The sequence below is a fragment of the Procambarus clarkii genome, chromosome 26 (genome assembly GCF_040958095.1).
Source record: "Procambarus clarkii isolate CNS0578487 chromosome 26, FALCON_Pclarkii_2.0, whole genome shotgun sequence".
Lineage (NCBI taxonomy): Eukaryota > Metazoa > Arthropoda > Malacostraca > Decapoda > Cambaridae > Procambarus > Procambarus clarkii.
Window position 1 is genome coordinate 15,244,894 of NC_091175.1, and position 72,089 is coordinate 15,316,982.

Consider the following 72,089-nt stretch of genomic DNA (forward strand, 5'->3'; position numbering starts at 1 on the left):
TCTAGTGTGTGGTCTGGTCAACTTACTTCAGCCACGTTATTGTGACTCATCGCCTGCATAGACCTGTTCTCTACATATAAGACGAAATTTCTTGAGGATGAAAATGAAAATTAAAATTAAATATCCCAATAAAACCCCAATGAAATATCAATTGGGGTTAGTGATGAATGTTTTAGTCTATAAATGTATATATTTTTAATTAGAACTAGAAACTATATTCGAAACAATTACAACTGTGGCTGGAGTGAACAGGTGTATAACACTATAAATCGTCTGGGATCCTCTCAGACGTAGGTTCGAACCCTCGTCACGGCCCTTGTGGATTTGTTGTAAATCACACTTACATTTGTAGACATAAATATTGGTAAAACAATGTACAAGTTTACCATCAGAGCTGCAAGGAACACATTGACAAAACATATACCATAACATTAGACTGTGGACAAGAAATATAACTAATACAAACTAGCGATAATGAAGGCTGAAGAAAGAGAAAGAGTTAGAAAGTATACCAAAAGTATATAGTATACCAAAAAGAGTATAACAAAGGAATATTATTAGGACACAAAATTCATAGAAAGAATACCTCAGGAAAAAAATAATTTACAGGACAACCGAACCAGATATGATAAACCACGTGAAACAAGATATGATAAACCACGTGAAACATGATATGATAAACCACGTGAAACAAGATATGAGAAACCACGTGAAACAAGATATGATAAACCACGTGAAACAAGATATGAGAAACCACGTGAAACAAGATATGAGAAACCACACAATGATAAACACAAAATAAAGGAGGATTCACGTTGCCCTAAGAGACAGAGAAGCCAAGACCATTAACCAATGGTTTCAATGTAGAACAAAAATAATAAATGCTGTTTCATATAGGGGTCATAACCCCCATGGAACCGCCTACCCGCAAATGCCAAGCCATGAATAAAGTTTAAACTCCGGTTGGATAATTCCTCAAGAACAATGAAGGAACATTTGACAACCCACCTGCTTCCTGTCTCCGTTGAGGCGACTAGAGAGTTAGTGGCAATCAGGTAAATTCAGAAAGTAATAAGCGAAACAGTTACTTCCACAGTTTAAACACTGATGATTAATGAAGCCACCCAAGAGGTGGCACGGGCATGAATAGCCCGTAAATGGTAAATCCTTTGGAGTGAATGTGATCTTTGGTCGTGAAATGATATACTGAGTACTGAGCTCACATTTATATCGTCAGTTCTTATACTATGTGGCTGCTATCGCGGGGGAGGATACTGCTTGACAGTATTTATAAAACACGGCTAATGTGGTGTTGCTATACAGGAGGTCGCCATAATAGAGGCGAGACGGTACAAGGACCGGACATAATTACGACACATCTTATAAGATAAACAATGAGCCATTGTTCCAAAGTATGAAGCAGCGGAACGAGAGGGTGGAAGATGGAACTAATTACAAATGTCACAGAGAAGTCAGATATAACTTATTAAATGGGATATTTTTAAAATATATTAAATATGCTTGATAAAGAAGTGGTTGAAACTGCCTTGAGGTAGTTACGAAGATGAACTACCTCAATACCTCGTTTCGTTTTTGCCCCGAAACACTGTGCTTACTAGTGGCTTTAGGAATAGTATGTACGTATTTCTAGCTCTATCTAGAACTCCAACATTTTGCCCGTAACTCATTCTGTATGTATGTACATTCCCGAAATAAAATTGTCATTGTCATGAATGTCTCCGCGACACAGTCACTGACTAGGCCTCCTGATTCATGGTCTGGTCAACCAAACTATTACACGCCGCCTTTCTCAGGCAAACTTAATATTAGATGTGATACCGAATGAAGGGGTAATAATTAAACTTACCAACTAACAACTGTTGATCTTCCCTAACTTTATTTCTACTCAGCTGAGGGCAAACTTGACTCTCTGTTGCTATCTCTGGTTGAGAAGCTGCAGTGATGAGTGTTCTGTGGTCCACACCGTTGCCTTCTGGTCTTTGACTTTACCTATAAACGCTAAAAAAGTTCTGGTTGTATTAAATACACTGCCTTTATACAGTGTCTCAAGACGGTTTTAACCCTGAGACGACAATGAATTGTGTTTGCTTTTCATTTAACACGAAAAGAGGTAAATGGAACATAAATTAGGACTGTGACAAGCATTTTCTCACATCCTGCAGAGAGTGTGGCTGGTCCCGGGCGCTGGAGAGCGTGTCACACCCTGTTGGAGAAGGTCTGGCTCTCAACCACACCCGCGCTGCGTACATTGTCTCTGTCATATCTAGTTCCAGCTGGTAGAATGGTTTTAAATCATGAGAGTTTCCTGTTTTCCATCAGGACTTGACAATGTTCCAAGACGCACCGAAACGTCGATAAATGTTTCAGTTTCAGGTTTCTGGGTTGATTGTCTAGAAGTGTTTCGTGTTTCAAACATAAATACTTCATAACAGGTCAAAGAATTGTCTATATATAACCAGTCCATGAAATGTCTCTAAGGTCCTCCTTGAAGAGACGAAAAAAAATAATAGGAGAATATGGAAAACTGCAGAACGAATATTGGCCTCTACTAAATAGCTTTTTTAATATCTAGATAAGGAAGGTTTCTAATTTCTGGGAATAACTTTGTCATTCTTCTGTGTACGCGTTCAATTGAGATTATGTCCCTTCTATGGTATTGAGCCCAAAGCTGAACTGCATAATCTGCCTAATCTAAATGAGCAAGATAATCTAACTGAACTGCATAATCTAAGTGGGGGCAACCTAAGAAGGGTAAGACCACACTGAAGAATGACATTAGTTTTCTAGTCCTTCTAGAAATGAATCTCAGTATCCTATTTGCTGTATTCCAAACATTTATTCGTTGATTTTTTGGTTAACAATCCCTATTAATCTTGACTCCATGTCTTTCATTTGTCAAATTTCACTATTTTCCAGATAATATTTGTTCCGTCTATTATTACCTTAGCTCATAACCCTACAATTGTCAACATTCAACCCCGTCAACAAATTTTTCGTCCATTTTGTAAGTCCATCTACTTCATCTTGCATCAACGTTGTCTTCGTCAAAAAAATTTCCCCTTTCTATTTTTGCATCGTCTGCAAATTTGCAAATGTTTGTAAACAACAGAGGCCCAAGGATAGAACAGCTGGGACACTTACCTTTTAACTGTTGTCAACTCTGACTTAACTCCTTTCATGCTAACTCTCTGTTTATTTTCTAACAACCAAACTCTAATCAGACTCAGAATATCCCACCTCCCTCTTCCCCTCCCCCCCCCCCCACACACAGTGCTATCTTTGACTATCTATGTGACTATCTTTTTAACGAGTCTCTCTTGAGACAAAGTTACAAAAGCTTTCCTAAAGTCAAGAAAAAAAGAATGTCACAATTCTTCCTTCTTTATTTTGGTGCTGGGCTTGATGCCAATCAACCTATGGAAGTACACATAGAAGTCACGATAGCGTAATATAACATATGAACAAATCCACTAGGGCCGTGATGAGGGTTCGAACCTACACACGGGATATTCTCAGATGCGCCTTAGTCGACTGTACTATGACATGGTTAAAAGAATTGCAACTTGGCGTGCTACTGCCCTCACGAGGATCCCGAAACTTCTCTGAAGGCCTATCAGGGCTTCACACCCCGATTCAGAGAAGCTACGGGATCCTAGTGAGGGCAGTAGCACTCCAGGTTACAATTATTTTAACCATGTCGAGGCACAGTCGACTAAGGCGCATCTGGGAACATCCCGTGCATGGGTTCGAACCCTCATCACAGCCTCTTGTGAATTTATTCATTTAACCTATGAATAGTTATTAAGACTCCGTGGTGTAGTGGTAAGACACTCGCCTGGCGTTCCGCGAGTGCTTTGTCACGGGTTCGTATCCTGGCCGGGGAGGATTTACTGACCGCAAATCCTTAACTGTAGCCTCTGTTTAACTCAACAGTAAAATGTGTACTTGGTTGTAACAACGATTCTTCGCGGCAGGTATCGTATTCCAGGGACCTGCCCGAAACGCTACGCGTACTAGTGGCTGTACAAGAATGTAACAACTCTGGTATATATCTCAAAAAAAAAGACCACCACAATAGCTTACTCACCAATCAGCAAGTATGGTTTAGTAATTAAAGCAGTCCAAAACTAAAGTAAACTTTCAGTGTAAATACACAGAGATGTGAGGTATACCTCTGTACCATCCCTCCCTTTCTGCTTTCAAATGCATGAAATATATTGGAAAAGAATGAGCGTAAATTTTCTAACCTTGAGTGTCCCATAGTAAAGCTATGTGGTAAATCATTTTAAAGCTATGCTTTTCAAGCAGTAAAATCAATTGCTTTCGCGATTATCATTTCAATAAATTTCCCTACAACGACATTACGCTAGAGGAAGGGTGTGGCAATGTTGAGTATTCACTCCCGTGCTAATCTCTTGGGACAGACCTTTTCCTGTCTCCCAGGTAGAAGTACACACTACAGCATGTTTTTACAAGAAGACATATCCCACCTTCTAGTAAACGACAGCTTTTAATAATAGATCTATAGCTTTCTATGTAAACTGTTCCACTCTTATAGTTCGACTATAGTTTTCGCAAGTGGACTTCCTCCCATAAAAGTCAACACCACGTTAGCAACCCTCCATGACTCCGGTACTCTGCTCGACTCTAATGGTTAATTAAAAATGCAAGACAAGGATTCCGGAAGTTCTTCTTTACTCTTTTTGAAAACCCTGGGAAATACGTCGGCTGCTCTTAGGGGCTCATTTGACTTTAATTTTCCTTTTTGTTTACCAAATTCCTCTCAAGTAACCTGTAAACTAGTCAACTTGTCCTCTTCACCACTTACATAGACTTCTTCAGCTACAGGCATAATATCAGGCTCTTCTCTAGTGAATACAAAGTTTAAATTTAATATATCACCCATTTCTTTAATACAATACAATACAATTTTATTTAGGTAAGGTACATACATACAATAAATTTATACAAGGATTGGTTGACTTATAGGTAGAGCTAGTACATACAATGCCTAAAGCCACTATTACGCAAAGCGTTTCGGGCATGATAAACGGTAACAACGTATGCGGTTGACAAGGCCCAGGTGGAGGGTTCGCGTCACCTCACAGCCCTGCAGTAGATTTTCTCATCCATTTCTCTGTTACTATCGGTTACCTAAACTGTCTCGCTCTTCAATGGTCCAATCTTCTTTATAATCTTTGACTGGACCAATCCTTCAAGATTTGCCTACATCTGCCCTTCTTCTTAGTTGCTGTTTGCTTTACTTGTTACGTTTTAGCATTTCTAATAGTTTGGCAAATTGCTATTCTAGGTTGACTTTCCATTCTTTATTTATTTTGTATTAGTTTTCAATTTTATAAGTTTTTTAGTCCCATTTTTAATCATTTGGAGTCGTTCTTATGAGACGTAATGAATTGAAGGTCGATACTACGTTGCTGGATGATTCTAATTTGGGCCCACATCATACTCCACCGTCCCGTCACCCACTGCTAGACATCCGTCACGTCTTAAAAACATCCACTAATGACGTTTTAACAACATCCACCCATAACGTTTTAACAACATCCACCCATAACGTTTTAACAACATCCACCCATAACGTTTTAACAACATCCACCCATAACGTTTTAACAACATCCACCCATAACGTTTTAACAACATCCACCCATAACGTTTTAACAACATCCACCTATAACATTCTAACATCAACCCATAATCTCTTACCAACATCCACCCGTAACGTTTTCACAACATCCACCCATAACGTTTTAACAACATCCACCCATAACGTTTTAAGAACATCCACCCATAATGTTTTCACAACATCCACCCATAACATTTTAACAACATCCAGCCATAACACATTAACAACATCCACCCGTAACATTCTAACAACATCCACCCATAACATTTTAACAACATCCACCCATAACACATTAACAACATCCACCCGTAACATTCTAACAACATCCACTCATAACATTTTAACAACATCCACCCATAACACATTAACAACATCCACCCGTAACATTCTAACAACATCCACCCATAACATTTTAACAACATCCACCCATAACGTTTTAACAACATCCACCCGTACCGTTTTAACAACATCCACCCATAACATTTTATCAACATCCACCCGTAACGTTCTTACAACATCCACCCATAACATTTTAACAACATTCACCCGTAACGTTTTAACAACAACCACCCATAACGTTTTAACAACATCCACCCATAACGTTTTAACAACAACCACCCATAACGTTTTAACAACATCCACCCATAACGTCTTAACAACATCCCCTCACAACATTTTAACAACATCCACCCATAACGTATTAACAACATTCAGTGCACAAGTCTGCCCGATCTATCCTTCAGAAGGATGAATCAAAATAGATTCTTGAGGTCACTAGAGAATATCGAATGTCTTCGTAATCCCTGTTATAACGCCCACGATGACCCTTGACCCTCCGTCACAGATACGTAAGTGTCATTACAGTGAAAAGCGAGCTTCAGTACGCAGCTGAGGCCAGGTAAACCCAGGTGAGCCCAGATGAACCAAAATATTCCCACATGAGCCAAAGTAATTCCTGGAAAGCCCAAATGAAATCTTGTGAGACAAGATGAATTATTGTGAGCTCAGGTGAATCCTGGTGGGACAAGATCAACCAGTGTGAGCTCAGGTGAATCCTGGTGGGACAAGATCAACCAGTGTGAGCTCAGGTGAATCCCGGTGGGACAAGATCAACCAGTGTGAGCTCAGGTGAATCCCGGTGGGACAAGATCAACCAGTGTGAGCTCAGGTGAATCCTGGTGGGACAAGATCAACCAGTGTGAGCTCAGGTGAATCCCGGTGGGACAAGATCAACCAGTGTGAGCTCAGGTGAATCCCGGTGGGACAAGATCAACCAGTGTGAGCTCAGGTGAATCCCGGTGGGACAAGATCAACCAGTGTGAGCTCAGGTGAATCCTGGTGGGACAAGATCAACCAGTGTGAGCTCAGGTGAATCCCGGTGGGACAAGATCAACCAGTGTGAGCTCAGGTGAATCCCGGTGGGACAAGATCAACCAGTGTGAGCTCAGGTGAATCCCGGTGGGACAAGATCAACCAGTGTGAGCTCAGGTGAATCCCGGTGGGACAAGATCAACCAGTGTGAGCTCAGGTGAATCCCGGTGGGGCAAGATCAACCAGTGTGAGCTCAGGTGAATCCCGGTGGGACAAGATCAACCAGTGTGAGCTCAGGTGAATCCCGGTGGGACAAGATCAACCAGTGTGAGCTCAGGTGAATCCCGGTGGGACAAGATCAACCAGTGTGAGCTCAGGTGCATTATGGTGACACAAGATGAGACACTCTGGTGAGCCCAGATTAACCATCGTGAACTCAGATGAACGCTTGTGAGCCTAGATGAACTATTGTGAGCTGAGATGAACTCTCATGAACCCAAATGACCCCAGGTGAGCACAGATGACCTCAGGTGCAGGTAAGGTAGCCAGGGGGGCCGGCCCCAGCTATGACCTGCAAGTGAAAGTACTCCAACACTGCAACTTTCGACACCTTGACAGTAATGATCCCACTCACAGCTTTCTTCCCCTCTAGTCCATATAGTTTCGTTTATGTTGTTGTTGTTGTTAAAGATTCGCTACCTAGAACAAAGAGTTCTAAGTAGCACGGGCTATGGTGAGCCCGTAGAATTTGTTTTGTTTACCTTTTTTGGCACATGTTTTCCCCCCTCCCCCTTGGAATTATAATGCAAACATAGTCCTAAAATTATATTCATTTCGCAAAACATCCCCCTAGTGTGTCTTTTTATAAAGGTTATTCTCTGGCTTTTGTCCTTTTTTGTAATTTATGTAATTTGCGTAACAATACAGTAATTGTATTCTGAGGATGTATATATATATATTTAGATTAAATTGCACCTGCAATTGCTTGCATGATAAGGTATTTTCCTCGGATCAGATCCTGGTTGGCATCTTTGATGTTTTTACACACTTTGTTTTGTTTTAAGTGCTTCTTATAAGTGTTTTAAGAAGCTCGTTGACAAGAAAATCAGATTGGTTTAAAAAAAAAATTAAATTGTGTATAATGTGTGTGTGTGTGTGTGTGTGTGTGTGTGTGTGTGTGTGTGTGTGTGTGTGTGTGTGTGTGTGTGTGTGTGAAGGTTCCAGTCAGCATGCTTCAGTACGCAACCCCAGTCTTCTCCAGGCCCTGGAAGGGTAAAGACAGCTCTCGTAACACAGTGCCACCACCACCACCCCCGTCACCACCCCCCGTCACTCTCATCATCCGTCACCACCATCACCCGTCACCACACCACCCGTCACCACCATCACCCGTCACCACGACGCTACGTTCAAGCTATGTTTGTTTACATATAATGTGAGTAACACATCTATGAAGAATCGTATTCTTCAGAGCTTCAATTAATCATCCATTTACATAACTGCTTACGAAACCTGTACATCTTTTCTCAATCTTGACAGCTTTGCTTACACTTATTTAACAGTTCAAGACCTGCGAAGCACCACGAGGTTGCTTATAACAATAATATCTTTGCATTACAAAGTTTATATATATATATATATATATATATATATATATATATATATATATATATATATATATATATATATATATATATATATGAATCGTGCTCTGAATTCGAATGATACTGCATTATCAACCGAGTGACATCAATTTAGACTCATCAACCAGTTAAATCACGTTCATACTCTATCCAAGTACTATGTCGCCCATTTTCTATCCTTTATCCACCAGCAAGCCGGCTGTGTGGTGACCCACTATCCACTTCCCGTGTCCAAGCCTGGCTTCACGGGTCCAAGCCTGGCTTCACGGGTCCAAGCCTGGCTTCACGGGTCCAGACAGTGAAAATTGTGCGGATGTGAGATGAATGTTGAATTACTTAAGTCATGATTCACAACATGTTATCAGCGAGAGTTCAGGCAGCAAGCTCCTCCTGTCCTTGAATATTTTTGTTTAACCAGGCTTTGGTCGTCGTTAAATTTAAGAGTGTGAGGCGTTGTTTTTAGTGAGGTGAGGCGTTGTTTTTAGTGGGGTGAGGCGCTGTTTTAATGAGGTGAGGCGATGTTTTTCGTGAGATGAGGCTTAAATGTCACGTGTTCGTGACTCATCTAAAAGTTAAGTGAGTAAAAACATGTTTGTAAAACTTGGCCAGAGTGAAGGTAACGGCAGCGACACAATGTGGGGGGGGGGGGGGGGGGCAGGTTGATGCTACTGAGTGCTTGCACTCCTTGCCTCCACCCCCTCCCTCCACCCCCTATTACGGGCTATTCATGCCCGTGCCACCTCTTGGGTGGCTTAATCTTTATCCATCAATCCAGTCCCTAGACACCCATGAACGCGTGTTCGACTAAACATACTTGAACTCCAGGGTATAACCCACATTATTTTATCATACATAAATCATATTCTAAAGATGTCTCGCTTGTAAACGTTTCATCGAGTCTATCAGTTCCTGAAATTGATAGTGGAAAGATAAAAAGCAAAACGTGGGAATTCGAGAACTTGCTTTAAACCTAAGAATGTTACGCAGGTTGAGTTGATGCTCGAGCATGTAAACACAGTGGTGAGTAGACCTACCTTGAGGTTACCTTACCTTGAGATGATTTCCGGGGCTTAGCATCCCCGCGGCCCGGTCGTCGATCAGGCCACGTAGACGGCTAATTCTCCTGTCGACAAGGGCCAGATGATGAGGGGTTGTAGGCAGAACTGTGAGGGGGGGAGGAAATATGAGGAGTAAGTAGTAGTGGAGGTGTGGACTGGTGATATTATATGAGGGTAAGATGAGGCTAAAAGTAGAAAGGTGAAGGAAAAAGTTTATCGTGAGATATATTTCCTATAAAAAAAAATTACACAAGCGGCGATGCAACGTTAAACATGCATGATTCTCTCAGTCTGTGTTGCTGTGCAAGATGACTGCAGTTCTGTGCACTAGACTACAATGCTTGTTGCTCATTTGATGATGAATTCGACATCAATATAATGTTCAAGAGACGTTGCTCCTCACATTATACTCACGAACCATCAACACCAAGAACATAAAATTCACGAAAGCTAAACTCACGGTCAAACAAGACAACAATATGAGAAGAAAAACCCATCACGGAAGCTGCCCAGCCAACCAGCACTACAAAGGCCTTCGTACAGACCCAGAAAATTGCAGAATTGTAATTTTCCTAATTGATACTATGATGCCTTAAGCCGTGACAAGTTAATCTTATCTCTCAGGCTTCACCTCACCTTCAACTCTTGTCACTGTTCTTCGTAAGTTGCGTCCTTGTGTTTCTTTCTCAGCTGTTGACGTCTTAGCTGCTTCCTTGTACGTCTTTCTCAGCTGTTGACGTCTTAGCTGCTTCCTTGTACGTCTTTGTCAGCTGTTGACGTCTTAACTGCTTCCTTGTACGTCTTTCTCAGCTGTTGACGTCTTAGCTGCTTCCTTGTACGTCTTTCTCAGCTGTTGACGTCTTAGCTGCTTCCTTGTACGTCTTTCTCAGCTGATAAGGCTTTAAAGTCCCACTAAAATCGGTAATGAAGTAAGGGCGAAGATGTAGAACGGCCTATTGACATATCTCCAGTGCATGGAGGAGTTGTGTAAAACCCTGGTTTATGTCTCGGAGAGGCTGCAGGATCCAAGTAAGTTAGGTACAACTTCTGGTTTCAACTCTTTTGACCATGTCGTAGCTCAGTCGATTAAGGCAGCGTCTGGGATGATCTCGGAAGTAAGTTCGAATCCTCATCACGGGCCCCTTATGGATTTGTTCAAAATCTCAGATATCGTATGTGCTCTAAGCTTAGTGTTTCTGTCCACAGTAGTTTTTGTCCAGTGTTTCTGTCCAAAGAGTAAATGTGTCGACACAGATTTAAGATATAATCATGCTTAAGGTAACAGCCTGGTTGATCAGTCTAGCAACCTGGTTGATCAGTCCAGCAACCAGGAGGCCTGGTCGACGACCGGGCCGCGGGAACGCTAAGCCCCGGAAGCACCTCAAGGTAACCTCAAGGTAAGGTATTCGACACGGGTTCACGGTCAGAGATTATAAGCGAAGAAGAACGTTGCCAGATGAGTAATGAATGAAACGCGTTGCCAGATACTTGATCAATGAAACATGTTGCCAGATACTTGATCAATGAAACATGTTGCCAGATACTTGATCAATGAAACATGTTGCCAGATACTTGATCAATGAAACATGTTGCCAGATACTTGATCAATGAAACATGTTGCCAGATACTTGATCAATGAAACATGTTGCCAGATACTTGATCAATGAAACATGTTGCCAGATACTTGATCAATGAAACATGTTGCCAGATACTTGATCAATGAAACATGTTGCCAGATACTTGATCAATGAAACATGTTGCCAGATACTTGATCAATGAAACATGTTGCCAGATACTTGATCAATGAAACATGTTGCCAGATACTTGATCAATGAAACATGTTGCCAGATACTTGATCAATGAAACATGTTGCCAGATACTTGATCAATGAAACATGTTGCCAGATACTTGATCAATGAAACATGTTGCCAGAAGCGAGTTCACTGTTGCCCATCTCTCGTTCATCGTAAACTGAAGTGCGTGACATTATTTTTTTGGCGGTGTCATTATTGCAAGGCATTATGCCAGTGACTATTAGAGGTCATTATTGCAGTGCAATGGCAACTGTGGAAATTTTCATGTTGGATGTATAATGATAACTGAAAGCGATGCACTGCAGAATTGCATTAACATTTCATTACAAAAAGTTACGATGCTACTTACAATCATACGCTGTCACGTGTTATCTTGCAATGACGCGTGTTATCTTGCAATGACGCGTGTTATCTTGCAATGACGCGTGTTATCTTGCAATCGCACGTTTTATCTTGCAATGACACGTGTTATCTTGCAATGTTGCATGTTATCTTGCAATGACACGTGCTATCTTGCAATGACATGTGTTATCTTGTAATGACTCGTGTTGTCTTGCAAATGATATGTGTTATCTTGCGATTAAGCGCGCATTTGGGCTATCTTGCAATGCCTCATGCTATTTTGCGATGCCATGCCAAACGCTATCTTACAATATCACGTATTATCTTGAGACATCAAGTACTATCTTGCAGCAACCAACAAAATCAATGCATGCTTTATTAATCTCCCTAAATTTTGAAGAATATTATCATTATATATAAACAATAATGATCAAATGCTCGTTCGTTTATTGAATAAAATACAAATATTTAACTTTCAGGTTCATAAAGTCAAATGATAATTTTTCTTTCTTATTCATCCAATATACATATTTGCAGCAAAATGCAATTCAGGGACATCAAATACCAGTAGAGAAACCTCAACCATATCAACAGTCATCAGATACATGGAGGAAACCTCAACCATATCGAGTTATCAAATACGCGGAGGAAACCTCAACCATATCAATCCATCAAATACAGGGAAATAAACCTCAACCATATCAATAGTCATCAAATACCAAAGAGAAATCTTAACCATATTTGATAAAGATGGTCGAGTTTAGCTTCGACTGGGCTTCAGGAGCTCGCGGGAGCTTCGCTTGGGCGGACTACCTGGTCTTCAGCGTGATGCTGGTGGCGTCCTTGGCCATCGGGATCTTCTACGCCGTCAAGAGCCGCCATAAGGCCAACGATGAGTTCCTCCTGGGGAGTCGAAGCCTCACTTGCTTCCCGGTGTCCATGTCACTCCTCGCCTCCTACATCTCATCTATCCTCGTGCTTGGTAAGTGCTCACAGGTCCCTCCTATCCCTCCTAATTGGTCATCATCTCATCCGATCTCATTGAGATCATGAATACTATCATGAAATCACAATAGTTTAATATTTAGGAGATATTTTGAAGCAATGCGAAGGAATTATCCTCGCGCAGCGGGTAATGTGGGCATCTGGGGGTGACCTTTTGGACAAGAGTTCAATTCCTTCGCATTGCTCCGAAAGTTTCTCTGGAACTCTCACGAGTGTTGGGTAACGTTGCTGCTGCTGCTCCTCCTGCAGGGGGACCGGCGGAGGCGTATTATCACGGCTTGGAGTGGTGGTACATCTGTGGAGGGCAGCTCGCTCTGGTGGCCGTCGCTCTCATATTTGTCCCGTTCTTCTATGAGTTCAGAATGACTTCGATGTATGAGGTAAATTCTTGTCCGTAGATTACGGTACATGCTTGTCCGTAGATTACGGTACATGCTTGTCCGTTGATTACGGTACATACTTGTCCGTTGATTACGGTACATGCTTGCCCATAGATTACGGTACATACTTGTCCGTTGATTACGGTACATGCTTGTCCGTAGATTACGGTACATACTTGTCCGTTGATTACGGTACATACTTGTCCGTTGATTACGGTACATGCTTGCCCATAGATTACGGTACATGCTTGTCCGTTGATTACGGTACATGCTTGTCCGTAGATTACGGTACATACTTGTCCGTTGATTACGGTACATGCTTGTCCGTAGATTACGGTACATACTTGTCCGTAGATTACGGTACATGCTTGTCCGTTGATTACGGTACATGCTTGTCCGTTGATTACGGTACATGCTTGTCCGTTGATTACGGTACATGCTTGTCCGTTGATTACGGTACATGCTTGTCCGTTGATTACGGTACATGCTTGTCCGTTGATTACGGTACATGCTTGTCCGTTGATTACGGTACATGCTTGTCCGTTGATTACGGTACATGCTTGTCCGTTGATTACGGTACATGCTTGTCCGTAGATTACGGTACATACTTGTCCGTTGATTACGGTACATGCTTGTCCGTTGATTACGGTACATGCTTGTCCGTTGATTACGGTACATGCTTGTCCGTTGATTACGGTACATGCTTGTCCGTAGATTACGGTACATACTTGTCCGTTGATTACGGTACATGCTTGCCCATAGATTAAGTTGCATCATTGCAGTAATATGAAGTGGTTGTGTGAGCTTAATCTAAGAATGCATATATGTTTTTAGTTATCTCTAATGGTTTTAAGGACGTCATAAATACGTATTTAGTTCAACAGTTACAGAATTACCTTTGTGGCACCATTTAATAACGTCCACAAACGTTTTGTGTTTGCTGGGATGAGTGAATAATACCATAAGCTTGGTCATCAGCTTGAAGCGTGGTTGTCCACAGTACTTGGAGCTGCGGTACGCCTCCCGCTGGGTGAGGAGCGTGGCTGGGGGCATGTTTGTGATCCAGATGTTGCTGTACCAAGCTGTGGTCATCTACGCCCCGGCCCTCGCCCTCGCCTCCGTCACCGACTTCCCCCTCTGGGTCTCCGTCATCACCGTCGGCGTCATAGCCTCCGTCTACACAGCTTTTGTGAGTTTAAAACCAAACTTCGAATTGGCATTTCAGTTTTGTCCAAGTTCGTGAACAAGAAATAATGGAAAGACTGTCTAAATTCTTGGTTTTAGCGAATAACTAAACATGGTTTTAGTAAAGGGGTGATACTGATTCGGTTTTTACATGGTATAAACCATGTTAACAAAATGGTTTATAACATGATTTTAGTGAAATAACACGGTTTTAGTGAAGGCAAATCAGCAATGTTGAGCCATTCTAGTTTCAACAAGGTGATGGACGTCAGGTGAAACATAAATGTTTGGTCAGATTGCATTTTGAGTCTGATTCAAAGTCATTGACACAATATTACTTTCGAGAATAATATACAAACAAGAAAATCAGACGGAAGTGGGACGAAACCGAACTGTCTGAGAGAGAGTACCTAACAGGCACGAAACAGTGAGTCACACTGAGGATAGAACTCAGACGGTCCCAGGAAAACAAAACAATATTATTCAAAGGTTCTTAATTATAACCTATAATATCTCTAATCAATGTCAATGACCTTTTCAATGGGGGGTAATAGTTTACATGTCAATGCTGACAGACAACGACAAATTAATAAGACATATCAAGACAGACGACGACTATAATAATCAACGAAGTAAACTAACTTCAGAGTTGATCCTAGAAATGATTACAAGAAATAAATGACACAAATATAAGGTGAGGAGAAGGGTAACATGATACACACCAGTATACACTGAAGGTTGGACCCGTCAATCGCAATTAGTTAAAAGATATTGACCTGATAGTTGATACAGTCACCACCCCTCACCCCAGAGGTAGCCACCACCCCACACCCCAGAGGTAGCCACCACCCCTCACCCCAGAGGTAGCCACCACCCCTCACCCCAGAGGTAGCCACCACCCCTCACCCCACAGGTAGCCACCACCCCTCACCCCACAGGTAGCCACCACCCCTCACCCCAGAGGTAGCCACCACCCCTCACCCCACAGGTAGCCACCACCCCTCACCCCACAGGTAGCCACCACCCCTCACCCCAGAGGTAGCCACCACCCCTCACCCCAGAGGTAGCCACCACCCCTCACCCCACAGGTAGCCACCACCCCTCACCCCAGAGGTAGCCACCACCCCACACCCCAGAGGTAGCCACCACCCCTCACCCCAGAGGTAGCCACCACCCCTCACCCCAGAGGTAGCCACCACCCCTCACCCCAGAGGTAGCCACCACCCCTCACCCCACAGGTAGCCACCACCCCTCACCCCACAGGTAGCCACCACCCCTCACCCCACAGGTAGCCACCACCCCTCACCCCAGAGGTAGCCACCACCCCTCACCCCACAGGTAGCCACCACCCCTCACCCCAGAGGTAGCCACCACCCCTCACCCCAGAGGTAGCCACCACCCCTCACCCCACAGGTAGCCACCACCCCTCACCCCAGAGGTAGCCACCACCCCTCACCCCACAGGTAGCCACCACCCCACACCCCACAGGTAGCCACCACCCCTCACCCCACAGGTAGCCACCACCCCTCACCCCAGAGGTAGCCACCACCCCACACCCCAGAGGTAGCCACCACCCCTCACCCCATAGGTAGCCACCACCCCTCACCCCACAGGTAGCCACCACCCCTCACCCCACAGGTAGCCACCACCCCTCACCCCAGAGGTAGCCACCACCCCTCACCCCAAAGGTAGCCACCACCCCTCACCCCACAGGTAGCCACCACCCCTCACCCCAGAGGTAGCCACCACCCCACACCCCAGAGGTAGCCACCACCCCTCACCCCATAGGTAGCCACCACCCCTCACCCCACAGGTAGCCACCACCCCTCACCCCAGAGGTAGCCACCACCCCACACCCCAGAGGTAGCCACCACCCCTCACCCCAGAGGTAGCCACCACCCCTCACCCCAGAGGTAGCCACCACCCCTCACCCCAGAGGTAGCCACCACCCCTCACCCCACAGGTAGCCACCACCCCACACCCCATAGGTAGCCACCACCCCTCACCCCAGAGGTAGCCACCACCCCTCACCCCAGAGGTAGCCACCACCCCTCACCCCAGAGGTAGCCACCACCCCTCACCCCACAGGTAGCCACCACCCCACACCCCACAGGTAGCCACCACCCCTCACCCCAGAGGTAGCCACCACCCCTCACCCCACAGGTAGCCACCACCCCTCACCCCAGAGGTAGCCACCACCCCTCACCCCACAGGTAGCCACCACCCCTCACCCCACAGGTAGCCACCACCCCTCACCCCACAGGTAGCCACCACACCACACCCCAGAGATACACAGCAACACCAGCACCTGAGAAGCACAACAACACGACACTCTACAGGACCTTCATCACCCAAGGTGGCCAACACACGTCCTTTGTAAATGTCCTTTATACCTCTATATACATTCATGTATATTGATCCAATGGTGCATGGGTTGCAGGGCGGCATGAAGGCCGTGGTGTGGACGGACGTGCTGCAACTGTCAGTGTTGCTGATGGGACTGGTGGCCATCGTGGTGAAGGGCGTGGCAGACATGGGCAGCTTTCACCACGTCTGGCAGGTGGCAGTTGTCAACGCCCGCGCTGGGCCCTACACGTGAGTACATACTGAAGCTTCTCAGTGAAAGCCATTTGTACTGTGTCGTGTGACCAGACATGACTTGAGAATGGTCCAGGACGGACCGAAACGTCGTCGTCGTCCCTTCAACTTCTAGTGTGTGGTCTGGTCAACACAGTGCTGCTAGCAGAGTAAACCAATAATATTTGTCGTTTCCAGACACGACAATAGTAAACTTGTCACTGTAAACCAATAATATTTGTCGTTACTATACACACGAAAACCTGTAAACCAATAATATTTGTCGTTACTATACACACGAAAACCTGTAAACCTGTCACTGTAAACCAATAATATTTGTCGTTTCCAGACACGACAATAGTAAACTTGTCACTGTAAACCAATAATATTTGTCTTTTTCACGTAGTTAAGTGATGCTGGTCTGAGCATCCTCCTTGTCTATAGACTTAAGATGAAAATAAAGAGCAACAAGTATGCAACATGATATGTCCTCGCTGCTTGTATTGCAACAGGAGAACACGAACAAAACACAACATTAACTCTCAGAATTTAACGAGTGGCCACATTTTATAACCATAAACCTCCCACCACGTCATTACTGACCTGGGGCCAGATTCACGTAGCAGTTACGCAAGCACTTACGAACCTGGGGCCAGATTCACGAAGCAGTTACGCAGGTACTTACGAACGTGTCCATCTTTCCCCAATTTTTGACGGCTTTGGTTACATTTATTAAATAGTATACAAGCAGGAAAACTTGCCAATCAACTGTTGTTATTGTTATAAACAGCCTCCAGGTGCTTCGGAGCTCATTAACTGTTTAATAATTGTAAACAAAGCCGCCAAAGATTGAGAAAAGATGTACAGGTTCGTAAGTGCTTGCGTAACTGCTTCGTGAATCAGGCCCTAGGTTTCGTAAGTGCTTGCGTAACGGCTTCGTGAATCTGGCCCCCAGGTTCGCATGTGCTTGTGTAACTGCTTCGTGAAATTCGTAAGTGCTTGCGTAACTGCTTCGTGTATCTGGCCCCTAGGTTCGCATGTGCTTGTGTAACTGCTTCGTGAATCTGGCCCCCAGGTTCGCATGTGCTTGTGTAACTGCTTCGTGAAATTCGTAAGTGCTTGCGTAACTGCTTCGTGAATCTGGCCCCCCTGACTGTCACTGTTGTCCCCACAGGTACGGATACGCGCCACTCCAGCGTCACACCGCCTCTAACATTGTAATTGGCAGTTTGGTGATGACTATGTCACAGTACGCCTGTTCTCAGACGGCTGTCCAGCGCTACGCCAGCATGAAGAACCTGACGCATGTTTATATGTGAGTTCAACTAGTAATATGCGTAGCTTGGCAAATCTGGATTAAATATCAATCAATACATAAATAGTATTCATGTTCGATTGCAGACGAGGAGTCACAATAATGTGGCTAAAGTATGTTGACCAGACCACACACTAGAAGTTAAAGGGACGACGACGTTTCGGTCCGTCCTGGACCATTCTCAAGTCGAATAAATCGATTAGAAAATGGTCCAGGACGGACCGAAACGTCGTCGTCCCTTCATCTTCAAGTGTGCGGTCTGGTCAACATACTTTATGTTCGATTAATCCAGGCTTTCAAACTCCCCTGTTTATGGATGATAAACGCTGTCACGCGACTCACAACTTTTCTCTAACTGCTTCTCTGGCGACCTCTGTTCGCAGCCTGTCCTCGTATAGAAAGATCCAAGCTCGTTAATCCAGCCGCCAAACCCCCTGTTTATGAGTGAAAAGCGGTTTACACACACACTCACAACTGATGACGTCCGAACACTTCCGGAACAAGTGCTTCGCTCACGTCTTCTGTTCGAACCACAATTCTATAAATGCTTCACCCACGTATTTCAAATACAAATAATCGCTTACAGAACTTAAACAATTACGTTAAAATTAATTGAAAATTAATTAAAATTGTTTAAATTTTAAAATTTAATTTTAAAATTTAAACAATTTTAAATTAAAATTAATTGAAAATTAAAATTAAACCTAATCTACGCCTAACTATATATATATAATTTTATGTAAAATAATATTAATTTATATATGAGAACAGACCAATGTTTAATACACAGTATGTTAAAATTGATGAATGCATCTGGGGAGGATGGCCGCTGCTTTAACCAGCCTAGTGTGAGGACAGGTTGCTGTTCGAATCTCAACTCTGTAACTCTTTCACCTACGTGCTTCAAAAACAAATTATTGCCAACAGACTCTAAACACCTAAACCCAACCTTTACCTAACTCTGCATAACACTTCAATATATAACACAATTGATTTATATATATAAACAAACCAATTTTAATACACTACGTTAAAATTGATGAATACCTCTGTATGGCTGGAATGTTAAAATTGATGAATACCTCTGTATGGCTGGAATGTTAAAACTGATGAATACCTCTGTATGGCTGGAATGTTAAAACTGATGAATACCTCTGTATGGCTGGAATGTTAAAATTGATGAATACCTCTGTATGGCTGGAATGTTAAAACTGATGAATACCTCTGTATGGCTGGAATGTTAAAACTGATGAATACCTCTGTATGGCTGGAATGTTAAAATTGATGAATACCTCTGTATGGCTGGAATGTTAAAATTGATGAATACCTCTGTATGGCTGGAATGTTAAAATTGATGAATACCTCTGTATGACTGGAATGTTAAAATTGATGAATACCTCTGTATGGCTGGAATGTTAAAATTGATGAATACCTCTGTATGGCTGGAATGTTAAAATTGATGAATACCTCTGTATGGCTGGAATGTTAAAATTGATGAATACCTCTGTATGGCTGGAATGTTAAAATTGATGAATACCTCTGTATGGCTGGAATGTTAAAATTGATGAATACCTCTGTATGGCTGGAATGTTAAAATTGATGAATACCTCTGTATGGCTGGAATGTTAAAATTGATGAATACCTCTGTATGGCTGGAATGTTAAAATTGATGAATACCTCTGTATGGCTGGAATGTTAAAATTGATGAATACCTCTGTATGGCTGGAATGTTAAAATTGATGAATACCTCTGTATGGCTGGAATGTTAAAATTGATGAATACCTCTGTATGGCTGGAATGTTAAAATTGATGAATACCTCTGTATGGCTGGAATGTTAAAATTGATGAATACCTCTGTATGGCTGGAATGTTAAAATTGATGAATACCTCTGTATGGCTGGAATGTTAAAATTGATGAATACCTCTGTATGGCTGGAATGTTAAAATTGATGAATACCGCTGTATGGCTGGAATGTTAAAATTGATGAATACCTCTGTATGGCTGGAATGTTAAAATTAATGAATACCTCTGTATGGCTGGAATGTTAAAATTGATGAATACCTCTGTATGGCTGGAATGTTAAAATTGATGAATACCTCTGTATGGCTGGAATGTTAAAATTGATGAATACCTCTGTATGGCTGGAATGTTAAAATTGATGAATACCTCTGTATGGCTGGAATGTTAAAATTGATGAATACCTCTGTATGGCTGGAATGTTAAAATTGATGAATACCTCTGTATGGCTGGAATGTTAAAATTGATGAATACCTCTGTATGGCTGGAATGTTAAAATTGATGAATACCTCTGTATGGCTGGAACGTTAAAATTGATGAATACCTCTGTATGGCTGGAATGTTAAAATTGATGAATACCTCTGTATGGCTGGAATGTTAAAATTGATGAATACCTCTGTATGGCTGGAATGTTAAAATTGATGAATACCTCTGTATGGCTGGAACGTTAAAATTGATGAATACCTCTGTATGGCTGGAATGTTAAAACTGATGAATACCTCTGTATGGCTGGAATGTTAAAACTGATGAATACCTCTGTATGGCTGGAATGTTAAAATTGATGAATACCTCTGTATGGCTGGAATGAACATATTTGAGGACGGTTGACCAACATATAATGATCAACGTAGCCTTAAACCCCAACCTAACCTACCCTAGGTCAAGCTATTGACAAAACTATAACACCCACTAATATTGAACAAATCCACAAGGGCAGTGACGAGGGATTCGAACCTACGTCCGAGAGCATCCCAGACGCTGCCTTAATCGACTGAGCTACGACAGGGTAAAAAGAATTGCAACCAGAAGTTCTACTGACCCCAGTAATAATCCCACTAATTTTAATTTATATTAAAGAAAATATAGTTGTCGAGACCGAGTGAAAGACAATATTTCGGACATGGAAGAAAACCCATATATGTGGTGAGTTCAGATTTACTAACAATAGGCACAACTCGTCATGATTTCAAATGTTCTGTTTGTATCTTAAATGTTCTGTTTGTATCTTAAATGTTATGTTTGTATCTTAAATGTTCTGTTTGTATCTTAAATGTTCTGTTTGTATCTTAAATGTTCTGTTTGTATCTTAAATGTTCTGTTTGTATCTTAAATGTTCTGTTTGTATCTTAAATGTTCTGTTTGTATCTTAAATGTTCTGTTTGTATCTTAAATGTTCTGTTTGTATCTTAAATGTTCTGTTTGTATCTTAAATGTTCTGTTTGTATCTTGAAAGTTCTGTTTGTTTACGTTTTCAGGGCCATCTTCCTGGTGATTCCTCTCTACGTCATGCTCATCTCCCTCGCACTGATAGTGGGTAAGCAGCAAGTTACGAGCAGAGATCAGTATTTGAGTGAGAAGTGTATAGCTGTGGCAGGACAGACAGACAAAAAGGCTTCATTTGTATCAATTTTAGACAAATTTGATACAGGAAGTATGTTGTTGTTCAGCTGTTCCCCCTGTTCAGCTTCTCGGAACAAGAAGTTCCAAGTAGCACGGGCTATGGTGAGCCCGTAGTAGACTTTTTACAGGAAGTAGCCATTTGTGCTTGAAAGAAGACTAACATACTATTACAATATAAGCGGGTGTTTATGTAAGAAACAAAATATCTTGATCAGTAAGTGAGATCATCATTCTGCCATTAAAAACAATATTATAGCAAGATTGGAATGCAAGATTGTAAATACCTCATTGTCGTTACCTTCAAGACAAAGTTATCCAAGGCTAATGGTCGTTTATATTCAAGAGTTCCGTGTGTTGGTGCTTGAATCAGAATCGTGGTATTTCAGGTTTGGTGATATTCGCGACGTACGAGGGATGTGACCCCCTGGCGGCGGGTCTCATTACTAAGAAGGACCAGATCCTTCCCTTCTACGTCATGGACCGGCTGAGCTCAGCTCCTGGGCTCCCGGGGCTCTTCGTCGCCTGCATCTTCTCCGGCGCTCTCAGGTGGGTTACAACTGATACCCTCTGTGTTGCAGCTTCACCAGAGGCTTAGTGGTGCTCATGTGGGTGTGGCGAGCCGCGTGGGGTTCAGTATTGTCTTATTAATACATCACATTCTCGTGATTCCATTGTGCTCGGTAAATCTATAACACGAACACATCTTTGTATTCCATCCGGATTCTTCTTCATCTTGATTTCCTGACCTCTGACCTCACTCCTTCAGCACCATCTCCTCCGGGGTCAACTCACAAGGGGCCGTGACCTGGGAGGACGTCTTCGCTAAAATACCGAGATTCGCTAAGCTTCCGAAGACCACTCAAGCCTGGCTCACCAAGCTGTTGGGTAAGGCAACGACCAATAATCGTATTCATTATTATAAGTGCTTTTATCCGCGATATTGCGTCGACTTTTGTCTCCCTGCACAACAGATCGACTTCATATGGTGCGTCATGCAGATCGGCGTTCAATCCCCGACCGTACAAGTGGTTGGACACCATTCCTCCTCCCCGTCCCATCACAAAACGTTATCCTGACCCATTTTAAGTGCTATTTAGTCGTAATGGCTTGGCGCTCTTCCCTGATAATTGCCTCCCTCCCTCCTCCACCTCTTCCACCTCTTCTTCTCCTGTTCCGTCCAAGTGTTGAAGCTTATTACCTACGTTTACCTGGATCATTAATTAAGAAGTCTACCTTATAACTAACCTTAACTCATTTTTTAATTAGCCAGTGTTCAGGTTTAAGGTAAAGTCTCCTTTTACAAATGTGAGTCACAACTGTCAGTGTACGAACACCGAGCACATCCCTCAGTGTACGAACACCGAGGTGACTCATTCCCTGAACCCTGGGTTAGGTAAAGGATTTAAAGCCTCTAGCAACCCTTCTAGGAGTAACTTTCTATGCAGGCGATGAGTCACAATAACGTGGCTAAAGAATGTTGACCAGACCACACACTAGAAGTTGAAGGGACGACGACGTTTCGGTCCGTCCTGGACCATTCTCAAGTCGACAATCGACTTGAGAATGGTCCAGGACGGACCGAAACGTCGTCATCCCTTCAACTTCTAGAGTAACTTTCTAGTTTCCTTAACCCTTAAACTGCGCAATACATACATGTATGTAGGGAGTAACTGTCACGAAATTGCGCAATACATACATATATGTATGAGGGGTCTCGCGCACGATTTTAAGGACTGAACAGATTACAATACAAGACTGATCTCTTAGGAGTATATGCATTGAGACGAAGCACACACACCTTTCATTGTATTCTGTATACTTGTGTATACTTGTGTATACTCTGGTCTGGTGTTGATATTGACCTGTGTCTTACCTCTTACCTGTTTTCCAAGAACACATCAGACCTGTCAATAGCGAAAAGGATAATTCAGGGCTAGAATTCATGAGACACGTAAGGACTAATTTAAGAAACCTTTACATCTTTCCTCAATCATAGCGTCTTTGTTTACATTTATTAAATAGTTTACGAGCTCCGAGGCGCTAAGAAGATTGTCGACGACAATAATATGTTTGGGTCGAGCTCGCAGTGATTCGCAGCTCGTAAACTGATAAATGCAGACTTAGCCGCCTTGACCTCGGCAAAGATATACAGGTTTCGCACGGGAATACTTAGATTCATGATGAATCACCCCCCCCTACCCCATCCCACCACATATCATTTGTGTAAACAGAGGCCGGAGTTAGGAAAAGTTACTTCGTCACCCAGCGAGGGACGAAGTAATTCGTTGGGTGACTTTCTAAGTAACTTTTGTGGGTGACTCTCTAAGTAACTTTTGTGGGTGACTCGAAGTAACTTTCCTCACTGACTTTACTGTACACCTGTTCTTTTTCGACCTCTGTTGGTGTAATATATTAAAACACGGCCGGATACTTGTCACTGTACACAGAGCCGGATGTTTAGCAACTTTTTACCTCTTCTTAAAGTCATGATTCATTATGATACAGGTGTCGAGCCGTTTGGGGACGCGGTGCAAACTTGTCTCAGAGGTTTTTTACGAGTGTGTTAATTCCTCGTTGTGAGAACAGTTATGACTATTAGAGAAACTTGTGTACATTTTTTGAATTAGCTGAGGCATGCGCTGTTGGCAGGTGTGGGAGTGTCAGGAGAGACTGACAGGTGTGGTAGTAACGAAGGAGACAGACAGGTGGATAAGTAACAGGAGTGACTGATACAGATTTGATAGTAACGGCTGAGGGGGTGATACAGTAATAGGTTTGGAAGTAACAGGGGAGACTGATACAGATTTGATAGTAACGGCTGAGGGGTGATACAGTAATAGGTTTGGAAGTAACAGGGGAGACTGATACAGTAACAGATGTAGAAATAACAGTAGATACAGCAACAGGTGCGGTAGTAACAGGTGCGGGTGACACTGTCGGGTAAACAGTTGCCTGATGGCAACACCACCACGACACTCGAGCGACGGGAACCAACACTGAGGGGATTACATGGGGATTACAACTCTTCATGTAATCGCCACCGCATCAAACGTCTTATAAGATCCTTTGGTGTTGACTCAAGAATCAATCAGCTGTCTTTATTGCAACATTTGCAACTGTATTGCACTTCAACCCTCAGCTGAAGAGCAGTGTTTCAAGCGTAGGTTAGATATATATATATGAATGAGTTTGGGTGCATACAAATAGAAGCTGCCTCATATGCCTCATTGAAGACTTTCGGCGTCGTGGAGAGGGGGGGACCTGCTGCATGGGTAACAGCTTCTCTCCCGTATCAACCTACCCTGGCTTTTCGCCCTGGAGAGGAGGGAGAGGTCCTGCTGCATGGGTAACAGCTTCTCTCCCGTATCAACCTACCCTGGCTTATCGCCCTGGAGAGGAGGGAGAGGTCCTGCTGCATGGGTAACAGCTTCTCCCCCGTATCAACCTACCCTGGTTTTTCGCCCTGGAGAGGGGGGAGAGGTCCTGCTGCATGGGTAACAGCTTCTCCCACGTATCAACCTACCCTGGCTTTGCGCCCTGGAGAGGCCACTCCAGACCGACAACCAGAGCGCAACTCCATGTAGTTTCCTGTGACTGATGGATGACTACTACATATAGGTCAATAGGATTTCTGCAGTTTCTGTTATTATTATGTTCTTCTGTATCCTCAGCTCTGGGTTATGGGTTCCTGGCGGTGGGTCTGGCCTTCCTGGCAGGGAACTTGGGAGGAGTTCTTCAGGCAGCCATCGCTGTCATATCCTCCGTGGCTGGACCTCTGCTGGCGGTGTTCCTCATGGCTCTGTTTATGCCCTTCACTAATTCTAAGGTATGGCACCTGAGGAACACATGTCCCGTCTCTAAATTCTAAGGTATGGCACCTGAGGAACACATGTCCCGTCTCTAAATTCTAAGGTATGGCACCTGAGGAACACATGTCCCGTCTCTAAATTCTGAAGTTAGAGAACGGTCTAACATACTGCCCGTCTTCTAAGAACGCTGATTAATCCCTGTATTATCGTTTGGTGTACTGTGATTAAAGCGATGCACTTGGGAGATCCGGTGGCTTTTCAACGGGATTTATTCACAAACGTCTTCTGTTATTTAGTGGAGATTATATTCTGTAATCTCTGCTAAATAGATTAATTTAATCTCTACATAGATCAATTTCCACATAGATTAATTTCCACATAGATTGCATCACTGATCTCTGCGTAGATTACAGAATGTAAAACAGTTTTTGTTCCTGAGCAGAAAATTTTATTTTCTGGGTGCTTATGATTTCAAAGCTAAGAAAATGGCTGTTATTCTCCTCTAAACTATGCTTTGACGCCTGCCTCAGACTGCTTAGGGAAGAGATCTTGAAAGTACTTAAAGGCTGCCGACTCCTTATCTAGAGCTGTGAGACGTTGTTAAGTCGGCAGTCTTCAGTCACCTTCGAGATTTTCAAGCATCTTCACTAAGCTGTCTGAGACAGAGGTCAAAGCATAGTTTGGAGAAAAACATCCATTTTCTATGCTTTGGAGGCCTCAGCAATCAGAACCTAACGCTGCCTCGAAAATATGTTGTACAGTGATATCATACAGTCTGTGTTGTTAGTTGTCTACAGTCAGATTTGCCTCACTTTGTCCCCATGTGTTGGTAGGTATCTACCTGTGTCTACCTTGCCTCACTGTGCTCCATGTGTTGGTAGGTGTCTACCTGTGTCTACCTTCCCTCACTGTGCCCCATGTGTTGGTAGGTGTCTACCCGTCTACCTTCCCCCACTGTGCCCCATGTGTTGGTAGGTGTCTACCCGTCTACCTTCCCCCACTGTGCCCCATGTGTTGGTAGGTATCTACCTGTGTCTACCTTCCCTCACTGTGCCCCATGTGTTGGTAGGTGTCTACCCGTCTACCTTCCCTCACTGTGCCCCATGTGTTGGTAGGTATCTACCTGTGTCTACCTTCCCTCACTGTGCCCCATGTGTTGGTAGGTGTCTACCTGTGTCTACCTTGCCTCACTGTGCCCCACGTGTTGGCAGGGAGCCTGCACGGCGCTGATCGTGGGTACCGGGGTAGCGTTGGGCTTCAGCTTCGGGGCCACGGCCATTGGTCTCCAGCCGGAGCTGCTGCCCACCTCCACTGACGCCTGTCCGGCCAACCTCACCATCCCTCCACCCAAGGACACTATCCCACTCAGGTACTGTGACTAAGCTTAACGATCTACGGTAACGCCTCCACTAATCAGGTATGCTGTTCGATTCCCCCAATGTCCCAAGTGATTGGTCATCGTTCCTATCTCACATCCTATCTTGTCTTCATATGCCAGTTTCTATCCTATCTTTATATCCTAGGGGGTATACTGTCCTCATGTCCCAGCTCCTATCCTGTTCTCATATTCTAGCTCCTATCCTGTCCTCATATTCTAGCTCCTATCCTGTCCTCATGTTCTAGCTCCTATCCTATCCTCATATCCCAGCTCCTGTCCTATCCTCATATCCCAGCTCCTGTCCTATCCTCATATCCCAGCTCCCGCCTGTCCTCATATCACTTCCAGGTACTCTACGGTTATAGTAGCTTAGTGCTTTCTCATAATTTCCTTTACTTCCTTCTCATATTTTCCAGTTTCTACAACACCTATTTAATACAGCTGGAGGTCGTAAAGATTTATGATATATTCACGTGCAAAAACTTCCCCACCACATCGTCCCTATCGTCCCACCGTCCCTATCCCTGTTGTTGACGCATTGTGATGTTCACCATTCATACTGAACCACGCTGTAACCTGCTGTACTCTCCCTATCACTCTCGTTAATGTATAATGATGTTTACCAGTCATTCTGTACCCTGCTGTACCACACACGGTAACGTCCCCAGCACTCTCGTTCTGCGTTTTTCAACCTTTGTGCCGTTAAAATAATTCCGGGTCGCACTATGGATAATAAACAGAAATGGATTTCACTGTCAATTGAAAGGAGACGACTTTCGTCTTTGCTCTTAATGCTGATTAAATGGGAAAAATTAAACACAACAATGACTCAAAGGTACATTTGAATATGATTAAAATTAGCGTATTTATTAATTATCTCTTACGTGACCCGTAGTTATCTTCGCGGGTCTGGACGAGAAAAAACACGGCTCTAGTTGAAACACACCCTAATCATACTGTGCCATGTGCACTATAGACATTGCAGATCACAGTCCGTCATTGTACGTACCATTGTTGCAGAGTGTCGGACCTGCAGTACCCGGAGAGGGTGCTTGGCCTCTCCTACACGCAGCTGGGGCCGCTGGGACTACTGGTGGGGCTCGTGACGGGCGTCCTCGTCAGCGTCGCCACAGGTCTGTCACTGCTCTCACCACCCTCCAGCCCCCTCCTGCACAATCCCCCTACCCCCACTATCCACTCCTATCCCCTCTCCACCCTACCTACTAACCTCTTCCTCCCCCACCACCATCTCATCCCCAACCTCCACCCCCAGACTCCCTCCTCCAGTTGTGTGTCAAGGGATCATATGGATAACAATGCTCGCTGTAACTGACCAAAGTTAACCTACAAATAACCTCACCGAACCACTTAACCACGTTTACAGGCTATTCATGCCCGTGCCACCTCTTGGGTGGTTTAATCTTTATTAATCAATCAATCAATCACTTAAGCATAGTTACAGCCCCCGCTCCTGTGCCAGGTAAGTCCACTACGGGCTCACCATAGCCCGTGCTACTTGCAACTTTTTGTTCCCAGTTGCTGAATCTTAAACAACAACAACCACTTTAGCTTAAATGTGCCCCAAAATCCTTAACTTAGGCCTTAATTGTGCCCATTATAAGCAGTTAATATCAAGATTAGATCCACCTGTCTAAGGCACACCTTAATAAATGAATTGATGTCGACAGGTATGTCTGGAGGGCGACGCCTGGAGAGGTCCTTGGTTCATCCCTGGGTGTGGTGGGCCGTGCCTGACCCCGACGACCTTACTGCTAAGGTCAAAGCTCTTTCCTATGATAACAAGATGTCATCCAATTTTTGACAGCGAGAGCTTCGCTTGATTGGAATTAAATAGAAAGCCAAAGTGAAGGGGATGAGTCACAATAACGTGGCTGAAGTATGTTGACCAGACCACACACTAGAAGTTGAAGGGACGACGACGTTTCGGTCCGTCCTGGACCATTCTCAAGTCGATTGCCCGGACGACAATCGACTTGAGAATGGTCCAGGACGGACCGAAGCGTCGTCGTCCCTTCAACTTCTAGTGTGTGGTCTGGTCAAGAAAGCCGAAGTGTTTCGTTATATTATTAGTGGGTTTGAAGGGTGATTGGTGTAAATGTAGGCAAAATATAATCAGTTTTAGCGATATATTCATTTAGGTTCAGAAGTTGTATTCGTAAGTGATTTATAGAAATCTTTGTTTAGAGTCATACCGTCGGGGATTGATGAGAGGGGATAGGGAATTATTGTAAAAATTTGTAATTTAATTGTTATAGCCGTTTACATTTACGCCTTACTGTATTAAGACCATCTCTAAAACAAATTTATATCCAATAAAAAGGCCAATAATTATCCAACATCTTAAAAAAAAAAAAAAACATTAAGGGAATGTATATACACCGAAAAGTGGTTTACCAAGTTTCACGGTGTATATATATATAATATACACACTATACAAAATTGTGTATTCATTTTTAATTTATTGGGTACAAAATCTATATTTTGTTCATTGTACCCACCGTTGCTATAGCTGCTATTAGCAGGCGAGGAGTCACAATAACGTGGCTGAAGAATGTTGACCAGACCACACACTAGAAGGTGAAGGGACGACGACGTTTCGGTCCGTCCTGGACCATTCTCACAATCAACTTGAAAATGGTCCAGGACGGACCGAAACGTCGTCGTCCCTTCACCTTCTAGTGTGTGGTCTGGTCAACGTTCTTTAGCTGCTATTATTTTTGGAGGACATTCTTGACCTCTGTCAACAGCCAATAGACTCCAGCCGTTCGTACTTTACTACCTGTCCATCTTGCCTAAATTATGGAAGTTTAAATTGTATTTATCAATCGGCGTTCAATCCCCGACCGTCCAAGTGGTTGGGCACCATTCCTACCACCCGTCCCATCCCAAATCCTTATCCTGATCCCTTCCATTATAGTCATAATGGTTTGGCGCTTTCCCTTGATAGTTCCATTCAATTCTGACTGTGAGCCGCGTAGCACCCTAAAACTCAAACTGTAATAAATGCCGACTAAATCGCCATAATTGAGGTAAGATGTACTGATTTCGTAAATGGAAACTGAAATGAATGACGGATCCTGGTCCAGGCCTGTTGGGCTCAAGACCTATCAACCTCTGGACAGTTAAGGTCACCACAACACCTTACTGACCAATCAACATGTATACTACAATCTTTAATAGTCCAGGACTAAACGAATTCACTGTATACACCGAGATATAATACACAATGTGTATACATATTCCGTCTCTTCCGTGACGACCTTCTAATCATACGGTACAGACCAAACAGATTACGCAATTGAGCAGTTCACTGAAGAGGTCATTATCAGGAGAAAGCGCCAAGCTACTTCGACTATATAGCACTTGGAAGGGGTTGGGTTAAGGATTTGGGATGGGACGGAGGGGATAGGAATGGTGCCCCAACCACTTGGACGATCGGGGATTGAACTCCGACCTGCATGATCCGAGACCCCTCGCTCTACCATCCAGTCAAATGGGAGTGAATGATCTATATCTGCTATGCTTGTTACAGACAGGTTAGTGTGGATATAGACGGTGAGATATATCTCTCTTCTCTGTATATACACAGAAAGTTAACTATAGACCTCGACCATGCTCGGAACTAAAGTATATTTGCTGGTTGTGTTGTGGTGGCCTTAATAACCCTCCAGAGATCATTGGCCCCCAACACCAAACCCAAGCCAGAGTCATCCGTTTGAAATTGAAATTGAAACTGAAATAAGTTTATTGAGGTAAAATAAACACAGAGGGATGAGGTAGCTCAAGCTATTCTCACCCCGTTAAGTACATCGTGTTAATACATATATAGACACACATCACAAACAATAAACATATTGCCGAACATTCTGAGAGATAAACATATACAATTCCTTCATCCGTTTGTCTCCTAATAAGAGACCAAATAATCCTTTCCTTGGACCTCATACCCTGAAAGACGCAGGAGTCCGGACGATAAGAAGGGGAACAAATCTACAAGGGCCGTGACGAGTGTTCGAACCTACGTCCGAGAGCATCCCAGACGCTGCCTTAATCGACTGCGCTACGACAGTCGATTAAGGCAGCGTCTGGGATACTCTCGAACGTAGATTCGAGCCCTCATCACGGCCCTTGTGGATTTTGTTCATTTGATGCATCACGCTATTGTGATTTCTGTGTGTAATGAGACTTGGACGCGATAAGAATGAACTAAACTACATGAAACATTATTTTAAAATAAGCTGTACAAAATATTACAGAACTAGTTGGTTCTCAGCCTCTTAAGATATTAAGTAGGACAGTGAGAGAGTAATCGTGAATAGCAAGAGACGCGACTCTTAATCGGTGTCAGGTCAATGGTCTTCAAGATTTGACCTTTGTCTGTGGTTGAATAACTAAGTGAATAAATAAGCGGTTTTTTTTCTTAGGGGGATGAATAAGCATAAAGTTATACAAGATAGTTTACAGAGACTTACGTCCTCGTACGGTGAAAATAGCTGCCGGCGTTATTTTTACGGTACTGTGAATGGAAAGTTGTGTAATAGCCCCAATAATTGTAGAGTCATAGCGCTACATGATGGAGGACCTGCTGCATGGGTAACAGCTTCTCCGTATCAACCTACCCTGGCTTTGCGCCCTGGAGAGGCCACTCTAGACCGACAACCAGACCGCAACTCCATAGTCTCCTGAGACTGATGGATGCCTACTACTATTACTACTACTACACAGCTCAACAATGTTGACCAAGGCATGAAGCTTTACTTCAATAAGCTTCTCTCCAGCCAGTGGAGAGAGTGGCAAGAAAAAAAATCACATACGCATATTATTACGTTAAGTTAACTGGCTATGTTCAGTTTATAGTCTGCTTCACCAACCATTAAACACAAAGAGCAGTATTTACACTTCAATGTGAATATGGGGGGAAACAGGAGTCAAGTAAAAAAAGCCAATTAAAAATGAAGTTAAGCAATAAAACACAAATTTAACACTTGCAATACAAGTAACTTTGCACACACCATTTAAAAGACAAAATAAAACAAATACCTAAAATATTAATTTCAACTCAATAACTCAAACACTAACTATAAAATAGCATAAAGTGCTACAATATATATATATATCATTCAATCCCACAACTCTTATAGAACCGCCATTGGTATTTACCACGGGAGACATCTCCCGTCGCGCAGGGTGCAGTCGCACCTCCACAGATCTCCAGTATCATCTTTTGATACTGGTAATGGCTCAAAAGGACCACCACTTACGGGCTATTCATGCCCGTGCCACCTTTTGGGTGGCTTAATCTACATCAATCAATCAATCGGTATTTACCAATACATCAAAGAGACTTCTCTTCCCAGCCGAACATCTTGAGTTGAGTGCCTCAGACCGGCTCGCTTCTGTCTGACAATGACTAGTTTAACCCCCTGTGTGATGGGCATGGGACGCACTACCTTATCGGTGGTTACGTTGTCTGTCAGCGCGAGGGGTAGTTGCTGGAACTCCCCAAACACACGAAAATACACTGTTGTGTTGCTCAATATACTATACATTGGATTATTCAATGCACACCTGGAAAATTTACACAAATTCCTGAATAGCTGTAGAGTTATCGATGACTGTTTTCTGACGAAGATAAGGGTCGGAGCCAGATTCTCGAAACAGTTACGCAAGCACTTACGAACCTGTACATCTTTTCTCAATCTTTGGTGGCTTTGTTTACAATTATTAAACAGTTAATGAGCTCCGAAACACCAGGAGGCTGTTTATAACAATAACAACAGTTAATTGGCAAGTTTTCATGCTTGTAAACTGTTTAATATATGTAACCAAAGCCGTCAAGGATTGAGGAAAGATGTACACGTTCGTAAGTACCTGCGTAACTGCTTCGTAAATCTGGCTCCAGGACTTGATCGAGGTCCAGGACTTGATGAAGGTCCAGGACGGACTGAAATGTCATATCGCTATCTCGTGCATGGGTTGCGATACTAATGTCCAGCCAGGTTGTTATGGCTTGTTCTCTGCAACCATATTTTATAAAGCACCATACTGAGTAAAATAAATCAATAAACTAATAAAATATAATAAAAATAATTCAAAGTATTTTCGCGGGAGCAATAAAAACATTTGGACTGTATCTTACAATGACCTTTAGCACTGCTGTTGTTGTTGTTTTAGGTTCAGCTACTCGGAACAAAAAGATCCAAGTAGCACGGGCTATGGCGAGCCCGTCGTGGATTTACCTAGCACAGGAGCGGGGCTGTAACTCGTTTAGCACTGCGTCGTGACCTTGTTCTCGTAGGCCTGGGCTTCGGTTCTGGCAGCGACGTCTTCTGGATGAGGTAAGGTCCACCTCACCCAAGGATGAACCAGCTTCCTATCCACACGTCGCCCTTCGGACATACCTGAAGGAAGACATCTGCTTGTGAGAGAGACACAAAGACACCCTAACTCACGGACCCTCCGGTATACACTGACTCACGGACCCTCTGGTATACACTGACTCTCACGGACCCTCCGGTACACATTGACTCTCACGGACCCTCCGGTACACACTAACTCTCACGGACCCTCTGGTACACACTAACTCTCACGGACCCTCCGGTACACACTAACTCTCACGGACCCTCCGGTACACACTAACTCTCACGGACCCTCTGGTACACACTGACTCTCACGGACCCTCTGGTACACAATAACTCTCACGGACCCTCCGGCACACACTAACTCTCACGGACCCTCCGGTACACCCTAACTCTCACGGACTCTCCGGTACACACTGACTCTCACGGACCCTCCGGTACACCCTGACTCTCACGGACCCTTTGGTACACCCTAACTCTCACGGACCCTCCGGTACACACTGACTCTCACGGACCCTCCGGTACACACTGACTCTCACGGACCCTCCGGTACACCCTGACTCTCACGGACCCTCCGGTACACACTGACTCTCACGGACCCTCCGGTACACACTGACTCTCACGGACCCTCCGGTACACCCTAACTCTCACAGACATAACCCACTGTCCTAAAAGTACAGTACTTATTGAAGCTGGTTGAACGTATGAAAATGGACTGTTGCTGTAAAGAATGTTCACATTTTGTACCGTTTTCTGTTCGTGGGTCCTCTGGTAGGTTAGGATAAGGCACTTTAGCACAACAGTTTCTCGACTGGGAACGCTCGCGAGAACAAGCTGGAGGATGAGAGGTTAAGAAGTGAAAAGGCATGAGGTAATGAGAGCAGGTACGGACCTGTAGCGAGGCTGACGAGGACGCCTGACACGAGCCCCACCAACAGTCCCAGTGGCCCCAGCTGCGTGTAGGAGAGGCCCAGCACTCGCTCCGGGTACTGCAGCTCCGACACTCTGTAACGGAGAAGAATACAGTGCAGTGGCATCACTCAACCTACGAGTTGCAGGGAATATAGTCTGCACATAAACTTGCAATATATATACATGAAAGACATCCAACTATTCCCGCTGTCAGTACTCAAAATTCTCAACTCTGCCACTATACCTGACGACCGAGGTGTTTGAAGGCAGAGGAAGAGAGATGTCGACCGGACAGTCATCAGTGGAGGTAGGCAGCATCTCCGGTTCAATCCCAATAGCAGTACCGCCGAAGCTGAAGCCCAAGGCCACCCCCGTCCCCACCAGCAGTGCCGTACACGCCCCCTGGCAGTGAATTGTACAGTCAGACGCTTCAGAGTGAGGGAAGACGGACCGCAATGTTAATTGCTATTAAAGTGCAGGAGAGGGAGTAGCTCTGCGGTTTGTTTACCTCGCTATACAATCTCTCTGTATAAAGAAATCATATTAACTTGATGTATCAGTAAGAAAATCAGTAGGTACCGTAAGGAGGATTCGAACCTATGTCCTGGGTACTCACAAGCAGTCGCATTAGACCACTACAACACGACATAGTCAAAAAACAATGCAACCTGGGATTTAGCTGAATCCTCTAGGGGTTTTGAGGCTTCCATGGAAGCCTCAGAACCCTTAGAAGATTAGTTGAATCACAGGTTGCATTGCTTATCGACCATGTCGTGTTGTAGTGGTCTAAGACGTCTGTTTGGGAGTACCCAGAACATAGGTTCGAATCCTCCTCATGGCTACCACTGATTTTCTCATAATCTGTGAGAACAATTGCGCTGGAGTCTGTTCCATACCTCCTACTATAGTCTCTATGGGATAGTAACAACAATGGTGTCGTTTCCATACCTTAGAATTAGTGAAGGGGAGGAAGAGAGCCATGAGGAACACCGCCAGCAGGGGCCCGGCCACGGCAGTGTTGACAGCGATGCCTGCCTGGAGGACTCCGCCCAAGTTCCCCGCCAGGAGGGCGAAGCCCACCGATATTATCCCGTAACCCAGAGCTGAGGAAGGTGCAAGAGCAAGGTCATGGAGATGTTTGGAGGCTGCGGGAGGCGCTACATCTCCCGCACATCATCACACAAACGTGATGTATATATAAACAAAATTTTGGAAGCCAAACAATGGGTGCGAATCCGCGTTATTGGGCTCCCAAGTGCGTATGTCTCAAGCGTCCAGGAATGTTAATATTTGATTTAAACCTTTTCTGATCAAATAACGATTTACTAAAAAACTGAAATATGGTCCATTCCCTGATCAAGTAATTAATCAAAGAAGGCACCAAGCCAGGAAGGCTATGTAGCAATTCTCTGATCAAAAATAGGTGAAAATACATTAATATATAAAAGGAATAGACGTATTAGCTACAGGCAACTGATCTCTTTACTGTAACTCCCTAAACTACAGATAAACTATGCCAGCATCCCACACCAGGCACACGAGAACAATTTCAAAATAATATACAATTCAAAATACATATACAAATAAATACAAAATACAAATTCAATACAAAAACAATATAAAATTCTGTAGAATGACGTCAAAATCCAATTACTATACCGATAATAAAGGATTAAAAATATCCAAATTAAGACAATAAATATAAGCCAATATCCGCAAGACTAAACAAAAGTATATATTAAAAAGGAATTATTAATGCTAAAAATGCTTAATCAATGTTTAAAATGAAATGAAGTTGTTGGAAAGAGCTTGCAACTTACCCAAGAGTTTGGTGAGTAGTGCTTGAGTGGCTTGGTTAAGTTTAGCGAATCTTGGGATTTTAGCGAAGACGTCTTCCCAGGTCACCGCTGCTTGTGAGTTGACGCCGGACGAGATGGTGCTACGGGTGCAGGTCAAAGGTCAAAGTGATGAAGCAGAGTGACATTCGCTCCTAAAATGTTTTGAATTTGGCATATTGTACTGAACACAGGGGGAAGGCTATCTAACCTCCTAAGCCTTCTAACAAAATAGAAAACCCAATCTAACATAATCTAACTCAACCATAAAGTAGTGGCAACCAAATCCATATATTTTGTATCCGTTTAAACGTAAGAGAGGTCGATACAGGTGTGTAGTCGAACCCATAAGCTGACCTCACCAATCTGGTAACATACTGCATGTGTAAAGGAAGAAATGTACATGTTTATCACACAGAATGTTCCGTAATATGTTTCTTGTTTGTGAGGTGAGAATAGCTTGAGCTACCTCATCCCTTTGTGTGTGTATTTATACTTCCTTTGTGTGAATTTTGGAGAGTTAATTTTTCAATTACCCTCGACAGTGAAGAAAAACGTAAGAAACATTGAGAACATTCGTGTTAGAATTATTAATCTTACCCTTTCGGTCATATTCAACAACATATTTATACTTCAATAAACATAGTTGAATTTGACCTGACCTATGCGTGTGTCTCTGAGCGCGACCGAAGCTAGACTTAACCCCAAGTGAGACTGAGAGACACAAGTAAGAGCCCACAGTAGTGCACCTTAAGGTGGCGGAGAAGATGCAGGCGACGAAGAGCCCCGGGAGCCCAGGAGTGGTAGTGAGGCGGTCCATCACGAAGAAGGGAAGGATCTGGTCATTTTTAGTGATGAGACCCGCCGCCAGGGGGTCGCAGCCCTCGTACGTCGCGAATATCACCAGACCTGTGGACCAAAAACTCAGGTTTTTTACAACATTAGAAATGTCTTTCAGGGTTACATAGGCGTTCATGTCCAGTGTGGATGAACATAAGAACATAAGAACAAGGTAACTGTAGAAGGCCTATTGGCCCATGCGAGGCAGCTCCTATTTATAATATAGGAACACTATAGGATGGTGTGGAATGTATGCACATAAGGGAACCTAACATTCAGGATTCGTATAATGTTAGGATAGTGATAAATAGCATCATTATCAGGTAGAATCCAAACCTTCATAACATCCTTTAGTGTGTCTAAACTGAGGAGTCCCAGTAGAGTCAACATACAGTTTGAAACATGGCAATGCAACCTGTCTATCTTGAGGTTATCTTGAGATGATTTCGGGGCATTAGTGTCCCCGCGGCCCGGTCCTCGACCAGGCCTCCACCCCCCAGGAAGCAGCCCGTGACAGCCGACTAACAACCAGGTACCTATTTTACTGCTTGGTAACAGGGGCATAGGGTGAAAGAAACTCTGTCCATTGTTTCTCGCCGGTGCCCGGGATCGAACCCGGGACCACAGGATCACAAGTCCAGTGTGCTGTCCGTTCGAAGGGAGACTAGACTCAACTCATTGAGTTGAGTCTAGATCATAGACTCAACTCAATGTCATCCTATCAAGGAGTAATTTCGTCTTCCACGAAAGTCTGAGGTAACTTCAAGTCACCATTCCTTACCCACGAGCATAGTGAGGGAGATGGTGAGGATGAAGAACGGAATCACCAGGAAGATGGCCCTGAAAACAAGAGATAGAAACATTTTATAAATGTAAAAAAAAATCTATTGTGAATATATTATTTTATTCAATATTTTTATTATCGTAATTAGAGCTTTCTATCGCGTTAATGCATGTATATTTGCTCTCTATATAATATATCCAGCTCCTACTTTGAAATTATTTTTTCATGTCTTGTATTTTTACGTAGTGTATCTTAAATATTTAGACGATTTCCCTGTGTTCAGTCTCCTTCCTTGTATTGAATTATGTCTTTTAGTTACCTTTTTCTGTGTTGAAACAATGAACTCTTGATAATGATATGTTTAATCTGCGAATATGATATGTTCTGATATACCTCAGAACTCTGCAATCTCTTTTAAAGTTGCTATCACTATTGCTCTTTAATTAACTTTGTCAAAGCCTTAACACAAAATGCTCCCATCAGACGGGATTAATCATGTCTAAATGCACACAATACCATTTCAGCTGACTCTGCCATGGCCGTACCAGTTATAGCTTGACCTGTGTAAGCCATAACTTTACCTGTGTAAGCCATAACTTTACCTGTGTCTTGTAAACATGTGTTCAATGTGGTCTTCCATGTGTTGTCTGGCAAGTGGCCAACACACACACACACACACACACACACACACACACACACACACACACACACACACACACACACACACACACACACACACACACACACACATCGGCATAGGGGCCTCGTAGCCTGGTGGATAGCGCGCAGGATTCGTAATTCTGTGGCGCGGGTTCGATTCCCGCACGAGGCAGAAACAAATGGGCAAAGTTTCTTTCACCCTAAGTGCCCCTGTTACCTAGCAGTAAATAGGTACCTGGGAGGTAGTCAGTTGTCACGGGCTGCTTCCTGGGGTGTGTGTGTGTGTGTGGTGTGTGGGGAAAAAAAAAAAAAAAAAAAAAAAAGTAGTTAGTAAACAGTTGATTGACAGTTGAGAGGCGGGCCGAAAGAGCAAAGCTCAACCCCCGCAAAAACACAACTAGTAAACACAACTAGTAAACACACACACACACACACAAGGGGACACAGGTGGAAGCTGAGTACCCAAATGAGCCACAGAGACGTTAGAAAGAACTTTTTCAGTGTCAGAGTAGTTAGCAAATGGAATGCATTAGGAAGTGATGTGGTGGAGGCTGACTCCATTCACAGTTTCAAATGTAGATATGATAGAGCCCAATAGGCTCAGGAATCTGTACACCAGTTGATTGACGGTTGAGAGGCGGGACCAAAGAGCCAGAGCTCAACCCCCGCAAGCACAATTAGGTAAGTACAATTAGGTAAGTACACACACACACACACACACACACACACACACACACACACACACACACACACACACACACACACACACACACACACAAGCAGTCAACATTAAAAGCTGTTTAGAACTGAATGGACCCGTGGTTAGCACAGAGGAGGGAAGATCAGTTTTGTAGAGCGGTCTGATTGGCAGAACGAAAATAAAGAGCAGTAGCGAACGACCTGATTGGCAGAACAAAAATGATGAAGATCGGGTGACGAGCGACCTGATTGGGTGAACAAATTTGCTTAACCCAAACGAACATTTTCTAACATACAACTCACCTCCGCCTTGATTTGTGCGTTGGTAAATGGGAAGGAGAAGCAGAGCGTTACGTTCACCTACCTACCACGCTTGTTACAAGTCAACACGTGGTTATACGTCGTTAGAGCATGCTAGTCGTCGTTAGAGCATGCTAGGGGAGCCGGTCGGCCGAGCGGACAGCACGCTGGACTTGTGATCCTGTGGTCCTGGGTTCGATCCCAGGCGCCGGCGAGAAACAATGGGCAGAGTTTCTTTCACCCTATGCCCCTGTTACCTAGCAGTAAAATAGGTACCTGGGTGTTAGTCAGCTGTCACGGGCTGCTTCCTGGGGGTGGAGGCCTGGTCGAGGACCGGGCCGCGGGGACACTAAAGCCCCGAAATCATCTCAAGATAACCTCAAGATAGTGAACATCTAAGGGGACAAATCCCCAAGGGCCGTGACGAGGGCTCGAACCTACGATCCGTGGTAGGTCAAGTTGATTTCCCGGTTGCAATTCTTTTTACCATGTCGTAGCTCAGTCGATTAAGGCAGCGTCTGGGATGCTCTCGAACGTAAGTTCGAACCCTCGTCACGGCCCTTGTGGATTTGTTCATTTGATGCATCACGCTATTGTGATTTCTGTGTGAAATCTAAGCGTATACGCCAAGGAAATCTCTCATCGGCATACTGCAGAACTGTGTCAATTGGCATGTAGCTTGTTGTTGTTTAAGATTCACTACTTGGAACAAAAAGTTCCTAGTAGCACGGGCTATGGTGAGCCCGTAGAACGGAGCCGTGTGCAGTATCGACAAGCAGTCACCTACTGAAAACTTGACAATTAGAGAAAACGCAGATGTTTCATATTTAACCCAAAATGACATGTAGTTTCAAAAATATGATGGATATTTAAAATATTATATTACAGTATGTACTGTAATGTAACCCCCTGTTACATGTACTCACATGAAGGTACTCACATATAGGCCTGGGAGAGGGACTTGATACTGACGTAACGCTGAATGGCTGTCTGTGTACACGAGTACTGGGACAACTGGCCCACCAGTGCTCCCACTACTAAGTTGGCGACGGTGTGTCGCTCTAGTGGCTCGAATCCGTACCTGTAAAGTGATGAACTGGTGAGTCAGTGTACCTGGGAGGGGAAGGGGGGGGGTGAACAGTGGGTCAGTGTACCTGGGGGGGGGGGTGAACGGTGTTTGGTCATGAGCAGTGGAGTATATCTGAGTGTATGTGTGTGTATGGGGTGTTTGTTTATGTACGTGAGGGTGAGTAGTGTGTATATATATATATATATATATATATATATATATATATATATATATATATATATATATATATATATATATATATATATATATATATATGTCGTACCTAGTAGCCAGAACGCACTTCTCGGCCTACTATGCAAGGCCCGATTTGCCTAATAAGCCAAGTTTTCCTGAATTATTATATTTTCTCATTTTTTTTTCTTATGAGATGATAAAGCTACCCATTTCATTATGTATGAGGTCAATATTTTTTTATTGGAGTTAAAATTAACGTAGATATATGACCAAACCTAACCAACCCTACCTAACCTAACCTAACCTATCTTTTTAGGTTAGGTTAGGTTAGGTAGCCGAAAAAGTTAGGTTAGGTTTGGTTAGGTAGGTTAGGTAGTCGAAAAACAATTAATTCATGAAAACTTGGCTTATTTGGCAAATCGGGCCTTGTATAGTAGGCTGAGAAGTGCGTTCTGGCTACTAGGTACGACATATATATATATATATATATATATATATATATATATATATATATATATATATATATATATATATATATATATATATAAATAATATAAATCAATGACACATATAACTTCTAAATCTAAAACTATATCTAGATTATACAACACGTAATTATAGCCATTACGTGTTTTCTGTTATTAATGTATTTTAGAAAGTAAACAATGTATTGTAAATTTGATTAGACTCAATTATAGAAATACATATACTTACTACATATATTTTTAATTTGAATTTGATAATAATCTACACATTGTTCATGAGAAATCATGAATCATGAGAAAATTCACGAGAAAATCATGAGGAATTCATCTAATCATGAGACAATTAGCATATCCGCTCCCAAGAGCCAGCGACGTACGTCAAGATTTGGGCTCCGGTCCGGTTGTTGGTGACGCCCAGCTCCCAGACCTTGCCGATGCCTCCCAGGTCGATGGTGCCCTTGATGATGATGGCCATGAGGCCGAAGATGATGAAGTAGAGCTGCAAGACGTCCGTCCACACCACCGCCTTCAGCCCGCCCTGAGGAAGGTCAAAGGGCCTCTTCACCTTCCGTCTCACACTCAAGTGGTTTCCACGGAAAGAAAGGTGGAAATTCAGAGCCCAAAAATTGGAAATTCAAAGTGGAAATTCAGAGTCCAAAATTTGGAAATTCAAGGTGGAAATTCAGAGTCCAAAAATTGGAAATTCAAGGTGGAAATTCAGAGTCCAAAATTTGGAAATTCAAGGTGGAAATTCAGAGTCCAAAAATTGGAAATTCAAGGTGGAAATTCAGAGTCCAAAATTTGGAAATTCAAGGTGGAAATTCAGAGTCCAAAAATTGGAAATTCAAGAAGGAAATTCAGAGTCCAAAAATTGGTTAAGCGTTTGGCCTTCGTCGTGTGTTTGTTGCTGCTTGTTTGGGGTGACTGGTGAACTACTTAATTACACACACCCCTGCGGCGTAGTGATAGTTAGATACGAGAGCACGCAATATTTCATCTTAACCAGCTTGCCTTCTTAGAACCCGGCCTCAGGCCAAGTCCATTCCATCCAGCGGTCGACCCCATAGACGCATTTATAAATTTTAACATTCTTTTCATTCAAAACAGGATTTTTTCTCAAATATAAATTAATATTATTATATATTGGCATATTGTGCATATTTAGGCACTGGTTAGATTAGGTGTTTAGGTTCTGTTGGCGATTATTTGTATTTGTAGTACGTGGGTGAAGCATTTATAGCGTTGTGGTTCGAACAAAAGTCGTCAGTGAAGCACTTGTTTCGGAAATGTTCGAACGTCAGCAGTTGTGCGTCGTGTGTATACTGATTTTCATTCATAAACAGTGGGGTTTGGCGGGTGCATGGAATGGACTTGGGGGCCATTTGTTTATGAGGACGGGCTGCTTCTTAAACAAAGACCAAATGCCGTTAATCCAGCCGCTGAACATGGCATTTGTGAATGAAAAACACATTACACACGACTCACAATGGATTACGAACAAACTTTCCTCGAACACTGCTTCGATCACTGTTCGAATCACATCTCTGTCACCCTGAACACCTAACCTAATCCTCACCTAACTCAGCACAAAATTTTAATTTAATAATATTTATTTACATTTGATAAAATATAGATTGTAAATACACAATACGATAACATTTGTGAATGGGTTCGGGCGCTTTTTGGCTGAGCATTGTCTGAGAACGGGTTGAACATAATGTTTCGGTTCATTTAGTCCGAAAACAGAACAAAAATGATTAAATATAGCTAAAACGTGCGCTCGCGTGCAGCGTTGCCAGTCGTCAGTTTGTTTACATATTTACATAGTTACCATCTAATCTGATGAAAATTAAAGGAACTAATTTAACCATACCTGACAAGGACTAGTTCAGATAAGGTAATTGTGAGGAGTAAGTGTTCAACTATTATGACTATGTTGCACTTGCAAGAGATATGAGGACCAGGAGCTGGGATATGAGGACAAGGAGCTGGGATATGAGGACAAGGAGCTGGGATATGAGGACAAAGAGCTGGGATATGAGGACAAAGAGCTGGGATATGAGGACAAGGAGCTGAGATGTGAGGACAAGGAGCTAATATATGAGGACAAGGAGTTGGGATGTGAGGACATGGAGCTGGGGTATGAGGACAAGGAGCTGGGATGTGAGGACAAGGAGCTGGGATATGAGGACAAGGAGCTGGGATATTAGGACAAGGAGCTGGAATATGAGGACAAGGAGCTGGGATATGAGGACAAGGAGCTGGGGTATGAGGACAAAGAGCTGGGGTATGAGGACAAGGAGCTGGGATATGAGGACAAAGAGCTGGGGTATGAGGTTATCTTGAGGTTATCTTGAGATGATTTCGGGGCTTTTAGTGTCCCCGCGGCCCGGTGCTCGACCAGGCCTCCACCCCCAGGAAGCAGCCCGTGACAGCTGACTAAGACCCAGGTACCTATTTTACTGCTAGGTAACAGGGGCATAGGGTGAAAGAAACTCTGCCCATTGTTTCTCGCCGGCGCCTGGGATCGAACCCAGGACCACAGGATCACAAGTCCAGCGTGCTGTCCGCTCGGCCAACCAGCTCCCTTGGAGCTGGGATATGAGGACAAGGAACTGATATATGAGGACAAGGAGTTGGTATATGAGGACAAGGATCTGATATATGAGGACAAGGAGCTGGTATATGAGGACAAGGATCTGGGATATGAGGACAAGGAGCTGAAATATGAGGACAAGGAGCTGGGATATGAGAACAAGGAGCTGGGATATGAGGACAAGGAACTGGGATATGAGGACAAGAAGCTGGGATATGTTACCATATGCAAATGTTACTAACAGATACCAATATTCCAGAGCCTTAAGTGTCATTCATAGCCAGAAAAGCTTAGTCCTTGGAGGTCTAAACTTGAACTCCCTCAGTACGAGTCGCGAGAGACAATGATTCTCTCAAGCGGCCACTGGTCTAAACTCACGAAGGAGGTGTATGCGGAGGCGATGATGCCGACGGTGAAGACGGAGACCCAGAGGGAGAAGTTGGTGACGGAGGCCAGGGCGAGGGCCGGGGCGTAGATAGATACGGACTGGTACAGCAACATCTGGAGCACGAACATGCCCCCAGCCACGCTCCTCACCCAGCGAGAGGCGTACCGCAGCTCCAAGTACTGTGGACAAAAACATCCCGCTATCATTCACAACACACAGGAGTATATTGACCCATCCACACACTAGAAGTCTCCGTGGTATAGTGGTAAGACACTCGCCTGGCGTTCCGCGAGCGCTATGTCATGGGTTCGTATCCTGGCCGGGGAGGATTTACTGGGCGCAATTCCTTAACTGTAGCCTCTGTTTAACGCCACAGTAAAATGTGTACTTGGATGAAAAAACGATTCTTCGCGGCAGGGGATCGTATTCCAGGGACCTGCCCGAAACGCTACGCGTACTAGTGGCTCTACAAGAATGTAACAACTCTTGTATATATCTCAAAAAAAAAAAATGAAGGGACGACGACGATTCGGTCCGTCTTGGATCATTCTCAAGTCGATTTTGATTCATCGCCAGCACACAGGAGTAAACAAAGCCTAAGAGTGCCTACAAATTTCAGCTGGTACTCGCTAGTGATCTCAATTAATCCCAATACAAACTCCTACGCATCGTGATTTGTGTTACGAATTAATGCCAATTCTTGCAGAATGTATTAGACCTGCGCTTCGTGGTACGCTCCTCAGTGGGGCCCAGTCTTTGAGAGTGAGCAACAGCGGGACAGAAGGCAACCCACCACCTCCCTATGTTACCTTCTTTATGTTCTATGTTTATGTCTATATTTTTCTATATGTTTTATGTCTATATGTTTTAGACAACTAATTATATCGAGCTAAAGCGTATGTTTTGCATATTAAATAAATTTCACTAATGGTTTATTTATAGGTTTTTTATAAATAAATCTTATAGGTTTACACATTAATATCAATATGCAAATCTCAACTAATGTATTATGTAATTGTAGTATAATTTGACCTGACTTTTAACAGTTCCATTTTGTACAAAATGTTGCTTTTATTTGTGTGTGTAATGTTTACATTAACCTGAAGACAACACTTGCATGGAGATGTCAAGTAAAAAAAAAGTTATAATAATTTGTTAATAAACGACATATTAATTGTGAATTAAAATTACACAAGTTCGCAGTTTTAACAATATTAAAAAAAATCTGTAAAACACACAAACACACACACACACATTATATATATATATATATATATATATATATATATATATATATATATATATATATATATATATATATATATATATATATATATATATATATATACCCTGGAACAACACCATGGTATCTGGCATCAATCCACCCCTTTGATCCACCCCATACAAGATGCAAACTACAACAGCTTGGGTTATAAGGTTACCTCGTAGGCTGAAGTCAACTTGAGCTCGTAGAAGAAAGGCATGAAGATGAAGGCTGCCGGGATCAAGGCGACCTGACCCGCACAGATGACCCACCATTGGACGCCATGGTAATAGGCTTCAGACGGACCCCCTGAACCACCAGGAGATATAAGGCGTTAGACACCTTGTCTAACACCTTGACAAGGTGTCTAACACCTTGACAAGGTGTTAGACAAGGTGTCTAACCTTGTCTAACACCTTGACAACCTTGTCAAGGTGTTGGACAAGTAGTTGGGTAACCTGGATACATGCACACGCGCACACATTAAAAAGAATTAGATATTAAAAATAATTTTTTCACTGTCAAGGTAGTTAACAGGTGGAATGCATTAAGTAGTATTGTGGTGGAGGCTGATCCATACACAGTTTCAAATGTAGATATGATAGAGCCCAATAGGCTCAGGAACCTGTACAACAGTTGATTGACAGTTGAGAGGCGGGACCAAAGACCAGAGCTCAACCCCCCGCAAGCACAACTAGGTGAGTACCCACACTCACACACTATCTACCAACAGAACAAGGGGACATGGGTGGAAACTTGAAACTCAGGAAAGCCCTAGATATGTTAAAAATATTTTCATTTAGCGTGAGAGTAGTATGGGAAATGGAATGACCTAAAGGAGCAGGTTGTGGATGGAAACCTTTCATAATTTTAAAAATAGATATGATAGGGAGTCATTGCTTTAAACAACCTGAAGCTAGAAAGGGTCCAAGAGCTAATGCTCGATCCTGCAGCCACAAATAGGTGAGTACTAACAGGCGAATACACACACACACACACACCTTGAAACTAGGTAAGTACATGCACACACACACACACACACACACACACACACACACACACACACACACACACACACACACACACACACACACACACACACACACACACACACACACACACACACTAGAAGCACAAGCTATATCCCTGAAACACAAGAGTACAGCTAAACACTGTAATGTGAGACCATCACCAAGGATCTCCTATCTCACTCACTCACTCACTCACTCACTCACTACTCACTCCCTCACTCACTCACTCACTCACCAAGAACGTGGATGCCGGAGATGTAGGAGGCAAAGAGGGACATGGAGACCGGGAAGAACGAGAGGCTGCGTCCTCCAAGAAGAAACTCATCGTTCGCCTTGTGCCGACCCTGAACGGCGTAGTAGATGCCAATGGCCATTGAGGCCACCAACATGCCGATAAATACGAGGTAGTCTTGCCACACGAACAACCCGGTCTCCTGCTCTGACCAGTCGTAAATTGGCGGCAACATTTTCGTGAATATATATATATATATATATTTGAGTTTCTTTTGACTCTGTTAATTGGTCGTGACTGGTAGCAAAAGTCGAGTAACTCTGGCTGTGTTAGTCCGTTTGTATATATGCAAAGTGAAGCATTCTCCGGACGCTTGTGTATCTGTTATAGATGAAAGAAAATATGTTAAAATAGATATTCAGGGCAAATTATATCGACAAATAATAGATGTGTTCGGTAATGGGATAAACTATTAAATTTATGTTATTCGCAATACTTAAGAAAAACTGTGTTGGTTGCTTCAGGAAGACAAAGACACTATTGCAGCGTATTAGACTGTCTACAGCGCCTTTGAATGATTCGAAAAGCATCTAATTTGAAGTAGATTTGCCTAACCGAGAGGCTGAAGGCGCAGTAAGCTATTGTGGTTGGCTTAATAACCCTCACGCCAGGTCGATAGACTTTAAATCCAGGTCGATAGATTTTAAATCCAACTCTTCAATTGAGATCCAACTTGCAATATTGCTCAAAAGTTTCGTGCCCCGAACAATAGAACGAATATAGAGGAAGAGTATGCACAGATGGGAAACTAAGTTAGCACCAGGGTAACTAAGTTAGCACCAGGGTAACTAAGTTAGCACCAGGGTAACTAAGTTAGCACCAGGGTAACTAAGTTAGCACCAGGGTAACGAAGTTAGCACCAGGGTAACTAAGTTAGCACCAGGGTAACTAAGTTAGCACCAGGGTAACTAAGTTAGCACCAGGGTAACTAAGTTAGCACCAGGGTAACTAAGTTAGCACCAGGGTACCTAAGTTAGTACCAGGCATTAGGAAAGTCTTTCATGAAAAACAGCTAAAGAAATTGACTTAATTTACATTCCCTAAAAGTGCGTAGCGCAGGAGAGACATAAGTCAAAAGTAAAATAGATGAAAGTGTTTAAGAAGAGAGGTGAAACCGGCGATTTAAAAGTATCATCTCAAGTTAAACCGCTAAACAATGCATTTACATTAAATAAATCTAGATAGCACAAATAAATAGGTCAACAAAAAATGAATCAGGAATGATGTTACAGATCTGTGTAACAAGTCAACTACAGAGATCAAATCCCACTGAAAGATTAAAAGCATCATATGAATAAGTATTAAGGTGTGTGTAATTAGATGAAAGGAACATAACAGAGGGGACACAAATATGGCCATTAATATATGAACATAAAATGGAATATGAAGGAGAGTGTCTGAAAACACCTAGAGCATTTTCATTCTACTTTGCTCTGATGAAGGCGAATTAGCCGAAAACGCGTTAAGCATTTTCTATTTTTCACATGGGTTACTCTTCATACTTGGATCAGTGTTTTTGTGATCATTGCTGCATACCTTATATATATATATATATATATATATATATATATATATATATATATATATATATATATATATATATATATATATATACACATATATATATAAGCCATTACAGGTATAAAGAAAAATCACAAAAAGGTGCTTTTGTTGATGGATTTCGGAATATTTCTATCGTGTTCTGACAGATAATCATGAAATAATAATCCACCAGGCTGTCGGGGTAGCCAGCCACAAAACTGGCTATCCCAACAGATCAGGATAACAAGTCACGTTATACTCTACAAGATTAATTGGAACAAATGTAAACTTTTAAATATTGATATCTAAGATTAATCTATAGTAAGCCTATGCTAGGCCTATTCCCATTGATGGTAAATTAGCGATGGCAGCTTTTGAACGGGAACGATAATTGCGTTTTGAAGTCACTGCGATTACGATATTCTTCAAAAAATAATAATTAAGCGCACCGAAAACAGTCGAAAATCGACAGAGGTTATTTGGAATCGTGTTAACATGATTCAGTTGCCTGTAGTTCGTTGTTGCCTGTACACTTTGATTACACACAGTAGTTAGGGACAGTTCAAATCACCTTTCAACCCCTAACTGTCCTCAGCAAACAACCATAGAATCCCCATTAGAGCACTCTATTAACTAATCTCTCACTAATATTTCGCCTAATACAAAGTTTAACACAGTCGACCAGCCTTCCCATTATTATTGAATGTGAAGAAATCAGTAATGAACTCCACCCAACACACCTCTCAGCCCCAACATGCAGACATAGAAACACCCGTCCCAACAATCATGCAATACAATCATCACGTTGCAACAAAAACGCTATTTCGGTGTTGCAACGTGAACAAACAATAACTTCGTGGTTAGGTTAAGTTTGTGAGGGAAGCCTCTAAGCTCAGGAGAAACTTGGCAAACGAGAATTCAATCAAAATGCCGAAAGACGATATTCCAGGACGGAGACAAAGCTCCACCTTCACCTTGCCAGGTCTGGAAGCACACTGGCAGGCAGGTGTGTGTCGGCCTGCATATCTGCAGCACGTTGAAGTAGAAGGCTCTGGACGAGGATCAGCTTCCCTAGTCACGCGTGTAGCACACGATCCCGAGTATAATTTGTTTAAACTGGATCCCTTACCGATCAGGTAAGGATTCGGACCACTTATATCCATCTTATGGGCAGTAGCTGGTCCTATACCCACCCTATGGATTGTGGTGGACCCCAATTACCATCCTGTGGACAGTGGCTGACCCCCATACCCTTTCAGATGGGCATTGGTGGACCCCATATACACTTTGTGGACGTTCTATCAGTTCCATATGCTCCAACAACAGTTAGGTCAAGTATTGTATTGCCCCGCTGAGGTGGAACAAGCTTGTCCCGCCGGGCTTGTCCGAAACGCTGTGCGGATTAGTGGCTTTAGGCATATTATGTCCCAGATCTATCTAGAAATCCACCATTCTGTTTGTAAATAATTTTGTATGTATGTACTTTAGCTGAATAAACATTATTATTATTATTATAACAAGAACTGGTGAGGGGAGAGGTGAAGATAATCGCTCATATTCAGCCACCACAACACCACCACAACCCCCCCACAACCCCCCACTCCCACAACACCCCCCACCAGAGCTCACTGGATACTGCCAGTTGTTTCAATGAACCGGAACAGTGCACTGCTTATCCAGAGTCCACAAATATAATCATAGGTTCAGTTGACAAGAAGAATCCTTCATATCTCGTCGTCTTCTCCAGGTCAGAATGCTGGGATTTTTGTCCGTAAATTATATTGTATTTGAGTACATTGAATGGTCTTGAAGTGTGTGTTGTTGGGTAATTACGTGTGGTCGCCATTTATCATATGTTGTACATAAGGAATATAATGTAGTTTTATTTATTTATTTATTTATTTATTTATTTATTTATTTATTTATTTATTTATTTATCTATTTATTTATTTATTTATTTATTTATTTATTTATTTATGCAAGAAGTTACATTGGGTTTATGAGAGTACATAGCATTGCGTTTTCATTCTTGTGAAGCCGCAGCGTTTCGGACAGTTAACTAATTAGCTATACCATATCATCAACTTAATAGTTACTTAATAGTTACTCAAGCAATTCCTAGGAAAAGTCAAATTTGTATCCTAGAAATTGCATTGTAAAACAGTATTTCGTCAGGGTGGGAATAGGTAGTTACTAGAAAACATGAACAAATATTTAGATTACTCAATCAAAATAGAGTTAAGGTAAGGTCAGGAAAAAAAATCAGGAAAAAGCACTAAGCCAATACGACTATATATAGCTCTTGGAAGGTGTAGGGGGATAGGGATTTAGGATGGAACGGTGGAAAGGAAGGAATGGTGCCCAACCACTTCGGGGATTGAACGCCGACCTGCATGAAGCGAGACCGTCGCTCTACCGTCCAGCCCCAGTGATTGGGCATCGAATTATAGGAATGACGAGTGTTCTTGTGAATCCCATTAGAGGATTGGAACATCTTGAAGCTTCGTAAATCCACTTCTATGTAGATTCCGAATTTGTAAGTTTTTGTAGAATGGATTGGTATCATTTTATTTGATTGGCTAATAATTCCCAGTAATTAAGAGTTAAACAATTTATTTACCTTTAAGAAGCCCTTGTAGACCTAGAAGTAGCTCAATTAACTCTTAATTACTAATTTTTTTAGTAATTATGAGTTAATTTTAGACAATTAAGAATTAATTTTAGACAATTACTAAATTGTCTTCTGCAATCCTGATAAAGTCTAAGATTCCTTCTGACATTATATGTCTTGGCCAATAGTGGTGGGCAGTCTTGGCCAATAGTGGTGGGCAGTCTTGGCCATTAGTGGTGACCAGTCTTGGCCATTAGTGGTGACCAGTCTTGGCCATTAGTGGTGACCAGTCTTGGCCATTAGTGGTGACCAGTCTTGGCCATTAGTGGAGGCCAGTCTTGGCCATTAGTGGTGACCAGTCTTGGCCATTAGTGGTGACCAGTCTTGGCCATTAGTGGTGACCAGTCTTGGCCATTAGTGGAGGCCAGTCTTGGCCATTAGTGGTGACCAGTCTTGGCCATTAGTGGTGACCAGTCTTGGCCATTAGTGGTGACCAGTCTTGGCCATTAGTGGTGACCAGTCTTGGCCATTAGTGGTGACCAGTCTTGGCCATTAGTGGTGACCAGTCTTGGCCATTAGTGGTGGCCAGTCTTGGCCATTAGTGGAGGCCAGTCTTGGCCATTAGTGGTGACCAGTCTTGGCCATTAGTGGTGACCAGTCTTGGCCATTAGTGGAGGCCTGGTACTGCATAGTCCCCCCCCCCTCCATCACCCATTTATACCGGCCTGTACTGGGCAATAATCTATGCCATCCCGGTGCGTGGCACATCACCAGTAGTCAGAGGTAAGCAACTCCGGTAGGGGGGTTGAGATAGAAAAGACCCCCCACCACCACCCCATCCCCTCCAATCCCCCCCAATCCCCTTCCCCAATCCCCCCAATCCCCCACCCTCTGGATGTGATGAGGGAACTGATGAATAAGGCTCTTTGCATGACGGGTGAAGCTGGTGAAGCTGTTGTTTGTACACCCCTGTCCACATGTGCATGGTAATTGACAGAGTGACGATCCGAGGGGTGTTGTCAAGACCCAACCCGTCCATCTATTTAGACAGTAACTATTGTGACGGTCCGTCAATAGTCACGAATTCGTATTAGCTTTACGACAGTAGTGGACTAACTAGTTAGGAATTCTTTAAAAAAAAATTAAGCTAAAAATATACTTAAATATTCCTAGGGCTAATATAGCAGACATATATACTATATTAGGCCTCATATATCGTGTATTAAGCCTAGGAAAGGTTAGGTTAGTTTAGTTTGTCTTTGCAACACAAGTAAACAAAATAGTTTTCCTGTTTGTCCAACTCAATAGTGCCGATTTGTACTTTCTAATTTCGTTGTACGTCGGAATATGTACTATGGTCCTCATCGTTACTTTAAGTACTGCTGAAACAGGAGGATGGGCTGTAAGACCTCAGACGGTGATAACTGCATCGTGATAACTGCAGACGGTGATAACTGCATCTTGAGGGCTGTAAGACCTCAGACGGTGATAACTGCATCTTGAGGGCTGTAAGACCTCAGACGGTGATAACTGCATCGTGATTGGCTGGTTTTGATCTCTCCTTCTATTGTGCCAAGGAAGGAATTATCGAGGTAAAGCGCCAAGCCATTACGACTATATAGCACTGGGAAGGGGTCAGGATAAGGATTTTCAATACCTGGTGTGAGTTGTGGATTATGAAAGGCTGCGGGTCCATGCTCTTGTTCCTGTTACAGTGACGCTTATGTTGTGGGGGCTGGTCCTGGTGGGGTTGTCACTGCTGGGTTGTGGACACACACACACACACACACACACACACACACACACACACACACACACACACACACACACACACACACACACACACAAACACACACGGTAGATGAGTGGATAGCGCGCGGGACTCGTAATCCTGTGGCCCGGGCTCGATTCCCAGACCAGGCAGAAACAAATTGGCAGAGTTTCTTTCACCCTGATGCTTCTGTTACCTAGCAGTAAATAGGTACCTGGGAGTTAGAGAGCTGTTACGGAGCTGCTTCCTAGGTGTGTGTGTGGAAAAAATATAATAATAATAAGTAGTTAGTAACAGTTGATTGATTGACAGGTGAGAGGTGGGCCGAAAGAGCAGAGCTCAACCCCCGCAAGCACAACTAGGTGAATACAACTAGGTGAATACACACACACTACAAACAGAGTGGTAGACGGTTAGAACGATTTCATATCAATCAGGGTTTTTATAACCTTTTCTCTGTCTATTAACCCATCTAATGTCTTATAATTTGACTTCCTTCAATGTCTAAAACGAATGATTCGTCATTTATCCTCGTGCAATTTTCGTCTGAAGAACATCATATGATGCAGTATCGTGCCACAAAGGTTCAGCGTTCCACTGCTGCATTTCCACATACAAACTCCGACATGTTGTGGCATTTCTACCTTCTTGGTCGACGGCTGCACCTGCTGCCTCTGCCACCTAGTCTACGCCCACCTCCAGCGTGTATAATTTAGACATAAGTATGCGGCTCGCTCCCCTGTGTGACTTAATGGGTGTAAAAAACAGGTAAGGACTGGCTGCTTCGTCACCTACCTCTCTCTCTCTCTCTCTCTCTCTCTCTCTCTCTCTCTCTCTCTCTCTCTCTCTCTCTCTCTCTCTCTCTCTCTCTCCCTCTCCTCTCGCTCTCTCTCTCCATCTTAGCTTCTTGACACGCTGATTAGCAGTGCGTGTGCGTGTGTGTGTGTGTGTGTACTCGTCTAGTTGTGCTTGCGGGGGGTTTAGCTTTGGCTCTTTGGTCCGTGTACACACACAAGTACTAAATCATGCAGCACGAACACGTACACAAACGCTGGGAATAACAGTCGTGCAGCTGGGACACGAACACAAGTACACACGTACAGCTGGTCATTCTTATCACGAGCAGGCCAGCCGGCCCTGTCACCGCCAGTCCCAACTGATCCGGCCGGCCACGACCAGTCCCCGAGGCCTACAAACGCTCTAGACAGAGAAGAACACCCTCTACAAACCCCCACTGAATTTTTGAGAGTAAATATACATCAAAATAATTACATTTTTGGTTGCAATGTTGCAAAAGTTAGACTTGAGGCCTCACCTGCGGTGGTGTCTCTGGATGACCGGTGTCTTCCGGACCGGAAAGAGAGAGTTGCCCAACAGGTGCCACCAGTGCCACCTCACCAATCACCAGGGTGGCACACCGTTGTTGTTCTTGTTTAAGATTCGCTACCTGGAACAAAAAGTTCCAAGTAGCACGGGCTATGGTGAGCCCGTGTACCTTTTTACACATGTGGGTAGAGGGGCAGGCCACTCCTGACTCCTCTTAGCATTCTTAGAGCATTCTCTCACGATAGCCTTACTCCTAGTTTCCCCTAGAACACGACCAGCCTGTGGGTTAAGAACCAGGTACTCAATTAGTGATGGGTGAACAGGGGTGAAAAGGATTGGTGCCCAGTCAATCTTCACTGACCAGGATTAGAACCTGGACCAAATCCGGGTCTCCTGGTGGTTATCATGTTGTTTCTGGAGCTCCCTCGGGGTAACAGTCATCAACAGGTGCAATTGACTGTGGCAAGAGACAGTGAAGGTCACCTTCATGAACAGTTTCAAGGTATGACAATGAGCTTGTGGAACGGGAAGCATTGTATTAACTTAATAACAGGCCGGTAGTAGAAAAGCCGGGGCTAAGGAGCTAATGCTTTATCTGAGTGGATTTAGGTGAGTACACAAACTGAAACTTAACGTGATAATATTCCTATGAACAGACCGAAGTGCGCAAACACTTTTGCAGTCAAACAATATATTACTTTCAGACATCAACCTGAAGTCTGTTTTAATCTCATTCCATAAGTTAAGTTAGAGGCATGACCGGCGCGCAGTAGACAGTTACTAACAGTGACCGGCGCCCACACTCGCCATAACTGTACACGGAATAAGTCTAGACGTAACCAAAAAGTTGAACAAATGCAACTCACTATCATGGTTACATCCGGCTTCTTCCCGGTATTTCCTGCCGAAGCTGTTGTTAGGGAGACGCTGAATGGGAGTATCCACAGCCCCTCTCCTGTGCCAGGTAAGTCCACTACGGGCTCACCATAGCCCGTGCTACTTGGAACTTGTTCCGAGTAGCTGAATCTATAACAAGAACAACCATGGTACCACACAGCACCATCGCTGCGTGGCACGAGTAGTGGGGATGAGTAGAGGTTTACTCCAGCGGCACTACTCTCTAGCAGCGGCACTACTCTCTAGCAGCGGCACTACTCTCTAGCAGCGGCACTACTCTCTAGCAGCGGCATAAACAACATATCAACAACAGCAAACAACAGAGGCAGGAAGCCAGATAATACATGAGCGTCTGTAAAAAAAAAAAAAAAACGTTTAATTTGCGCGTTGAAACGTGGTGGGAATTTTTCTTCCAAGGTCGTGTGAGCCCGAGATTATCCTGGGAATTTTTGTTCCAAGGTCGTGTGAGCCCGAGATTATCCTGGGAATTTTTGTTCCAAGGTCGTGTAAGCCCGAGGTTGTCCTGGGAATTTTTGTTCCAAAGTCGTGTGAGCCCGAGATTGTCCTGGGAATTTTTGTTCCAAAGTCGTGTGAGCCCGAGATTGTCCTGGGAATTTTTGTTCCAAGGTCGTGTGAGCCCGAGATTGTCCTGGGAATTTTTGTTCCAAAGTCGTGTGAGCCCGAGATTGTCCTGGGAATTTTTGTTCCAAAGTCGTGTGAGCCCGAGATTGTCCTGGGAATTTTTGTTCCAAGGTCGTGTGAGCCCGAGATTGTCCTGGGAATTTTTGTTCCAAGGTCGTGTGAGCCCGAGATTGTCCTGGGAATTTTTGTTCCAAAGTCGTGTGAGCCCGAGATTGTCCTGGGAATTTTTGTTCCAAAGTCGTGTGAGCCCGAGATTGTCCTGGGAATTTTTGTTCCAAGGTCGTGTGAGCCCGAGATTGTCCTGGGAATTTTTGTTCCAAGGTCGTGTGAGCCCGAGATTGTCCTGGGAATTTTTGTTCCAAGGTCGTGTGAGCCCGAGATTGTCCTGGGAATTTTTGTTCCAAAGTCGTGTGAGCCAATCAGGGAAGGTCGTCCTGTGAGAAAATCTGTCCAGGTCGTTAAAGTCACTACACCTCTTAAAATATATTAACCAGTATACTTTCAGTATATATGCACCGAGAAGTGCATATACTGTGTGTGTATATACTCCCCCTGTGCCAGCTACTAGCTGTGCTGAACAACATACTGAGAGTCATGCACACTGCTAACCATCACAACCCACACAGTCACACCAGTTCGTTGTCTCCAGACTCCTTCCAGGATTCATTAGCATCCTAGGTTTAAGAGCTTTTAGCATGTCGTGGCTTAGAGGGTTATGGCACGCTTCTGGCGTTAACCAAGACGCTGGTTCGATCCTCGTAATGATCCAACGATTTTCTCATTATAAACTGATTCTGTGTTCAATAATAGGCTAATCAAAGTAAGGGCATCAAATTTAGTTTTTATTCATATATATATATATATATATATATAACAAAATTCATAAAATATAAGTTTATTCTTAGCCTATTAGGTAGGTGTCTGGAAGAACATACACGAAATCACTTTGTCTCTCTCAGCACGAGTTTTCAACTTGGTCGTTAATGAATGGTTGAATCCCGTGGTTAATGATGTCACTGGAGGAATGACCTTGAGACGACGGGCTCGCCCAGACCAGCATCAAAACAAAGGGGTGCCGGATGCAAAACAAACTAGTCAAACACTGAACTATGAGCGTAAACAATGGTTTGTTTGTGTAGTTCGAATGCGTTGCAAACGAGGGCACGAGACTTGCTTCAGTTGAACAAATCCACAAGGGCCGTGACGGGGATTCGAACCTACGTCCGAGAGCATCCCAGACTGCTCGCTTCAGTTACTTCCAGCGTGTCTTATCTCTCCTTATATCTAAGTAAAACAACTAACCTAACCTTACCTAGGTCTAACTATCCATAAACCTATAATATAATATATATTTTTGATAGAAAAACCGTCTTTTAATACACATTATGAAAGAATCATCCTGTCAATCGGGGGTCAAATGTATATATATAAAAAACTGAGTTATTAGTAAATATGATTTTGCTTATAACTCATCAATATAACTTATTTTCCTTTGTTGTTTTTGTACTTAGGCCTCGGAGTTGAGGATGTTTCAGCAGTTCTGTAATTACCAAACTTCCAATAATTTTTTGCTGTTGTTATACCAGGAACTAAATTGTTTAATTATATGTTTTTGTATAACTATGCATTGTGTTTATAATGTTTATATATATAAGATATCAACAAGATATATAAGATATCGAGCCTGATAAGTGACCTTTTTCACTTGACAATAGAGTGAAATAACCGCGTGGAAACATTTGTGCAATTTGTTGAAAACAAACACATATGATTCCATGATTGATTGATGAACATTAAGCCACCCAAAAGGTGGCACGGGCATGAATAGCCCGTAAGTGGTGGCCCTTTTGAGCCATTACCAGTATCAATAGATGATACTGGAGATCTGTGGAGGTGCGACTGCACCCTGCGTGACGGGAGATGTCTCCCGTGCATATGATTCCATTCACTCTAGGAGACTCGAACCGTGAACCCCCAGGCATGTGAGGCCAAAGCCCTATCGACCGAGCTATGTTCTAAACATACATGATCCTGGCGAGGTGCGGCGGATAAGGTTAAAAATATCATTATTCGTTTATTATGAAATTCATTTCTCTAACTCAGTAGTGTGGCTTGCATGTTAATAGATATTTGAGTCACAAATATCCACCGGCTGTTATATATACGAGTCTGTTCTCGTGGAACAGACTCGAGTCACTTCTGAACATGATAATATTTGTTGATGAGATTCATTAGATGAGTTACAGTGTTGAATGGTTGATGAATCATAGGTTAATGGACCAAGTCACAATAAATTTAACAGTGGGTGTTAATTCCATGTGAGACAGCCGGACACACATCATCACATCCAGGTAACATAACCGCAACGTTTTTTTAACGTTTTTTTGGCTTAATAAAAACGTTATCACAACATAATGGCTTTAAAATAACGTTGTGATTCGTTTTGTGTGTGTGCTGGGGGTATGAGGGGTGAAGAAATAGTGCCCAATCGCTTCGACTGGTGGGGATTGAACGCCGACGCTAAAAGAAAGGAAAGGGAGGAGGGGAATTATCAGGAGAAAGCGCCAAGCCTTTACGACTATATAGCATTGGGAAGGGATGAAGATAAGGATTTGGGATGGAATGTGAGGAGTGAAAGGAATGGTGCCCAACCACTTGGACGGTCGGGGATTGAACACCGACCTGCATGAAGCGAGACAGTTGCTAGGCATGAGTACTCCCGCGGAGTCCAGGCTCGCGAGTTCGATCTCATCATATGGCCCAAATATTTTTGGATACATCATATTATAGTGACTTTATTGTGCATTTACCCCTAATAATACAATAGTGAACATTTGTACTCACCGAGTGTGAGCAGAACTCGAATTTCCACTAACCTGGAAATCATATAATACCATGTCCACTACGGGCTCACCATAGCCCGTGCTACATGGAACTTTTTGTTCCAGGTAGCGAATCTTAAACAACAACATATAATATCATCCTAAGAACACTCGAATTTCAATATTACACAACCAATAAGGCTGAAATAAATAATATAAAATCTCATTATCCGAACACATTTTCGTTCGGTTATTACGAACAGATGCGACTATATATAGCGTCGTTCCTTCGTTAAAACTGCGTTGAGATCTTGTTGTCGTAGGAGAGGGCTTTGACCTTCGCGTCGATGACCTCTGGGCGAGGCAAGATGAACCTGACCCAGGGGTGCACGAGTGACCTTTCCACACGCCGACCTCCTGACATACCTGTAGGAGGAAGACAGCTTCATGTTAAAAGGTGAAGCTGAGAACATATTTAGTTAATAAACCACATATGATGGCTAAGAAGAACTGTTCAAGCTGGCGCAAGAACACATTGTTTGATGGTGATGATGGGTTAGTAGGAAGAGCAATTTTTGACCGCGGTCAGTACAAAAGTATGATACATTGAACCCATAAATATGGGAAACCCTGTGATTGAAATTGAGATTGAAATCAGTTTATTGAGGTATAAACTACACACAAAGGGATGAGGCAGCTCGAGCTATTCTCACCTCGTTCAGTATAACGTGTTCATATATTTACATATATAGACACACATTATATCCATATTACCGAACATCCTTATGTATGGGCTGAGACCTTAGAGCATTATAAAGTGGCATTATACGGTATACATCATAGAGTACTCTACATACACGTGGGGAACCTCCACTCCTCACAACATTATTTTATAAACTACAAAATAAAGCTGTATTGTTCAGTTCATTTGACGCCATATATTACTATGTACCTACTATTTATTGTTATTTATAGCAATTGTTCTATTCCATATCCTTCTTGTGGAATATACCGTCCAGGTGGTTGGGGCACCATTCCTTCCCCCCCGTCCCATCCTAAATCCTTATCCTGACCCCTTCCAAGTGCTATATAGTCGTAATGGCTTGACGCTTTCCCCTTGATAATTAAACAAAATCGAATTCCGCCAGGTTCCGCCCAATACCTCTGACCTTCAGTCATTAAAAACCCCTGTAACACATAATCTTGAACCCATAGACTTGAACCTCTGCTACATTGGGATCTGTTACTGGCTAATGATTCTGTATCTTGCTATCTTGAGGTTATCTTGAGATGATTTCGGGGCTTTAGTGTCCCCGCGGCCCGGTCCTCGACCAGGCCTCCACCCCCAGGAAGCAGCCCGTGACAGCTGACTAACACCCAGGTACCTATTTTACTGCTAGGTAACAGGGGCATAGGGTGAAAGAAACTCTGCCCATTGTTTCTCGCCGGCGCCTGGGATCGAACCCAGGACCACAGGATCACAAGTCCCGCGTGCTGTCCGCTCGGCCGACCGACCGGCTCCTGCTAAAATCAAGCAAGATTTTTGCAACTGACGTTCTGTATTTCAGGTTAAATTGATATTCTGAACTTTTTCTTTAATGTGTTTTTTTTAGTATTTGTTGAAGCCAAAGAATTTCGACTTGTATTTGAGTGGTGAGAAGCTTTTATAAATGAAAATTGGTGTTCGTTGTATTGGGTTGAGGTATGCGATTGGATTTTGAACAAATCCACAAGGGCCGTGATGAGGGTTCGAACCCGGGATGATCCCAGACGCTGCCTTAGTCGACTGCGCCACGGCATGGTCCAAAAAAGAATTGAAACCGGGAGTTCTAGTGACCTCATTTGATACATCACGCTATTGTGATTTCTGTGTGCATGGATTGGCTTTGGTTGTGTTAAAGTGACGCAGGAAGCACAACCTGTTGCGTCTCACACACCGTGGTTACGTCTGTGAATCAGATATTGACGCAAAACGATAAGCGTCAAATGTTGATAAATAAGACGTATTTTATGTCAGATGTTGACGCATGTGTCATGCTTCACGCAGGTGTTGACGCGCCGTTAGAGAGAGGGAGAGGGGGGGGGGGGGGGAAAGGACGCAAAGTTGAGGGGCATTCGTGGCCTAAATCTTAGCAATTTACAAAGGAGTTACGAGGAATAATCAGCATAGTTTTGTAAGGATGTAAGTTACTTCAGGAATAGGAGACGTTGGCAGGCTTATGAGATTCATATATATATATATATATATATATATATATATATATATATATATATATATATATATATATATATATATATATATATATATGTGTCGTACCTAGTAGCCAGAACGCACTTCTCAGCCTAATATGCAAGGCCCGATTTGCCTAATAAGCCAAGTTTTCATGAATTAATATATTTTCTCTAATTTTTTTCTTATGAAATGATAAAGCTACCCATTTCATTATGTATGAGGTCAATTTTTTTTTATTGGAGTTAAAATTAACGTTGATATATGACCAAACCTAACCAACCCTACCTAACCTAACCTAACCTAACCTATCTTTATAGGTTAGGTTAGGTTAGGTAGCCGAAAAAGTTAGGTTAGGTTAGGTTAGGTAGGTTAGGTAGTCGAAAAACAATTAATTCATGAAAACTTGGCTTATTAGGCAAATCGGGCCTTGCATAGTAGGCTGAGAAGTGCGTTCTGGCTACTAGGTACGACATATATTGGTACGACATATATATATATATATATATATATATATATATATATATATATATATATATATATATATATATATATATATATATATCCCCCCTCCCTCCCTATTAGGATGAAGGAGGCGTTCGTAGAGTTGAATATTCGTATTAAGTCTTGTTGATTCGTGTCGGGTCGGCATACACAAAACATTATAAGTGGAGCGTGTATGGCATACATTGATTGAAAGGTTTATATACACCTCCCAGGGCTGAAATCTGCCTTCACCAACAGCTTTGTGGCTCACTAAGTCCAAACGTCCAGGGTTTTTTCGTGGTGGATTTACAGTATTTAGTACTGAATAGCTTAGCTAGTTGAGGATAGGATAACTTAACTAGTTTAGGATAGGATATTTGAGCTAGTTTAGGATAGCACAGCTCTGCTGGGAGAGGACAGGTTATCTTGGTTATAATAGGATTTTATAGATATCTAAAGCACTCTCTGCTATGTTGCACAGCAGGTCATGCTTAGGCATAGCAAAATTACCATTTGGGGTCCCATCTTGTATGATATCACATTTCATTGTATAATATACACAACGATCTTGTGTATATCACAATTGTGAATACACCTCATTACACAATTGCGTATGTTATACATATATTGATCATTCATCAATCTGCTGTGACTGATGAATACCTGCTACTATACACAACCCGTCATACAGTATACACAACCCGTCCTCTTACCCAATTCGTCGCAAATACAAAATTAACCAAATGGTTACAAATGCGACGTATTAGTACAAAATAAAGTACGTTAATGTTGATGTTTATCGTGCATGTTGGTCTCTCTAGGTTAGGGGGGTTGGTTGGGTTCGTATGTTTAGGGTAAAACACAAACAGTGACAAACAATGACAAACAGTGACAATAGAGTAACAACAGAGCGACGTTATCGTTGTCTCCCATTCCGAAACCTGTACATCTTTTCCTGAATTAAACCGTCTTAGTTTGCACCTAGTTAACCAGTTTACGAACTAGGCGACGCTACGAGAATGCCTTCTCGTTGATGGAGACAGGCTCGTAGTGCTTCGAAGCTCTCAGACTGTTTAATCAAATAGGTTACCAATTACAGCTGGGTGAATAGGGGGCGAACAGTTGAAGATTGGCCCGCCCAGTCAATCCTCCCTGACCAGGCCTCGAACCCAAAGTAAATCGGGGCGCTGGGTGAGTTACCACTACGCCACCCCGAGGACAAGTTGAAATGCCACCAACTCGTCCCAATTCCCACGTGAGAGTAGAGGCCTTGCAAGTCAGTGTTGCAGATCAATGTTGCCAGTCATCGCCCTCTCTGGCGACGTCTTGCAACGGAAGGGTCCCCTCCCCCCCCCCCTGCTATCCCGGGGTAGACCCTGAACCCACGGTTACCTGAGCTGGGGAGGTGTGGGGCGGGTGCTACCTACCCCCTCTCTCTCTCTCTCTCGCTGGCCTTGTGGTCAGAATGATCTAAAAACCTGTTTCGGCATAGTGTGAACTCATAGTTATGTCACACACACACACACACACACACACACACACACACACACACACACACACACACACACACACACACACACACACACACACACACACACATCTTAATTAAGGTTAGAGTAGCAATGACGTACATGGGTGCATAGTTTTCTCAGGTCTTAGACCCTACTCTTGATGATGTTGTAAACCATGAGAAGGTTATACTCGTTTTCTGTTGGCAGTATATCCGTTTTCTGTTGACAGTATACCCGTTTTCTGTTGATAGTATACCCGTTTTCTGTTGACAGTATACCCGTTCTCTGTTGGCAGTATACCTGTTCTCTGTTGACAATATACCCTTTTTCTGTTGACAGTGTACCCGTTTTCTGTTGACAGTGTACCCGTTCTCTGCTGAAAGTATACCAATTTTCTGTTGACAGTATACCCGTTCTCTGTTGGCAGTATACCCGTTCTCTGTTGACAGTATATCCGTTTTCTGTTGACAGTACACCCGTTTAATGTTGATAGTATACCCTTTCTCTGTTGACAGTATACCCGTTCTCTGTTGACGGTATACCCGTTCTCTGTTGACGGTATACCCGTTCTCTGTTGACAGTATACCCGTTCTCTATTGACGGTATACCCGTTCTCTGTTGACAATATACCCGTTCTCTGTTGACAGTATACCCGCTCTCTGTTGACAGTATACCCGTTTTCCGTTGACAATATTTTACGTTCTCTGTTGACAGTATACCCGTTCTCTGTTGACAGTATACCCGTTCTCTGTTGACAGTATACTCGTTCTATGTTGACAGTATACCCGTTCTCTATTGACAGTATACCCATTCTCTGTTGACAGTATACCCGTTTTCCGTTGACAGTATACCCGTTTTCCGTTGACAGTATACCCGTTCTCTGTTGACAGTATACCCGCTCTCTGTTGACAACATACCCGTTCTCTAGTCTACCCTGGGGGCAACAGGGCCCACCAGTAGTGCGACGGTTCACCAACAGAGGGCAGCATATCTCGGACCACACTCATATACAGCATATACACGCGAGATATACCCCATTTCTAGGTTTATATATACTAAAAGGTATATTTATTTTTAGTCCTTGACTATGTTCAGTATTAAATTATTCTCGCTGATTAGTTAATGAGTTCTTGGATGGTCTCAGTATCCCTGCAGAGGTTCGTCTAGGTCTTAATATTGAAGGCTATTGCTTCACTATTAAGTAGTGAATGTCCAAATTGTGTTCAAAATGTCCAAATTTTTTTTCAAAATGTCCAAGTTTTGTTCAAAGTTTTCAAATTTTGGACAAACTTGTCAAAGTTTGGACAAAATATGTCCAAATTTTGTTCAAAATGTTCAAATTTTGGACAAAATATGTTCTAATTTTGTTCAAAATGTCCTAATTTTGTTCAAAATTTTCAAATTTTGGACAAAATATATTCAAATTTTGGACAAAATGTCCAAATTTTTTTCAAAATATTTAAATTTTGGACAAAATATGTCCTAATTTTGTTCAAAATGTCAAAGTTTTGTTCAAAATGTCTGAATTTTGTTCAAAATATCAAAATTTTTGGGTCCCGTGCATATGAAGTGTTAAAAATGTTTGGATTGCAGAAGGTCTATTGTCTGATTTGTTGAAAAATCTATGAGTTTGACAATTTTCATTTTTTTTAAAGGTTTCATTGAAAACAGAAATGAAAGTTTGCCTGTTGTAGAAGAAACGTCTGATTTTACATGTTGTTTGTATGATATTACTGCAAGCAATCAATAACACCAGTGAAAGCAACTCAAGTTGTCATTTTCACGCTCAATATATTTGAGATGTTGGTATGCCTGTTGTTGTTTGTAAACAAAACATGCTTCTGAGATGTGTGTATGCTGCACAACAGCACACCACTGCTAACTGCATGGTTATCAACGCCATACTGGGAATTATATACAACCACAATCACTACAAACGCCAGTGGCATCAAGTCTCGATTTCAATAATGTTTGTTAAGTCGGTCAGTTAATTTGTTAAAGGGAACCGGTCGGCCGAGCGGACAGCACACTGGACTTGTGATCCTGTGGTCCTGGGTTCGATCCCAGGCGTCGGCGAGAAACATTGGGCAGAGTTTCTTTCACCCTATGCCCCCTGTTACCTAGCAGTAAAATAGGTACCTGGGTGCTAGTCAGCTGTCACGGGCTGCCTCCTGGTGGGTGGAGGCCTGGTCGAAGACCGGGCCTCGGGGACACTAAAAAGCCCCGAAATCATCTCAAGATAACCTCAAGATAACCTCAAGATAAGTCAGCAAATCAATGTCGCAACGGGAGAAAAAATCAGTGTAGGGATTTTTGTCTGATGGAGGAGGGAGTGTGGGGATGTACAGGGGGTATGATGTACAGGGGGTATGATGTACAGGGGGTATGATGTACAGGGGGTATGATGTACAGGGGTATGATGTACAGGGGTATGATGTACAGGGGTATGATGTACAGGGGTATGATGTACAGGGGTATGATGTACAGGGGGTATGATGTACAGGGGTATGATGTACAGGGGGTATGATGTACAGGGTTATGATGTACAGGGGTATGATGTACAGGGGTATGATGTACAGGGGTATGATGTACAGGGGTATGATGTACAGGGGTATGATGTACAGGGGGTATGATGTACAGGGGTATGATGTACAGGGGTATGATGTACAGGGGTATGATGTACAGGGGTATGATGTACAGGGGGTATGATGTACAGGGGGTATGATGTACAGGGGTATGATGTACAGGGGTATGATGTACAGGGGTATGATGTACAGGGGTATGATGTACAGGGGTATGATGTACAGGGGTATGATGTACAGGGGTATGATGTACAGGGGGTATGATGTACAGGGGTATGATGTACAGGGGTATGATGTACAGGGGTATGATGTACAGGGGTATGATGTACAGGGGTATGATGTACAGGGGTGACTGACCTGTAGCGAGGCTGACAACGACCCCTACCACCAGGCCTACCATCATGCCCAGGGGCCCCAGCTGGGTGTAGGAGAGACCTAGCATCTTCTGCGGGTACTGCAGGTCAGAAACTCTGTGACAGGAGAGAATAAATCATTATACACATTGGATAACAGATGGGATTCAGTGCGGTGTATCGACACACACAATCTTGGTAAAAAGTTTATTGGAAATCAAGCTTTTAGGCTATATTAGGTTTTAGTACACTGGTTTGGCTAAGTGGAAAGTTCTGGGTTCGAATCTTGAGCCTGCTGGGAGGATTTGGGTATTGTTTCATCATTCTAATCATCCCTGTCCACTCGGGATCTGATCAATCATTTGGCGAATCGTGCTGAGGATAAGGTTTTCAATTAATGTGCTGCAGGGAGAGAGGTGATTACCCATTACTCTATAACATACAATGGTACAAAATATTAATATACAATGGTAACAAATATTATATAAATAACTCAATACGCAATGCCACCATGCCATACACAGCAAGTACAATACAAAATATATATATATATACACTCAGAGAACACGTTGCATTAACGAGGCTGCAACAAACAACCCACACATGTGACAGTAAACAAATCAAATTGGCAACATTTCGGTCCATCCTGGACTCTCAAAAGTCATCATGAGAGCCCAGAACGAACCGAAACGTCGGCACTGTAATTTCTTATATGTGTAAGACAGTTTGTTTCAGCCATGTTATTGTGACCAATTCCAGCACCATATAGCACGTATATTTTCAAAAATACGAAATGTCTCTGTTTAACTAATTCTGACAGTGTAGATCTTTTAATTTAGTCACTATACCTGAGTGGGATAGTGTCCTTGGGTGGAGGGATGGTGAGGTTGGCCGGACAGGCGTCAGTGGAGGTGGGCAGCAGCTCCGGTTTGAGACCAATGGCCGTGGCCCCGAAGCTGAAGCTCAACGCTACCCCGGTACCCACGATCAGCGCCGTGCAGGCTCCCTGCCAACACATGGGGCACAGTGAGGCAAGGTAGACAGGTAGACACCTACCAACACATGGAGGCACAGTGAGACAAGGTAGACACAGGTAGATACCTACCAACACATGGAGCACAGTGAGGCAAGGTAGACACAGGTAGATACCTACCAACACATGGAGGCACAGTGAGGGAAGGTAGACGGGTAGACACCTACCAACACATGGAGCACAGTGAGGGAAGGTAGACACAGGTAGATACCTACCAACACATGGAGGCACAGTGAGGGAAGGTAGACGGGGTAGATACCTACCAACACATGGAGGCACAGTGAGGGAAGGTAGACGGGTAGATACCTACCAACACATGGAGGCACAGTGAGGGAAGGTAGACGGGTAGATACCTACCAACACATGGAGGCACAGTGAGACAAGGTAGACACAGGTAGATACCTACCAACACATGGAGGCACAGTGAGGGAAGGTAGACAGGTAGACACCTACCAACACATGGAGGCACAGTGAGGCAAGGTAGACACAGGATATTACCCAACGTTCCCAACCATCACATGGTGAAGTATAGTGACATACATGGTGAAGTATAGTGACATACATGGTGAAGTATAGTGACATACATGGTGAAGTATAGTGACATACATGGTGAAGTATAGTGACATACATGGTGAAGTATAGTGACATACAGCACAATCCGTAAGTATTTGAACAGTGTCACAATATTCGCCGCATTGGCTCGGTGATCCAGCACACTGGATTGTAAATAAAACAAATTTCTATGATGCTAAAATGTAAATTTTCAGCTTTAATCCATATGGGGGGGCGACTCTTGCCGCCCCCCCCCTTCTCTGTAGAACCCCCAACTGATTGCCCTGATCGGTAGAGGGACGGTCTCGCTTTTTCCTGTATCGACGTTCGATTCCCGATGGTCCAAGCGGTTGGACGCCGTTCCTGGGCTCCGTCCTCATATTCCAGCTCCTTGTCTTAATAACTTTTCCAAGTGTTATATTGTCCTACTAACTTAGCACTTTCTTCTAGTTATCTCCTTCCTTTCACACTGTTGAAGACCAAATGTAATTGAAATTAAATTGTTCAGTGGTTTCTGGGCCATGTACGTGTAGGTGAATAGTTAGTTCATGCACAGTAGATGTATGAATTAATGTGCAGTTTTTGTGTCAATCACCCGGCCTGGGGCCAGATTCATGAAGCAGTTACGCAAGCACTTACGAACCTATACATATTTTTTTAATCTTTGGCGGCTTTGTTTACATTTATTAAACAATGAGCTCCGAAGCACCAGGAGGCTGTTTATAACAATACCAACAGTTGATTGGCAAGTTTTCATGCTTGTAAACTGTTTAATAAATGTAACCAAAGCCATCAAAGATTGAGGTTAAGATGTACACGTTCGTAAGTGCTTGCGTAACTGCTTCGTGAATCTGGCCCCTGGATCCACAGAGCATGTGGGTTTTACTTGATGATGACACGATCGAAGGGAAGACTGCTACAAAACAGAGAGGCCCTGTAAATGGTCGCAATACAGGCCTGAAAGATCTCCTGCGGAAGACACCCAGCGTCTAGCGATGTCTTTGGCTCGCAGACTTAAGATAGATTGACCAGACCACACACTAGAAATTGAAGGGACGACGACGTTTCGGTCCGTCCTGGACCATTCTCAAGTCGATTGTCTTGAGAATCGACTTGAGAATGGTCCAGGACGGACCGAAACGTCGTCGTCCCTTCAATTTCTAGTGTGTGGTCTGGTCAACATACTTCAGCCACGTTATTGTGACTCATCGCCTGCATTAAGATAGATATTGCGTGGAAATTATTAGCAAACTAGGGATTAATATGACAACTTTATTTACGAGTATGTTAATGAGTTCAATTAGTTTTGGTTCCCTGAAATGCGGGGAAGACTATGTTTAAAAAGTATTTGAATTTCTACACCCGATATGGATGTAAATACTCTCAAATGAAAGTTGAAAATCTGAATTTTAACCTCATAGGCATTTTTGTTGACCAAACCACACACTAGAAAGTGAAGGGACGACGACGTTTCGGTCCGTCCTGGACCATTCATAATCGACTTAAGAATGGTCCAGGACGGACCGAAACGTCGTCGTCCCTTCACTTTCTAGTGTGTGGTTTGATCAACATATTTCAGCCACGTTATTGTGACTCCTCGTCTGCACATAGGCATTGTCTCTTTTCAAATACAATGTACTGGGAAACAGAGTCGCCACAGCAAACCTTGTGTCACTCTCAAGAAAACTTATAGAAGACATTCTACACAGCGTTTTGAAGGCATCCTTCTGATAGATTCTGATAGATATCCTCATGTTGACCAACTTAGCACATGTTTTGGGGTGGTGTAGTGGTCAGTGCCTTCGTTCTCTTGCTTCGCCAGTAAGAATGACCTTAATTTGATCCCAGGCAGAGTGGAACGATTGGGCACTGTTCTTTCATTATCCGCTCCCAGTACATCTATCAGCAATCGTGGCTCTACATGTTAACAAATATTGCCGAACCGAATTTTAGAGAAAACGTCCGGCTGACACGATTACTGTACCGGAAACTGCTTTAAATCTCAACATCAGCAACAGAGACGCAAAGGGGAAGCTTGTTTGTGCAATGATCTGCTCATTTTCAACTACAGGACTATTGCATCACTATAGAATTAACACAGAATGTTACCCTGTTCCATACCTTAGAATTTAGAGACGGGACATGTGTTCCTCAGGTGCCATACCTTAGAATTTAGAGACGGGACATGTGTTCCTCAGGTGCCATACCTTAGAATTTAGAGACGGGACATGTGTTCCTCAGGTGCCATACCTTAGAATTTAGAGACGGGACATGTGTTCCTCAGGTGCCATACCTTAGAATTTAGAGACGGGACATGTGTTCCTCAGGTGCCATACCTTAGAATTTAGAGACGGGACATGTGTTCCTCAGGTGCCATACCTTAGAATTTAGAGACGGGACATGTGTTCCTCAGGTGCCATACCTTAGAATTAGTGAAGGGCATAAACAGAGCCATGAGGAACACCGCCAGCAGAGGTCCGGCCACGGAGGAGGTGACAGCGATGGCTGCCTGAAGAACTCCTCCCAAGTTCCCCGCCAGGAAGGCCAGACCCACCGCCAGGAACCCATAACCCAGAGCTGAGGATACAGAAGGGTCAGGTGTTAGCGCAAATATATATATATTTAAGACGCCGTGTGATGCTCTATTTTACGGGTTATTCGTGCCCGTGCCATCTCTTGGGTGGCTTAGTCTTCGTCAATCAGTCAATTGATGATCTCTCCATCTTGTTCCGAACCAAAGCAGCAACTATCCACTGATGGCGGGAACCTATTTGAAATCTACAACATGCATGTTAAGCAATATTAATATGGGATGGAACTTAACACTACATAGTGAGAAGTGAGAGGCTAAAAAGAGCTAATATTCCAGAAGAGGAAAAAGAAGTGACTGTTCTTTGATCTGTGAGAACTTGAGTGACTCGCTATATTAAGCGACCTTGATAGAGATCATAGTTCTTCAAATCACGATTCTCCAAGGATTGTGATGCATCAAAGCTTAGCAACAGAGACGTATTGCACAATGCAACCTTCCCCCCCCCCCCCCCACACACACACCCGCGAGCACTTCCATGCAACCCTCAGACCTCCTCCAACTCTTCCAAGCCTCGTCCCCTCTCCCATCCAACCCACACAACAGCCCTATGCTCGTCCCCTAACCATACACAGCTATCCAGGACAGCCCCCACGATCTGTTGATATAGAAAGCTGAGAACGAGCAAATATATCTAAACTAATCATGGTATGATTAGATTAGTTCTACTCCTAATTATCTTGTTATCCCAATGTTGCAATATATATATATAATATATATATATATATATATATATATATATATATATATATATATATATATATATATATATATATATATATATATATATATATATACAATATCTTTCTAAATCTTAGTTAAATGTCACTCATTTTATGCCTGAAATGTAATTTTTTATTTAGATTGCTATTCACCTTATTTTTTAGTGTAGCCAGGACTGATATAACTTGTATAAGTTGTCACCAATTAAGTTTCTAATTCTGATAGTGGCAATGTCTACGTGTTATTCTGTTCTTGTGACTTTCTTATGTCCTTGCTGTGCTGTACTTTTATGTAAACTTTCCTAGTTATAAATGTTCTACCATTTATGAACAAAGTTCTTCAGCTGATATGGCTCGTCACACCCCGCACCTCTCCGAACCCACCTGGCTATCACCCCTACACACTTCCAACCCCCCAAGCAAGCCCAGTGGTTTCCCTAACCCTCTAAGCAAGCCCAGTGGTTTCCCCAACCCTCCAAGCAAGCCCCCCTGCCGTCTTCAACCCTCCAAGCAAGCCCCCCTGCCGTCTTCAACCCTCCAAGCAAGCCCTTTAGCTTCCCCAACCCTTCAAGCAAGCCCCCCTGCCTCCCCCAACCCTCTAAGCAGCACCCCCTCCCCCTGGGACTCCAACCCTCCAAGCAAGCCTTTTGGCTTCCCCAACCCCCTAAGCAAGCCCTCCCCCTGGCTTCCCCAACCCCCCCAAGCAAGCCCTCCCCCTGGCTTCCCTAACCCCTCATTCGTAGGCTTCCTCAGCTCTATTGACCTGATGTGTTTTGTAGCTGAATATGTTATATTTTTTCCCTCCATTTGTCCATGGCTGTTGATAAGTATCAGGCCGAGGCGTCTCTATGTAAGTTGGTGAGTGTCTCTGTAAGACACCACATGGACTGTCGGGGATTGAACGCCGACCTGCATGAAGCGAGACCGTCGCTTTATCGTTCAGTTCAAGTGGCTGGCAGAGCGTTCATATTGAACTCTTTTTTAATAAGTTTATAAAAATGACTTGAAAAGCTTAATCTGTGATTACACTTACAATAATAATTTCAGTTTTAAATTATGTATTTCCTCAGTCCCTCACCCATTGAGTGAAGGACTTGTGAGGTGGTTCAGTCCCCGAGGTCGAGGTGGTTGGGCACTGTACCCTCATTCCATCCTTATATCCCAGATCCTTGTCCTCATATCGACTGATTGATGAAGATTAAGAGACCCAAGTGGTGGCACGGGCATGAATAGCCCGTAATCCTCATTTCTTTTCCATATACTATATATAGTGTAGTGTTTTCTCCCGATAGTAGTGCCTTGGTCGCGGGTTCGAGTCAGCTACGACCTCCAGTTGATGTTGTCTCTCTCCCGAGAATTACCATACCAACCACGACCTAACCTAACCTAACCTAACCTCTCATAAAGTACAGAGCAAGTTTCTCTTCCGCGACACAGAAGTAATAAAGATGTCTTAAAGACAAAAATCAGGATTTCTGATTTAATAAGAAGATTGTTTACATAACATCCAGAACAAAACAGTTAACAGTCTTCTCTTTCAGCTACAATACAAAAAACAATTGCATCTAAACCTATTTATTTTACAATGTTCACAATATGTTCTTTCCTGTAAAGGTTCAGAGGATCAGAATTTTAACTAGGAATCTCTATGACGCAGCCGAATTTTGATATTAATATTTTGGGTACTTTTTGTATTTTAAGTAAGATAACAAAAACAGTTCTTGTTTATCGAAATTATTTATTATCTCTCTCTCTCTCTCTCTCTCTCTCTCTCTCTCTCTCTCTCTCT

General features: G+C 43.2%; 3 protein-coding genes across 8 annotated transcripts in view; 1 reads left to right on the plus strand and 2 right to left on the minus strand.

The window, feature by feature from the left end:
• Positions 1 to 8,230: 8,230 nt before the first annotated feature.
• On the plus strand, positions 8,231 to 29,252 carry LOC123756807 (sodium-dependent multivitamin transporter). The gene is made up of 13 exons (XM_069331921.1): positions 8,231 to 8,411; positions 12,371 to 12,815; positions 13,088 to 13,218; positions 14,219 to 14,407; positions 16,844 to 16,998; positions 18,155 to 18,295; positions 21,569 to 21,627; positions 22,100 to 22,259; positions 22,480 to 22,598; positions 25,385 to 25,539; positions 26,734 to 26,891; positions 27,921 to 28,033; positions 28,589 to 29,252. The coding sequence occupies exons 2-13, from the start codon at positions 12,584 to 12,586 to the stop codon at positions 28,720 to 28,722; spliced, it is 1,746 nt and encodes a 581-aa protein (XP_069188022.1). The 5' UTR covers positions 8,231 to 8,411; positions 12,371 to 12,583; the 3' UTR covers positions 28,723 to 29,252.
• A 1,396-nt stretch (positions 29,253 to 30,648) lies between these two features.
• Positions 30,649 to 46,947, minus strand: LOC123756808 (sodium-dependent multivitamin transporter). Its single transcript, XM_045740166.2, has 12 exons — positions 46,574 to 46,947; positions 45,486 to 45,616; positions 44,034 to 44,222; positions 41,437 to 41,597; positions 40,251 to 40,391; positions 37,649 to 37,707; positions 36,777 to 36,936; positions 36,013 to 36,131; positions 35,141 to 35,295; positions 34,437 to 34,594; positions 34,173 to 34,285; positions 30,649 to 33,322 (listed from the first exon to the last, which is right to left on the minus strand). Exons 1-12 carry the CDS (start codon positions 46,803 to 46,805, stop codon positions 33,189 to 33,191), a joined length of 1,752 nt encoding a protein of 583 aa, XP_045596122.2. The 5' UTR covers positions 46,806 to 46,947; the 3' UTR covers positions 30,649 to 33,188.
• Positions 46,948 to 56,248: 9,301 nt separating this feature from the next.
• The window catches only part of LOC123756809 (sodium-dependent multivitamin transporter), a 37,842-nt gene continuing 22,001 nt past the window's right edge, over positions 56,249 to 72,089 (minus strand). For all 6 annotated transcript variants that reach the window (XM_045740169.2, XM_045740168.2, XM_045740172.2 and 3 more), the window contains exons 10-13: positions 69,411 to 69,565; positions 66,252 to 66,409; positions 65,408 to 65,520; positions 56,249 to 58,667 (exon numbers count right to left, since the gene is read on the minus strand). In XM_045740169.2, coding sequence (XP_045596125.2) covers positions 58,534 to 58,667; positions 65,408 to 65,520; positions 66,252 to 66,409; positions 69,411 to 69,565 — 560 coding nt within the window. In that variant the 3' untranslated portion in view covers positions 56,249 to 58,533. The remainder of the gene's footprint in view (positions 58,668 to 65,407; positions 65,521 to 66,251; positions 66,410 to 69,410; positions 69,566 to 72,089) is intronic.

Excerpts from the sequence above, each read along its gene's own strand:
- LOC123756807 (XM_069331921.1), top strand. The coding sequence starts at position 12,584 with ATGGTCGAGTTTAGCTTCGACTGGGCTTCAGGAGCTCGCGGGAGCTTC. Across the intron at positions 13,219-14,218 it reads GAATGACTTCGATGTATGAG|TACTTGGAGCTGCGGTACGC; the intron begins GTAAATTCTTGT and ends GGTTGTCCACAG. Across the intron at positions 26,892-27,920 it reads AAGGACACTATCCCACTCAG|AGTGTCGGACCTGCAGTACC; the intron begins GTACTGTGACTA and ends CCATTGTTGCAG.
- LOC123756808 (XM_045740166.2), bottom strand. The coding sequence starts at position 46,805 with ATGTTGCCGCCAATTTACGACTGGTCAGAGCAGGAGACCGGGTTGTTC. Across the intron at positions 40,392-41,436 it reads ACCGGAGCCCAAATCTTGAC|GTACGGATTCGAGCCACTAG; the intron begins GTACGTCGCTGG and ends ATCACTTTACAG. Across the intron at positions 34,286-34,436 it reads TCAAACACCTCGGTCGTCAG|AGTGTCGGAGCTGCAGTACC; the intron begins GTATAGTGGCAG and ends TCTCCGTTACAG.